Source organism: Phragmites australis, chromosome 7 (genome assembly GCF_958298935.1).
Source record: "Phragmites australis chromosome 7, lpPhrAust1.1, whole genome shotgun sequence".
Classification (NCBI taxonomy): domain Eukaryota; kingdom Viridiplantae; phylum Streptophyta; class Magnoliopsida; order Poales; family Poaceae; genus Phragmites; species Phragmites australis.
In genome coordinates this window covers 6,976,820-7,048,908 of record NC_084927.1, presented here as the reverse complement: position 1 = coordinate 7,048,908, position 72,089 = coordinate 6,976,820, and the positions used below count along the sequence as shown (strand labels likewise).

The 72,089-nt window shown below is 43.8% G+C and overlaps 3 protein-coding genes across 3 annotated transcripts; all 3 read right to left on the bottom strand.

Annotated features, from left to right (window-relative positions):
• Positions 1-13,524: 13,524 nt before the first annotated feature.
• LOC133923935 (uncharacterized) lies at positions 13,525-20,731 on the bottom strand. Its single transcript, XM_062369244.1, has 5 exons — positions 20,412-20,731; positions 19,721-19,863; positions 16,328-16,430; positions 13,875-14,039; positions 13,525-13,789 (listed from the first exon to the last, which is right to left on the bottom strand). Exons 1-5 carry the CDS (start codon positions 20,535-20,537, stop codon positions 13,661-13,663), a joined length of 666 nt encoding a protein of 221 aa, XP_062225228.1. The 5' UTR covers positions 20,538-20,731; the 3' UTR covers positions 13,525-13,660.
• A 14,067-nt stretch (positions 20,732-34,798) lies between these two features.
• Positions 34,799-37,587, bottom strand: LOC133923934 (G-type lectin S-receptor-like serine/threonine-protein kinase LECRK4). The gene has a single exon (XM_062369243.1). It carries the CDS (start codon positions 37,495-37,497, stop codon positions 35,080-35,082), a length of 2,418 nt encoding a protein of 805 aa, XP_062225227.1. The 5' UTR covers positions 37,498-37,587; the 3' UTR covers positions 34,799-35,079.
• Positions 37,588-57,374: 19,787 nt separating this feature from the next.
• Positions 57,375-60,343, bottom strand: LOC133923933 (G-type lectin S-receptor-like serine/threonine-protein kinase LECRK4). Its single transcript, XM_062369242.1, has one exon. It carries the CDS (start codon positions 60,292-60,294, stop codon positions 57,883-57,885), a length of 2,412 nt encoding a protein of 803 aa, XP_062225226.1. The 5' UTR covers positions 60,295-60,343; the 3' UTR covers positions 57,375-57,882.
• Between the last annotated feature and the right edge of the window lie 11,746 nt (positions 60,344-72,089).

Here is a 72,089-nt window from a genome sequence, read left to right as displayed (position 1 = left end):
GTGAATTTAAGAGAAACGAAAAATAAGATTGAACAAGATTAGGAGTAGATAAGGAATTTGAATTTGGATTTAGGTAGAATTTGAGAAAGAGGAGAGATTGACTTTAAACAAAGATTTGGATAAGATTTGAATTAAACTGGAGAAGAATCAGGTATGATCGAGGATTGAATATATGATGAATTCAAAGTTTTTTAATTCCAACCATTAAAATCCTTAACTTATTCACTACTGAGTTTTGTAAAAAAAAAACTTTCAAAATCTATTTCACTCAAAACAACAAAGAGAAAGAAAAAGAAAAAAGAACTCTAATGCATTTACCTGGCTCCTAGCAAAACTCAGCATGCAATGCACATAAAATAATAACCTATATTGATTGATTGATTAAGAAAATAGGATTTAAACCTATACTACAGTTGAAGTTATTCAATAATCTTGAAAAAATTTAAAAAGTTGTAAATTCTGAAAATCTGGGTGTTACAAATCTACCCCCCCCCCCTTAATGGAATCTCGCCCTCGAGATTCGGGCAGATCGAAAACGAGATAAGGGATCTTGATCTTCAAGTTTTCTTCTCGCTTTCCAAATTACTTTTTCTTCTCAGTGTTAACCTCATTGCCCTGACATACTCTACTCACTTTGCTTTTGACGGCTTTCGCAACTGTCTTGACAAATCTTGATTGATTACCCTGAGTATGTTGTACTTTCTCGAATATTTTATTCTTGGTATCTTCAATGGTTGTAGTTGTCTCTGATATACTGTTCTAGCTTTTTTGACATGTGTCACATAGGACCATATACATTGCTACACCACTCTTGTTTCCATACTACCGATAACAATCCTTGAGATCATGATACATCTTAGTGCTTTCTGATTCCTGAGAATTCTGTAGCTTCAGCACTCCTAATAAGTTTCCTTTATTTTTTTAATGATCTTCTCATCTATTGATTGACCTTGGCAGACCTTTTTATCCTTGAAGGTTTAGTAAGCCATATCCTAATTCCGAGGAAAGAGTACTTGTTCTTAGCAATCACTTCTGTGGTCAGAGTGCAGCTTCTGGGTACTGTCCTTCCTTTAGCACACTTTATTACCTTATTACCTTTACTGACTAGCCGTTTCCAATATCCGTCTTTAGGTTCCAAAACCAAGAGATTAGCTAGAAAGACTACCCCCTTGAAAAGGAGCAGACTTTTCTGACTTACGTTTCCAGTTCTTGAGAAGTAGATAGACTTATAGCCTTTGACATGGAATATATCACTCTTTTTTTTGTTGCCTACTGAGCTTCTGTGAGCTTGATAGGATCTCGTCGATCTTGACTATCTTGAGTTACAACTTGAAAGTCGTGACAATCTGAATGTTGAACTGATATCTTCATATGGGATTTGGGGTTGATCCAGTTCTATGCAGGGTGCTTCGTGGGACATCTTTTGACCCAACACGTAGGTTCTCCATAGTGGACACACACCTTCTTATCATTAGGTACAAGGATCCTTAGGGGACATCCATTGGTATAGCATCTTTCTTTTTCACAGCAAAAACACACCTTCCTTGTAGGGGTACTCTGCAAATTTTCTCTCGACCTGTGAAACTTCCTGGTTGGCAAAACAAAGTGCTTGTTCAGGAGTGGAACGTAACCAAGAACTGTTGTTTTCTCGATGGTCTTCAAAGACTTTCTTCCTCTTCTTGATGTTGCCTTGCTTTCCACGCTCGTCTTCTGCACCCAGAGCTTCGATGATTTGTAGTAGACTTTCTATATTAAGAGTCATGCCTTGAAGGATCTGAGTCTGCGTCTCCAAAAATTATTCCTTGTGGCATCTACTGGATGTTGTTGTTATTGTTGTTGGTACCTTTACCAAGCTTATCTTTCTTTGTGTTCACCATCTGGTCGGGATTGAGGTAGGAAGTTGGGGCAAGAAAATAAGGGACTAGAAGGAGAAAACTCAGCATGCAATGTACATAAAATAATAACCTATATTGATTGATTGATTAAGAAAATAGGTTTTAAACCTATACTACTGTTGAAGCTATTCAATAATCTTGAATTTTTTTAAAAAGTTATAAATTCTGAAAATCAGGATGTTACAATGATCACCTAACAATAGATTTATTTAATATTGTTCCTAAGCAAACTAACCAAATTAAACTAACTAACCATCCATCCATTTAATAAAGTTTCTAATTAGATATAATTATTACTTACATCATTATTCTGTAAAATCTAGATATTCGAAACTACCGTATTATGCATCTAATGGCTATCCTACCATATCGAAATTGATCTTTACAATATACTACAAAATACAGCATATCCTATATTTCTAAATGCTATGTCGCATATAATATAACTATTGTTATGCCGCTAAACTCTAAATCTAGTGATACTTTAATTACTAATGAAAACATAAGTCTAAAAATTTACCGAAAAGCGAGATCCAAAACCCGCAGATCAAAAATAGTACGGCTTCATCGCGCCACCTCACTCTTCTCTTCTCTCCTCTCCTCTCCTCTTCCCTCCCTCCTCTCCGCTTCCTTTCTTTTTTTTCAAATTATAATGGGTATTTTAGCTAATTTTTGGCCATTATATGGTGGTGGAGGAGGGCAGGGGCGGCCCCTAATCGCTCCCCTGAGAGGGCGGTAAGGATGGCGGGCGCAGGGAGGTCCCTACCCACCCTCTGAGAGGGCGGTAAGGGTGGTAGGCTCGGGGGTGGATCCTATCTGCCCTCTGAGAAGGCTGTAAGGGATGACGGTGTCACCGTGGCATTCTTACCACATTCTAAAAGGGTAGGACGGTAGACAACTATTTCTACACATCTTACCATCATGAGTTTATTTATTTAAATATTAAAAAAAAACTCTTCGATTCCACCTCCGGCCACCTCCCACGGGCGGCCTCCCGATGGCCGCGCGCAGCTGCAGGTGGCGTCGTCGCCGGTTTGCTCTCTCCGGATGCTCCATCCGTTTGTGAGCTTCCTATCATCTCGACTCCAAGTATATATCTTGTTTGCCTTGCCGTTAGGATTCTTGGTGCGTTACAATTTCATTTGTTTTTCGCCCTAGCACCCAGATGTGTGGATGTATACCAGCCTGCATTTCGTAGAATGAGCAGTGAAACACACTGCTTGTTTTACTCGGTTGAATCTGCCTAGTGATTGTTTGTTACTGATTTTAATCCTGGTTGTGAAATTTCGCGTTTACCCTAATCTGTGATTTCACCCCGTTCCGGCATTTTCTTTTGCAAATAGGCTTGGTTCATTCGTTCGGATTGTGTAATGAATCCCTCAAAGTACAATTTTGTTGATTCGAATCCCTTTATTATTCACTTTTGTGCAGCCAAGCTCTTGAAATCTGATTTTTTTTTCAATTAATCTATTCACTACTAGTTGTCGATATAGGCTCTTACAACTAATATATCTATGACATGGATGTTAATTGGAACAAATAGGATTGTTTGCTGAAATTTAATAGATCATGTAGCCGGAATTATTAATATTCACTGGAGAAATATTTTGTTCAAAACGAGTAATTTTGCAACCAAAAAATTGCATACACGATTGTAATATCCCGTGGCCGCCGACAATTGTCGGGACGTGAGATGATAGCCGAAAGGGATTTACCGTGGCTGTCGGCGAGATCACCTGTGACTGAGAAGAAATCGCCAAGGAGACCCTTGGGGAAGAATAGCAAAGGGGAAATCCATTTCTATTTTATTTTCTGGATAGCTTGTTCAGTACAGGGACTTGGCTTATAAGCCACTTGCTTACGGACACTTACAGCAGGGCCACCGGCTACCCCACATGGCAGCTGGATACAGGTGTTACAACGGATGACATCCTATGTATAATTTTTGTAGAAACTTATTTCTAAAACATGTTAATTTCAACAATAGTTTGTCATTGTCTTAAACAGCCTGCATTGACAATTATTGTGTCACTAATGCATTAATCTTGTAAGAAAATTAACCTAATTGAGTAGAGGGGCTTGAATTATCAAAACTTTACTTGAGGGCTTGATCATGCAAAATCATATAGTTTCAGGGCTTATAGTACTATTTTGCCAGTGTTCTTATGAGCTTCCCAACATGGATTATCCTCTGCCAGATTGATTGTTCCACATCAGTAGTTCGCATTTCCTTAGCGGACATGTATATCTCCAATGCTTTACAGCATCTCAGTAAAGGACAAGCTTTGAATACATCTCAGTATTGGCATCCGTGAATGTCTTTTCCTGCTCAGCAGTAAGGGTTCCTTCCAGCTTGTCATTAGCCATTCAGTAGACTTTCATAGCCGTCAGCCACAGAGTGACCTTGACTTGCCATCTTTTAAAGTGCACACCAGAAAACTTGTCTGGCCTTAGTGCATCGACAAAACCAGCCATTGAAAAACCTAAGTGTCTACAATAAGATTGATGGAATATAAGGCACTTTTAGGTTTAATTTAATCCATAAATAATTCATAAGCAGAAACTGATAAACTGATATGATCATATCATCAGAGCATAATCTAGACATGTGTACAAAATCACTACATATGGCTAGATCTACTATACTCAAAATTAGGAACTGCAGGAAATAAGGTACGAGAAACATGATTTTTACGTACTGGCCCTACGTGGTGAAGGTTGTTGAAAATACTGGTTGCACCGTGTTGATGGCATGATCGATCCTGTTGACAACGCACCGAAATTGTTGATGATGACAGCGGGCAGCGCCCAAGCGACCAGGATGATGAACTTGAGCAGTCGTGTGGAGCCCTTCCCAAAAACCTTATTCGCCCTCTCCCGGTGCAAGATCTCAAGAGCAAGAGTTTCGGAGACCTGCTCTCCTGGTTGCTGGTGCACGCCGATGTTGGGACGGAGTAGACTACAGTGGCAACACAATAGAAAGAGAAATAGGCAAAACCCTAACTCTTATATAGACTCACTAAATGAGAGCATTCCCAATTTTAAAGCTACTCTCAATTAGCAGTCTATGTTGTACGTGTTGCCAAAGAGGTGGGGGTCCTTGCATATATATAGGGGAAAAACCCCTCACCTCCACCTCCATTAGCAATATGGTACTAATAAAGGGTGGGCCTCAACATGCGTCACCTCTCCACAATATGGGCCTTTGAAATTTATTAGGAATTATTACATGGGCCGGCCCCAATAATTCTAACAAACCCTTCACCACGAGTTCGATGCTCTGTCGTTCCGCGACGGGGAGACTATGGATGACTTCATGATAAGGATCACGGGCCTCACGAGCCAACTCACAACCCTCAGTGATACCCATGACCAGGAAAAGGTTGTGTGTAGGTTTTTGTAGGCCATGCCCCCAAGTACTCTAAGATCACACTTTCTATCGAAACATTGCTTGATTTTGAGACGTTGTCCATGGAGGAGCTGGTGGGCCAGCTCAAGACAGTGGAGGAACGGCTTGGCCTCAACGGTGTGACAGGATCCAACTCAGGCGGCAAACTGTTACTCACCAAAGAGGAGTGGCTGGCACACCAGAAACAACGCCAAGCTAGCGAGGAGACCTCTGGCGGCTCTAGATCGAGCAGTGGATAGTGCCGTGGTGGCAAGACGTCGGCACGTAGAAACTATGGGTGGTGCACGTGATGCCTCGCGTGATAAGTGCCGCAACTATGGCAAGATTGGTCATTGGGCCTATGATTGTCGCAGCAAGCATTGGCATGAGCGAAGGGAGGAGGAGAATCTGATGGAGATTCAAGATGAACAGCCGGCTCTGCTTATGTCCAAGGATGAGAGTACTGTCACGGCACTAGAGCATGGCTTCCTCAATGAAGAGAAGATGATCCCACTGGATGACAGCCCTGACTGTGGTACCTGGACACTGGCGCTAATAACCACATGATGGGCAATCATGCCATGCTCACCATCCTTGGACATAAGGCATGATTGCCGGTGAAGGGCACAATAAAGTTTGATGATAGATCACTGGTGGAGATCAAAGGGCGATGTACCATCATGTTCAACTGTAAGAATGTTGAACACCGTGTGCTTACAGATGTGTGCTTCATCCTTTGTCCACGCAGCAACATCATGAGCTTGGGTCAGCTCGATGAGAACGACTGCATGGTGGTCATCGAGGACAGCGTGCTCACCATCTTCGACACAGTGCGTCTACCACTGGCACAGGTAAGATGATCAAGCAACCGCCTGTACATCCTTAAGCTAAACATCACCGAACCCATGTGCTTGCTCGTGAAAGCTGATGATGTCACGTGACGATGGCATGCGCGTTCCGGCCACATCCATTTTTGGGCATTTCATGATCTCACCACAAAGAAGATGGTCAATGGCGTGCCTTTGATCAACCGGCTAGAGAAGATTTGTGATAGCTGCAGGCTCGCAAAACAACACAGAAGTTCTTTCCCACAAGCATCAGCCTACTGCGGAGAACATCCACTGGAGCTCGTGCATGGCGACCGGTGCGGGCCGATTACACCAGTGACCACACTCGGCATTAAATACTTCATGCTGATCATCGATGATTGCTATAGGTACATGTGGGCCGAAACACTGCAGACCAAGGATGAAGCCTTCAAGCATTTCCGCAAGATCAGAGCACTTGATGAAACTGATCAGGAGGTTAAGCTGAGGGCGTTTAGATCCGATCGAGGCAGAGAATTCAACTCACTGGAGTCAGTATGTGGTGTGACGAACAAGGTATCCGGAGGTACATGATGGCACCGGACTCACCGCAGCAAAACAGAGTTGTCGAGCTTTGGAATCAGACTGTTGAAGCTGCTCAAATGCCTGATGGTACTGGACATGTTCTAGGCGGAGGCTATCAAGACTGCAGTGCAAAACCGCTCACCAACGAGAAGTCTGCAGGGGAAGACACCGTATGAAGTCTGGCACGAGCAGCGGCCGAAGGTGTCCTATTTTAGGATGTTTGGCAGTGTCACCCATGTGAAGAAGATCAGCCCCGTCATCTCCAAGCTCTAGGATCGATCGGCGTTGATGGTGTTTGTTGGTTATGAGGACAGGAGCAAGGCATACATAGTTTATGATCCAAAGGAGAAGAAACTTCACATCACATGAGATGTGATCTTCGAGGAGGATAGGCTGTGGGACTAGGCTGCAAGCTAGGTGGCGAGATCCATCGAACACTACCCGACACCTTCATCATTGGGCACTCCACTGTGTATGACGTAGGCTCTGCTTCGTTGAGAGGAGGTGCTGGCTCGAAGGGATCGTGGGGCACAGAGGAATCAGAGCTGCGCACACCGGAAGCTCCGTTTGGAGGCTCCAGTCGTGCATCGGAAGTTCCGGTGGGAGGCTCTGATCACTGCCGGAAGTTCCGATCACTACGCCGATTGGAATTGAATGGACGACACTGCGAACCGGGCAGACACTTGACTCCAAAGGTGTGCCACTCCATTTTTGCACCATACCAAACATCGACGACTCCCTGGAGGCTCATGAGCTCGACTTCATTGGCCTCTGCATGCTTGTGGCCGAAGAGCCAACGACTGTGGATCAAGCCCTCAAGCAATGCTGTTGGTGTCAAGCTATGGAGGATGAATTGTGCTCCATTGAAGACAACAAAATGTGGAAGCTTGTCTATCTTCCGACTGGACATCGGACAATCGGGCTCAAGTGGTTTTCAAGCTTAAGAAGGATCCCAAAGGCCACGTCGTGAAGCACAAGGCTCGTTTGTCATGAAACGCTACACCCAACAGCAGGGAGTTGATTTCGATGAGGTCTTCGCGCTAGTGGCTCGCATGGAGACTGGTCGGGTGCTAATCGCGCAGGCAGCATACTCCGGCTAGCAAGTCCATCATATGGATGTGAAGCTAGTGTTCGTCAACGGGGATTTGATGGAGGAGGTCTACGTTCGGCAACCTCCCGGCTTCATCGACCCTGAGTGTGAGCACATGGTGTACCGGCTGCACAAAGCTCTGCATGGGCTGAGGCAGGCACCGTGGACGTGGAACACAAAGCTAGACGACGCGCTGCTCCAGCTTGGCTTCAAGCGCAGCCCCTTGGAGCATGCAGTATATCGAAGATCAGATGGTGGCACCCTCCTGCTCGTAGGAGTGTATGTCGACAACCTCATCATCATCGGGTCCTCTGTCGGCGCCATAGACTATTTCAAGAGGCAGATGAAAAGAGTCTTCAACATGTGTGATCTTTGTTTGCTGGCATACTTCCTCGAGATGGAGGTGAAACAAGAAGCCAGAGGAATTTGTCTTTGTCAGAGCAGCTATGCGCACAAACATTTTGAATTGGCCGGCCTGGCTAATTGCAATTCATGCATGACACTGATGGAGAGCAAGGTGACGCTGACAAAGAAGGAGGACGCTACTGCAGTGGATGCCACCGAGTACTGGAGTATTGTTGGGGGCTTGCGCTACCTGGTGAATACCAGGGCTGCCATAGCCTTTGCAGTAGGCTTGGTCAGTCGGTTCATGGAGCTTCCAACAGTACTTCACATGGCAGCTGTGAAACATCTGCTCAGGTGTGTGAGCGGGACATTGGGTTTTGTCTGTTGTTATAGGCATCTTGAGGAAACAGAGGTGAAATTAGTAGGATACTCTGACAATGATTTTGCCAGTGATGCTGATGACCGAAGAAGCACTTCAGGAGAAGTGTTTTTCCTTGGAAGAAGTTTGATTACTTGGGCTTCACAAAAACAGAAGATTACTGCTCTCTCCTTTTGTGAAGCTGAATACATCTCGGTAGCCATAGCAGTGTGTCAAGGGATTTGGTTCAGCAGACTGATCAGTGACCTAACTGGAGCTGAACCAATGAAGTTTTGATTGCTTGTTGACAACAAATCAGCAATTGAGCTCTGCAGGAACCCAGTACATCATGACTGGAGCAAGCATATTGACACTCGTTTTTATGTTATTCGAGAATGTGCCAATGAAGACAAGGTGGACATCGAGCATGTTCGCATTGAAGATCAAGTTGCAGACATCCTGACAAAATCACTCAGATGTGTGAAGTTTGCTGAACTATGACAGAAGATGGGCGTGGTTTGTAAGGATGGTTAATCATGCCAATAGCGTATCAAAATAAACTTAGTACGGCTCAGTCTGGACTTGTGCGTCGTAGTCTGTTAGTAGGTCTGTTAGGAAGCGGAGTCTACTACCCGGTCAGTTAGGAGCTAGTTGTTCATGGCCATGAAACTCGGATGTGGGATGGAACGTTCAAAGATCATGGCTGAAGAGTCGGGCAAAGTGGCCCATGTAATCACGTTCTCATTTTGCTTCTTAAATAGATCAGAAAAGCCCATTGCAAGGGGTGAGGCAGCACCAAAAAGAAAACTAGGCTGAGTTCAGTGCGCTCTGAGCTTCTTGATTGATCCAACACGTGTGTTGGTGTGAGTCCAAACGAGAGGTGTGTGTGTGCGTTTGAAGCTCAAGGAAAGTGGTCTGCATGCGTTTAGTGTGTGCGTTTTTTGATGGAATTTGATGGGTTGTGGGATGGCACAACCCTTGAGTTTCTATGTGTTCTATAAATAGCTCAAGCTAGAACATGTAAACATGAGTCAGTTAGTTGATTCCACAAAAGAAGCCCAGAAAATTGCCCCATCTAATTCTTCTATTCCTCTGTTCTTCCTCTGCTCTGTTATTGCCGAATCAGCTATAGTGTGTGCCCAAGGCATTCGACCGTGGTTCTTCCCAACAATTGGTACCAGAGCTACTCAGGTTGCATGCCAAAAATCCTTCAACTGAACCCAATGTCGATTATCATGGGTGAGATGTCACAGGCGCAGCAGAACAGTGGTACGTTTCAGTACCCACAGCTGACGATCACGAACTACACCAGTTGGGTGATTCGTGTTCAAGCCATGATGGAGGATCAAGGCGTGTGGGAGGCCGTCGAGCCAGCGGACGGTGTTGACATCGACGCTCGGCTAGACAAGAAAGCGAGATCACACCTCCTCCAAGCACTTCCAGAAGATCTCCTCATGTCAGTGGTGAATAAGACGACGACTAAGCAAGTGTGGGACTGCCTCAAGATGAGGTTCATCGACGCGGATCAAGTGAAGAACACGCTGCTGCAGAAATTGAAAAGTGAGTGTGACGTCATGAACATGAATGAAGGTGAGTCCCGCGACCAGTATGCCGGTCGGCTCACTACCATGTCTGTCAAGTACTATAGCCTTGGTGGGACGTTGAACGACGCCACACTTGTGAAGAAGCTGTTCGACACAGTGCCAGAACGGTTTTTTAGTGTGATAGCTGGCATCAAGCAGTTCTACAACCTCGACACCTTATCATTCGAGGAGGCCGTTGGACGGCTCAAGACGTACGAGGAGTGGATGTGGAAAAAGGGCACTGGTGGCAGTGGGCACGCCGAAGGCCAGGTGCTTCTCACTTAGTCAGAGTGGGAAGCGCGTTCCAAGAAGGACGGCGGGGACTCGTCGTCATGCCAAAATAACAAGTTTTCCGTATACGGTGGAAATCGCAGTTGGGGCGGCTGTGGACGCGGTAGTCGTCGTGGCCAAGGTGGACACGACAACTCGCCGCGAAAGGATGGCACTGGTGGCTCAGGCGGCAGCGGCTGTTCCAAGAGCCACATCAAGTGCTACAATTGGGAGGAGTATGGCCACTATTCAAACTAGTGCCATGCACCAAAGAAGAAGGAGGAGGCGCGTCTCACACATGCTGAGGATGTCGAGCCGGCGCTGCTTCTTGTAGTGATGGAGGAGCCTCCAGCGCGGCAAGATGCTGTGTTACTCAATGAAGAGAAAGTAATGTCGGAACTGCGCTTGGCTGAAAATGGTGCTGGTACCGGGGATGTCTAGTATTTAGACAATGGTGCAAGTAACCATATGACAGGGGGCAAGGAGAAGTTCTAGGAATTGGACCGGGCAGTGACTGGGAAGGTAAAGTTCGGCGATGGCCGGATGTTGGATCGAGGGGAAGGGTTCCATTCTGTTCAGTTTCAAGAATGGAGAACAGTGGCTCCTCAACGACGTGTACTACATTCCAAAACTATGTAGCAACATGGTGAGTCTAGGTCAGCTCATTGAGACTGGCCATTGTCTGACCATGGACGAAGATGAACTGGAAGTATTTGTCAAAATGCCATGGTGGTTGATCGTGAAGGTAAGGCGGATGATGAACCACTTGTATCGCATCCAGCTGTAGTTGGCACGTCCTGTATGTTTGCTAACCAGATTGGATGCGGCAGCATGATTGTGGCATGCCCGGCTTGGGCATGTTAACTTTCAAGCATTGAAGTTCCTCGTCGATAAGCAAATGGCAACAGGAGTACCGCATATCCTCCCCATCAGTTATACCACATGTGCCACGTGGCGAAGCAAACACAGCTGCCATTCTCGACAGTGACGAGATATTGAGCAGAGAAGCTACTCGAACTGCTTCACGTTGACCTGTGTGGGCCGATCACACCATCCACACTCGTGGGTAATTGTTACTTCATGTTGATTGTTGATGATTTCTCACATTGGATGTGGATGCAAGTACTCAAAACCAAGGATCAGGCGTGTTCGGCATTTGTGAAGATCAAAGCATTGGCCGAGAACTCAAGTGGACATCGAGTCAAGGTGTTTAGGTTTGACTGCGGTGGAGAATTTCTTTCTGCTCAGCTCGCGAAGCTGTGCGAGGAGGCGGGGATCTAGCGACATTTCACTGCACCATGATGGTTGCACAACCCTAGTTCAATCTCCTCATATCCCCCTATATATATATATATATATATATATATATATATATATATATATATATATATACTTTATTGGTAATCAACAATATTCAGATTGCATCTACCTATTCTTACTTGTGTTCTCAATTCACTTGCAGAAAAAACCTTCTTTGTGAGGTTGACCGTGTCTTGGCACGGTTGATAACTACGGAATAATGGTGTAGTGGTTGCGAGGGTTCTCGATTTGTTCTGGTCAGAGCCTTTGGATCATCAATATCGAAGCTTTACCAAATCGACTTATCATATTACCTTTTAGAAGATCGAGCATGCCCCATCACTAAGCAACAAAACATCACAAGAAATTAGTAGCAACCTATTCTTTACCAAGAAAGCATAAATTGCAAGCAACAAGTTTATCTTGTATGTATTCGAAAAAGTGATGTGCTCATCAGATATGGTTAAGACTTTTAGGATGGAGAGAGGCTGGAGTCAGCCGTCCAGTAGGAAATTGAAAGGAACTAGTGCAGGAGACGATGCTGATGGTTGGGACGTGGAGCCATGAGAGGAAAGCTTCACTCCTTGTATCCCTCGCTTTCAGAGTATTTTGTACTCTCTCTGGTTGCAAATGTATGTCGTTTTAGCCTCCTCAACTATTCTCTAAATATAAGTTATTCTCGAACTTCTATGTATTTTTTTCTCTTTTGTTCCTATCTTGTTCTTGTTTAATAAATACTACCACTCTCACAAATAAATGAGTTATCCTTTCCAATACAGAATAAATAAAGGGCAACAAGATTATTTGATCTACTTTCTTAATTCTTATACACAAATCTAAAATAATCTACATTTGCAATCAGAGAAAGTATTATTCAAGTATGGATCGTTTAGCTCCAGCCGTATATTTGTCCGAGACATAGCTCATGATACAAGCCGTCTAAGATAATTTATCTCATACGGTTTCCAAGAAACCATCATAAACAACACGTCTGATATGACAGTGTTGGTTGTAGTGCTCTGTCTTTTATTTTCTCTTTCTCTCTCTGCCTTTGAGTGGATGCCTTCCGCTGAAGTTACCTGTAGAATCATTGTGCATTGTGAAATTTTGTAACAAATCATAATGAGCTAGGTTCACAGCAAGGGGTGTGCGACCTTAACGTATACTCCCAGGAGTTCCTGCTTTTGTTATCCTTATGTATAGTTTAGCTACCTTTAATTTGACAGCTATGCATAACTTGTTCTTGACAAGTTACTTATGACTCATCCATGATCTATGCACAACCACAAAAAAAGTCAGTGAAGAAATTGTTTACCTATTCACTGCACAAATAGCTTCGATATTCATTTGGAGCACTAATGTGCTACTATGTTTAAGGTAAACTTGACAATTATCATGGCTTCTTAATTAACAGCTGTAATATGGCTTCTTGATATGATTTATTTAATTAACTTTTTGTTAGTTTGTACAGCTTGTTTCACATGTGTACGTTAAGATAGTTTAATTTATTCCATCATCAAACAAAGTGTAAATAGTATATATGGTGGATTTTTTTATTTACATGCCTCGGGACTTTTCTTTGACGCTACTGTATTCAGGGACAAGCTAGCAAATACGAGCTGTGGATGCCATTATTAATTAATTTTATGTTTATAGGGTTCAAAATCAAAAGTTTGCAAATACATAGTTTTAAGAAAAAAAATACGTAGTTTTAAAGAAAAAATTCCAAATCCATAGTATGTGGGGCACCTTATGTAAATAACAAAAGAAATGCAAACTGCGAGGTAGCCAGACCATGGTGTCGAAGTTGTAGTGTAGGCTAAGCGGTGGCGGACAGGCACTGTCTATCAGGACTAGCTTAGGGTGCCCTAACAGAATTAACAGTGTGGTGTGATGTGGTGAATATAAGTACAAGCATTCAGCTAATTACATATAAAACATCATTGTACTTTCCATCAACATCTTACTGAAAGTCAAGCTATCATATGCCCAGCACTTATTTAGCGCAGCTGGGACTTTATTGCAACAATAATATAACTCTTTACATCTTGCCAACCAATGGATCAAGAATATATATCCACTTGTAGTCAAGAGGAGAACCAGATTCGCTGAGCGGTATACCATTCACAAAGAAGTAGGGTGTCCCGGTCACACCTCGTGCACAACCGTTCTATGAAACAACAGGAAAAAAACAAGGTGATTAATTAATATATGTAAATAAGAGTGTAATATCACAGGGAGGAAAATGTTGTCACCTTGAATGATATCCTGGTGGCTTGATCTGATTGTGAATCATTGAAACCTGCTTTGTATGCCGTCAAATTGTCTTGACCGATGACAGGGACAACAAGGTTGCTGGTTACTTCATCAACCACTGTAGCTCTTGATTTTGTGTAAGTTGGCTGGTTGAAATAACCTTCCTGACAATTGATTTTGTTGTGTTATTTTTTGGAAACTTAGAGATTATCAATACTATGTCAAAAACAAAAAAAAAGACACACAATTAGTGACAAGTCATAATATGACTCGCCACTGATGATAATAGTGACATGTCGTCACTAATAATGACTCATTAGTGATGTGTCATCCTAGGTCAGTTATTAATAGCGGGTCAAGTTGTGACTCGTCACTAATGATGACTTATCAGTGATAGATTATCCTAAGCCAGTCATTAGTGACGGATCAAGTTGTGACCCGTGGACCAACTCATCAGTGACAGGCCATCCTAGTGATGGGTCAAGTTGTGACCCGTTACTAATGACAGTAATAATAAATTACATGGTAGTATTTTGTTTATGGGTTCTATTTTTGATGTTACATGGTGTTTAATTTAAGTTAGAGAAAATTGTTTACTTCTTACTGCAAAGCAAAATGCATACAAGTAGCAATTGTGCGTAGAATGTCTATATAGTGATTGTGTGCATATTTTTTTATTTTTCTCACCTCAACAGCACTAAAATAGGAACCATTATATATTTCTACTCAAATTTTATGTAAGCGGTGGCGGCTATGGACACAAACACGCGTTCTGTAAATGGTATAGAAACTTCAGGGGTCGAGAACTTAATCTTCCAGACTGAAATTGGCATAGAAAAAATTGCCAAACCCAACAAAGTGGGGGAGAAATAGATGCCTTTTTCTTTAGATGTCTGTAGAGTTAAAAATTGTCAAAATCAGAGTCTGTATGAAAAAATATACCTGTTTTACCGAGCACTCTAGGTAACCTATCAAATTGCGATGGTTTGAATGAGATATTAAGAAATTCATAAAATATATATACAAATTTGGACGAAGAAAAAAAAATTATATAAAAATTATAACGCTCGACAAAATTTGGCAAAATCAGTCATTAGGGACAGGTTAAGATTACAACATGTCACTAATATTCAGTCATCAGTAACCTGTCATTAGTGACGGGTGATGGTTATGACCTGTCACCTATAATCTTTGGCAAAGAAGGTTAAAAGTTTAAAATATCTAGTTTCTATCATAACTATGTGATAGATGAGGTGATAAGGTCGCTACACGTGCGAGATGAGACCTTGGTTTCAAGGCCCACAAAATGCAGACTGAAAAACCATATGAAAAATGGCGTGACTTGTGGGGCATATGTGATGGGCTCCTGCGTTAAGATGGCAAAAAAATATATTTTTTGACTTTTTAAATCCAAAAATACGAAAAACGTTCATCAATCTTGAGTGACGGGTCATTGTTACGACCCGTCACTAATTACCTTTATTAGGGACGACCCGTCAATAATGACTTATCAGTGACGTGTTCAGAGTGATAGATATGAAACCCATTGTTAATAATGGTTATCATCTATCACTACAAATCTTTTTTCATATAGTGCAAGAAACGAGAATAATGTGAAATCAGGTATATATTTTTAATACTAAATTCACTACTACGGAATGAATGATCACAAACGGCTCTAAACCATCGCCCAACACGGTCCGGTGCGCAGATGGCTGAGTCGGCCTCAGCTTTGTTGGGGCAAATCTCACCGGCGCAGGAGGCGAGGTAAATGAGAGGATGACAAGGGAAGGGAGGGAAAATGCTGCTCGCATGGATGGACAAGAACAGGGAACAGATAAGATCCTTTCATTTCAATTATTGCACCTTTTTTGTCCTGCCATGCCGTTCAAAAGATCATCCCAGATCCCAGACGGTTCTAGATTAAAAGTCATCTTTGATGTCTCCGAGTATCACCGACGACTTTTAGTTTAGACCGTATGTGATGCTTTTAATTTAGACCTGTCTACCATATATCACATATGGTTTAAAAAAACTGTATTGGATGTCCTAGTATATCACATATGGTTCTTAATTTAGAACTATTTATGAAACATTACAAATTGTTCTTAAAAAATAGTTTATGGCGTCTCTATATCATAGATGACTCTTAATGTAGAACTATCTATTATATATCACACGTGGTTTTTCCTCATCTAATATGATTTAGATGGTCACTCCTAAGAACCGACTATGATACTCTGTGACTCATAACTGGTTTTGTATTAATGATTCAAATTTGCTATATATATTTTAGAAATATTATGTGTCGTATTATTTTGATGTGACTACAATAATTAATAAAGATTCTTTTTTAATAAAATGTTTTAGAAGTATTTGAAGTACCACCGTTTTTAGTAATTAACTTTTGATTTCGATATGTAAAATGTATCAATGATTAGAGAGAGAAAACCTGGTACTTGAAGAATCTCTCGAGCAGGGGATATGTGAACGACGGATTCATCTTGTTCACCGTATGAATTGACCGGCAAGCAATGAAGGCATTGCTGTGGTAACTGCACATTTCAGACAGTAAGTTGTATCAGAAAGGAAGTCATTTTGTTTATGAGGCTATCTAATTACTGCTGTTAAGGAGAATACTAAATTTTCGATCAAAACATCAAGTACGCTTTCTGATCCTTGCCCTATTTATGCCCCTTGCAAGGAAGTTTGACGTCTACATACGTCAAAGCTGGAATCCAATACGTCCAAATGAGGGCAAGATTACTAGCTACAGGGCTTAATAGGATCCTACCGTCACTACAATGCATTTCTACATTATTTGTTTTCAGTAAATTTCGCAAACCACACCACCACCAGCAAAACACAATCATAGAACCACAATTGGAATTGCAGTTCTCTGAAACTTCTGCGTAAAATTGTGATTGTATTGCAGTTTTGACAAACATGTTGTTTTCGTGAAATTCACTCTTCTTTTAGCAATTATCGACTCGACAATGTTACAGTAGCATCGATATTGTTTATTAGATGAGTAGGCCCGAAAAGATCCCTTGTCACGGCTTGCTTTCCTTACCGTGTGTCTTGGCCTCTTGGGACAGATACAACACAGTTATGCCAAGGATTTACCAGTCTAGTACTTCTATGTCTGCTGTATAATGTGGACTTCCCTCAAATGGAAAAGTGGAGAAAGAGCTACCAAAATTAAGATAATAATATTTTTAAGTGGTCTGGTAATGCTACTGAGATAAATAAAACTAAGGCCTCCTTTATTAGGTGAAAGGCAAGGTCTCTCTATTTTAGATAAAGTATGATGTCTCAGGAAAGGAAGATCACTTGTTTTTCTCGCTTTTTTCTTATGCCTAAAGACTGGGCCATGCGTTCCATTAATAATGGCTGGGTGAATTGACACGCACCAATGCTATTACTTTTTTATGTTTTCTCGTGACGATGGTCCACTTTCTAATCGGCAAGCCCGTAAATCTGATTTGTTGGGACCATACGTGTCAATTTCACTGTGGTTGCCATTCCGTTTTGCTTATTGGAATGTAATGTTTTTGAACTGGGTATTTCCTTATTATTATAAAAGAATATATAAATCCATAATCTATTGTAAAATCCAAATGAAATTGAATAACGGGCACTCCATTTTCATTGAACATATATAGAATACAATATTTTTATTGAATACAATTACATTGACATTTATATTCACCTAAACGTTTTTTCATGCTACAACTTTGTCCTTCTTAATAATATTTTGTGGACTGGAATAGGGCATACCGGCTATTTCGGTGGAATAGGTCATTCCAGATCGTTTCTAGTCGGAATGAGCAATGAAGCGGAATGACAAGTAGAATGGAGCACAAAACTTTGCATTCCGGTTTACCCGACAGAATGAACATTCTGATTCGGATCATACCAAAGTGGAATTGATAACTATGGTTGGGCATGTACATAGTTTGTACTGGGCTGGGCATGCAATCTAAGTGTCCGCCAGCCACTTGAGGGCAAATATTTGCTAATTCGCTAGAGGAAAATCTAGCTGACATGCATATCCTCATGACTTGGGATGTGTATGGATCGATCCATGGGCATTCGTTTATTCGCTTTAATTTAATCTAATTAATTAATTAGATAATAAAAAATAAAAATTAATTAATTAAACTAGAGTGGATCAATAAATATCTAGAAAAAAGTTCCTTGGATGCTTTTAATTCCGTAGAAAAAAGTTTTTAATCTCCAATAAAATGTTCTCTAGGTGAATGTTGTATATTTATAATAAAACTATCTTGATATCCTGTAATAAGTTATCTAGTTGAATGTCATTTGTCTCTAGTAAAATGTTTTCAATATTAGTGACTAGTCAGTGAGTATCAGTGCCGGATCTGGAACCGGCACTGAAAACTATATCAGTGCCAGTTAGTGGTTCTGGACTAGTATCAGTGCCGGTTGGAACCGCACTGATATAGTTTTTTCCGATTCAAACTTTTGGGGCTGAAAAAAGCAAGGATTTTGTTTTTCTTTTTTTGCAACCAGAGCCATTGTAAAGATTCAACTAGAAAACTTTTGCTTACATGCAGCAACCAGGACTCGAACTCATGACCTCATAGCAGACCCTAACGTATGACCGCTCTAACCATCTGAGCTATCGTTGGTTCTCGATTATAATAGCAAAATCAATCCTTTTGACATCTTCTGACCCAACGTTTGAATGGCTAAATGGATATCTAAATGATCTCAAATAAAAAACTGATCAACTACGAAATTGTAGATCTCATCGAGAGCTATAATATTCATATAAAGTTTGTCTCCATCCGACTTCGTATGAAAACGTTATGAATTTTTTAAGATGTGTTGTCATTGAACAGAGTTGAAACTTTGTTAACATCATTTGGGTATTTAAATGATCTCAAATTAAAAAGTTATCAACTAAAAAGTTGTAGAACTCGTCGAAATCTACAATTTTCATATAAAGTTTTTTCCCATCCAACTTTGTGTGAAAAAGTAATAATTTTTTAAAATAAGCTATGACAATAGCAATCATAAGTGTTATGGCTAGAACCGACACAGATACTTACTATCAGGGTTGGTCCGTAGCTAGAACCAACACTGATACTGATTATCAGTGCCAGTTTATGAATAAAACTGGCACTGATGTATATTGATATATCAGTGTCGGTTCTTAACAGCTCACTCATTGTTCGCATGTGAAATCTTAAGAATCCACATTGATACCCCTGAATTCTAGTTCCAATACAATCGATATTGATGTACCGTTATTTTTGACTCTATAGCAGTGACCGTTGATCAGATGGAAGCAGATATGAGCGTGAAACAAGACTCTCTAAAGAACTTATCCAAAGGACAAGTGGTTAAAAAAATTAGTAGCAAAGTTGATTCGAAAATATATTGCGATCATATTAACGTTCACTATCATGGTGCTAAAGTACATCCGTAGAAAAACTTTCTGCAGGTGTCTGGTCTACTTGTCGCGTAGAAGATGAGCAATGTCTGTAATGAACATAGTTGACCATTAGTATTTCTTGTTTTTTGCGAATGGACCATTATTGTTTCTAAGTATGCATAAACAAAACTTACAAGAATTAGAATGATATAGAAATATATATTTTTTTGGATGAATATATTTGGTATCATCCCCATGCGATAAATCAGAAAATTTTAGTGGTGAATAATGTTTTGAAACTGTGACTAGAAATTGTTTTTAAAAAGTTGTATTTAAAGTATAAAAATAATAAAGAATATCAATACAGAGGTGATATAAGTAAAATAAGGCAAGAATGGATTTTCGCGAAAAATGGCAAGGAGTGGATTCGGTTGCACTCACGGCAGGGGGAAGAGGTGCACGACGACGGACACGCGCGAGCCGTAGTGCTCGACGGCCTTCTTCAGTGGCGGCCACGCGTCGCGGCTGTCAGGGCAGACCGGGTCGACGAACGCTTCGACCACCACCGTCTGGCCCCACGCCGGCTGTTGGGAATCGACCAAGGATCAAACTCGCGCAGCAGCGAGCTCACGCGATCACCTTGGAAGAAACTCACGCGAACACAAGCTCTGTTGTAGACACACTCACACGAGAGCGCAGATATGCGGCGACTCACGCCCCTTTTCTGTATTCACTCTTTTAATTAAACAAACGAGTACATGGCTTATATAGCCTTGATCACAGGCACGTACAGGAATGGTCTCATGCGCACGCACGCACAAACTCCACTTGCATGAGCCACTAACTCATGCATGAAGCGGCCACTAACCTGACCACCAGCCACGCCTCAGAGACGTGCCTAACTAACATGCATGCATGCAGCAAACTAAGCTAACTCCTACATGCAACACACACATGCATAGATGCACTTCTCCTCGTGCATGACATATACGCACTACTTCCCGGCCTCAACGTGAACTCATCACGTTTCCAGACACATGCTCATGCAAAACGTCCAACAACTAATGCACTAACACATCTAACATATATACAAGACTTTAAAATATATGTAAGTCAAGATTAGTGCTAACACCGGCGGCTTCCCGGCATACACGAACCCGTCCGTTCTCGCCGGGATCGGGATCTGCGCGCGGCAGCCGCAGCACCCGATGATCACCAGCAGCAGGAGAGAGACACGGTGTCTGCTGCTAGACTCCATCTCACTCTCTCTCTAGCTTCTCTGATCTCTAGCTACTTTTGGCCTCTTTGTGTCAGGTTGTTCAACTAACACTCGTACACACATACTAAACATGAACGCGAATGAGCTGGTGAGGAGAATACATTCTGCTAACGAATCTCTTAAGGATCAGATAGACAATGAGTGCAGTCCAGGTGAGCTGCGCAGACACTTCGCCGAAAGTGAAGTGGGTGGTGACGTCTACCTCCCAACGACTTCATGGGCGACTTGAACATTCCGGTAAAGTGCTGGAAATGGTGCCCACATCGGGCCCAGCTGATGACATCATAAGGACGTTAAGATGATGATGGAGTCGGCATTCGTCACGCTGAAATACAGTAGGCAGGAATTTAATTTCGCTTGAAAATTAATGGTATAATTTCCGTGAGATTCCTTTGAAATTCCTCGTTACAAACGTGTCCTAATGTAATGCATTGGCAGAAAAAGTTCGTGAAAATTGTTACGCAGCTCTCAGTTTGGTATGTTTGGATATCACTATATCAGTGACCTATTACTATGATACTATCTAGTTGGATTGGTCCATCGCGTATATGTGCAACATAACTAGGTACCCTTGTTCTAGCTCTTCGAGATGCAGTCCTTGAGAACTTCCACTAAGTTGCCACAATCTTTGTTTAGTGTCAGTTGTGGAAATTCACATCTCATTATATCGTGTCCTTCTAGGATTAAATTAAATATATCTAGTATTATAGATTAAATCCACACAAAAATGAAATTACCTGTGACCAAACAAATTCATACAGGAGCTACAGCTTTGACGACCAAGTGATTCGATAACGATACATAAGCTAGGTAGAAACCATATTGGCATCTTATCCCATCATCATAGTCTTGAACTCATCGAAGCTGAGAACCCCGTCCCCATGCAGATCGAACTTGCAGATTATGGCCTGGCACTCTGCAATGTCCTGGTGCGAGTCCTGCTTGCTTAGCATCAGTTTCAGGCTCAGCGGCGTGATGCACCCTCTCTCCCCTGCATCTCATACACTCTAAACGCTTCTCCTCCTTCTGATCCGCTTCCATTTCTTGTGCCAGCCTCACAAATTCTTCTTCGTCCAGCAGCCCATTTCCATCCGTGTCTGTTCAACGCCTGCAAGATCTCCGACTTTTACTGAGGGTTATCTACGGGTAGCTGACGGCTTAGTGTATTCCTTTTTTTTTTTTTCAAATGGTCGAGAGTATTTCTAATGTAAATTGGACATTTCCCAAATGTGAAAACCAATCAATGATAAAAATTTACCGACCAAGATTTCCCTACATTGGGATACAAACAAATGTATACCAAATGAACTAAACCGTCAGCCATGGAAAAAGTTAGAGATCTTGTAGCAATGCCTTGATGTCCTCGGCTGACATGTCATCGCCGACCGCTACCTTCAAGCCAAGCTGCAGCTCGGTGGCAGAGATCTTGCGGTCGCTGTCCCGGGTGGCTAAGATCATTCACTTCTACTGCTATTTATAGTTTCGCATCTTTGTAACGAGCCAATTTAGACTGGTATTAGATTCAGTTCAGCAAATAATTGGTAAAATACAAATAATCATATTGATTCAAATATCCATGTGTATGCTTAATTACTATAAATAACATAACAAGATAAATGATTTTTCACAACTCTGGTTGCTTTAGCCTTGAACGAGCATCGTGTCATTGACAACTAATTTTACAAGAGTAATGGTACTCCAAGAAAATGCAAAAAAAACTGTCTAATTATAAACTGCCGGAGTGGATCTCATCAACCCTCTCAATTGGAAAAAAATATAAGTCCATAACAAAAAAGATTAAAATTTATTGAAATGCTTGCATTGTAACACCACTTTGATGTCGATTTCATTACTTTAGATCAGGTCGAAACTTATAGCAAGCTCACAAAGTAATTCCAACCTTACTGCTCGAAAAAAAAGTAATTCCAACTTCCTATAGTAAGTTAACATTACCACGAGTTGCAAGTTGAGGAAAAACGTACCAAAAATCATCGAGTACCAATACTACACCTTGGAAGTTACACTGCCGATCCACTAACCATTTTCTTCATTGGACAAAGAAAAGAAGCAAAATCAAAAAGAGATTATTGTTGTAACAACTATAGCTTATTGGTTAAGTACCAATTCCCTTAACAATACAGGTCCCACGATCTCAATAAAACAATTTGATCTGAACTCACTGTTGACCTGTAAATGCTCCAGTGCTACAGCAAATGCTCTCCAGGTGCTACAGCTCTTTTACAGACGACATGTGGCCAATGCTCTCCAGCAGCCGCATGTGTGCTACAGTGATAGAGGACGGAGGAGGTTTACCTCATATATGCCGATTCTTCACTCATCTCTATCACTATTCACAGATGATGCATATAGACCCGTAAAGAGAGAAAGAGTAATAGAAGTTAGAAAATATAATAGCTATTGGAGATAAAAAAAAATATTGGTTACTGTAATAGTATTAGGGAATACTGTAATAGTATTATAGGGGATGAATTTATAAAGTATCTGTTGAAGATAGTCTTACAGAGGATAACAACTCAGTATACAACCTAGGTTCCTGGATGAACAGACGATTCCTTCCCATTTAAATGTCAATCATGATAGACCACATATGTCATGAATCACTACCACACATAGGCATCTCACGTGGCTTGAAAATTCCTATCTCACACAATTTTTCATCCATCATAGTTATTGTATCGCCCCAAGTATCCACATACCTAGAGTGCCACTAAATCACACCTAAATGTCAATATGTCTGTAATTTATGGAAAATTTTGGTAGAGTTTCCCTTGTAACTACTTATATCCTAGACAATCAAATCACATAGTAATTGCATGAATATCATAATTTCCATAGATAAATATCACATCACAACCCAAACACCCAATGTAGGTGACCACCCTAACCACAATACCTTCTCAACCTAACAAGAGTTTAATTGAATGAAACAAACAATAAAGTTCCACTTATGTAATATGAATAACTGATTATGGTCATGGGTGTGTGTGCACGCTCAAGTCGAAGGTGCTACTGCCACCCCATGCATGTCGCGATCGCTTGGTAACTAAAAACCAAATAAAACACAAGTGTGAGTAAAAATACTTAGCAAACCCAATTTTGAGTAGGAAAAACAATTACATCATAAAACTAGTGAAGAACGAGAATAAATGGATTTTTTCTTTTTCTTTGAAAACATCAAGAAAATAGTATTTTCTGTCAGAAATGGACAACACCTGAATACATCCTTAGAATTTGCTAGTAAAGTCGAGCAAAAGTGACAAGCACTTACTCACACGAACATGAATATTGTCACAATCCAAAATTGCATTTCGTGTCATTGAGCACTCATAAGCATCATTGGCACAATTTTTTGAATTTTTTGAGCATTTATTAAATGCTTTTGAATTTAAACAAAAATCATCAAATTTAATAATAAATGATGCATTGTGACGGAACCCAAAAAATCCCTATGCAATTTAGTGTTGGAAGTAATTTTAGATTAGTCAATGATTTATGATGAATATTACTAAATTTTCCCAGAATTTTTAGGGAATTAAATGTAAGCCTAAAAAAATTTGCACAAGTTCTAAAAGTTCACAACTCAATATTTATGATGAATATTACTGAATTTAGTTTCCTAGATTTTAGTAATTAACTTGACACCCTTTAAAATTCATGCAAGTTCTAAAACTAACCAATTTGATGAATTTTAGTTTAAAATTGGCTCGGGCTTTTTCGGTCCAAGTTAAAATTAACCGCATATGAATTATGGAACATCGTCAAAAATTTCTAGAATTTTTGAACAATAGGAATGTCTCAGTTTGAACTGAGAAAGAGGGATAGAAAGAGATCAATGTTTGTGGAGTCTTGTTCACATGTTGTTGAGACCAATCCAAGAAAAATGACAAATCTCATCTATGTGTTGAACCAAAAAATAAATTTAAACATATAGTGACTTTATATATGAATATCATTATAATATTTTAATTAATCATAATTAATCGTCTTACAAAAGTAACCTTCAAAACTCAAGATCATTACGTAGACTCTGTCCGTTACAATGACTCCACAGGCAAACCGATGTAGAAAACAGCTTAGAACGATCTATCTTCAGAAAACTCTCCAATGTCTTCTCTAATTGAGTGTTTGGTGATAGCAAGGGTGAGCACATATCGTACTCAGCATGTTGTGAGGAAATAATATGCTTATGAAGTCTTGAACAGTAATACGACATTTATGGCTCTTTTGCATAAAATAATATTTACATTAAAATAGCTTAAAAACAAGTAATGACTAAGTGAATAACAATAAATTAACAATCATCTAAAGATTCCAACCATCTTGACTTAGCCAACCTTTCAACACCTCAACCATTGTTCTTACCATCATTGTTGAACAACACCTCAATTATAGTTTCCACCACTATAATTGACCAAACCATCCAAACTATCAAGTTCTAATCATGTGAGGTTTTCTTGCCACTCATCGTGAGTACGACTGATTAACCAATTTTACACTATAGAGAGGTTGTACACTTTACCCAAGTCATGATCAACTCTTTCGTCAACACCCATCAGTACCTTACACACTTATGAGATGTGCATCGAGAGACCACTACAAATCCTCTACAAAACCCCTCTCACCCGCTAAGGTTTCACCGCTACGTGAATACACCTTAACAACGAAAGCTCTATCTTGCGCCAATGGAAACCCTGGAAGTTCCCTTTTGTTCCATACAACCAAATTGTGTACACAATAGGGAGAGTAAAGCAAATTAATTGGCTAGACCTATCTCATACAAGTCTTGTGGTTGTACTATTAACTTAGAAAGATCACTCTATGAACTGATCCTTAGATTTGAACATGACTACCACAAATCTAACCATACATCATGTATCAGTCTCATCAAAACCAATTGCTCAAACTCTAATTCCATGTTGCTACCAAAATTAGATCATCATCTTTTTATTATAGTTGCTTAGGACCATTATCTTATTCAGTTTAGCCATTATCATGATCACCATCTTTCCAAAGCAAGACTAAGCATCATCTACCCTTCCATAACCAAAACCATGGTGACAAGAATGATAAGGAAAAACTAGGTTAAAGCCAAACTCTTGGTATTCTTGGCAATATTATTAGCATGCGTATTTATAAAATAAAAACATTTTAAAAACTGAGATAAATATGGTCAATACCACATCTTGCCTTCACAAAACTAAGTTGGTTCTTTGAAGTCTTGGTCCTGAAGTCCTTATAGCTCCTTGGAACATTAGTGTCTACTCGCGAACATAAGTAAAAAGGCAACACATAAACACCAAAATACAAAATGATCCAAACAACATAAAACAATCATCATCACACATAATATCACATTTTTTGGCAATTTCAGCGGAAGAATGGGTCAAAACCAGAGCTATGGTTGACATGTTATGGCTTTTGAAAGATTAAAATAGGACAAAAAGATTAACTACATATGAAATTAGGATTTTTTTTTCAAGAATTTTCCAGAACAATCTATGATTTTCTAGGGTCTTCTAGGATTTTTCTAGAATTTATTAGCATCTATTTGAATTATAAATTATATAAAAAAATAAATAGGATTAAATAACATTGTCAAAACTCTTATCCAAATTATTCCTATTTTTAAGATTTATTTTTGCACCAAAAACATATTTTTTGCGTAATATATAGGATATATGATGTTATTTTCCTCTGGTCGTTTTGGGGTTCAAATTCGCGACTCTCCAAAGCGTCAATTTCTTAATAAAAGAACTATACATAACAAATGAGTATGGATGTCATATGATGAAAGATGCTCTACAATGCATGACACTAGTGGAGATGCAACGCATCTTGTCATGAGTTTATAGCATCAATGATTCCTTAGTTTAGGTTATTGTTAATTGTTTAACATTTTCAAGGATAAATTGAGCTTAAACCAAAGCTTAATCCTAAATATAAAGTTAATTATGTATAACTTGAGGGTGAGTATTCTTAATAAACAGTGTAGAACATAAAAAGATTAACAAAATAAGGTTCACCAATTTTGGACTTACCAATAATTAATTGTGAATTCATGAAGCTGAAACATATTTCATTAATTATATGAATTACATTACACATATCATGGTTGCTAATATTTTTAACCTGTAGAGAATGATAATACAAAGCTAATAGAACTAGTTTCATGATTTTTGGATCTATACCCATTTTTGTCGTCTAGAGGGGGTGAATAGGCGTTTTTACAAAAATTCAACCCTTTCTACCGTTGGCCTAAACTTGCAGCGGAATATAAACTGACGAGTTTTTCACAAGAGAAAAACCTAAATATGCTAGGCTCAACTAGTGCACAATCACCCTAAATAAGTGTGGAAATTACAATCCTAAGGTGACAAAAATTACTCAATTCTAGCAAGAGATATGCAATAAAACTTAAATTAAAAAAGGCTGAAAATACTGTTCATATGCCTGGAGTTACTGTTCATCCGGAGTATCCGGTGTAGTCCGGATACTCTGGTGTATACAGGTTCGGAAACTCCGGTAAAGGTCGGATTCTTCGGGTTCTGTACAGAACTGAGCCCGAAACTGAATATAAATGATGAGTAGAGAGTTCTAGCTCAAACCAGGTGATGTCGTGTGTTCCCGGAGATGATTCCAAGTAGATTCACGAAGAACCTACACTCAAATACACACAAACAAGTATATCGAGCAATATGCACAAAGATTTGAGCAAGAACTTAAAAGTAAGGAAACAAGAGAGGAGACGCAAAAATTTGTTTCCCGAAGTTCGGATTCACCACCGTGAATCCTACGTCTCCGTTGAGGAAGCTCTAACGAGCCGGGTCTCTTTCAACCGCTTTCCTCTCCAAGCTCAGTCACACTTGAGCTCGGTTTTCACTAACTTGATCTCTTTCCTTCCGGAGGCGAGATCGACCTTCACAAACTTTCCGCGGCTCACCACAAGCACGGGAGCTCACCGGCGACACCTAGCCGGCTAGGAGGCTTCACCTCCAAGAGTAACAAACGCTTCGAGAACTTCTTGTCAAGAACTCAAGTGCTCAAGATTGGATTTTAGCTCACTTGCACTCAATCTTCCAATCTCTCAACCTAACTCACTTTTCTTCTCAAATCACACACTAGAATGGAGTGGGAGAGGTTCTTTTGGCTCTAAAAATGTGTTCTTTCGTGCCCCTTCCAGCAGCCCCAAAGGATGGGGTGAGTGGGGTATAAATAGCCCACTTCAAACAACTAGCCGTTACTGTTTTTGACAGAACTGACTGGAGTATCCGGTGAACACCGGAGTATCCGGCCCTAAATCCAAATACGGCGTCAGAACGGTCACAGAATGTGTCAGAACTAGCCGTTACGCTCTTTTCTGGACTTTTACAAGAGTATCCGGCCTACACCGGAGTCTCCGGTCGGCACTTAACCCAGAAAACAGCCCCGGAGACTTCCCAGAGTCTCCGGCCACTCCAGGTACCGGAGTATCCGGACTTCACCGGAGTCTCTGGCCTTTCCAGGTACCGGAGTATCCGACCTACACCGGAGTCTCCGGCCACAACACAGCTGACCTCCGAAAAACGGCGATAACTTTTGATCCCGGAGTCCGATTTCGACGATTTTGGACTATATGGAAAGCTTATTCAGAGGGCTACACATCCCAACTGAATTCATGACCTAAAACACATAGGATCAAATTAGTAACACTCCAAAACCCATTTTGGACACTTCCGCACTTTCCGCTCCGGACTCTTAACAACAAACTCTCACTTTGGGTTTGGTTGGGAACTCTTGAGCACTGAGACATGACAATTAGCTCACGTTGCATCCCTCTTAATAGTGCGGCATACCTATACTCAAATTCAAAGATAAAACTCGTTTGAACCACTTTGAGCATTTGAAAACTTTCAAGTACCGCTTCTTTTCTTTCAAACCTTGAGGGTTGCTAACTTCCATAAAATCTTCACTCCATCTCTTCTTGATTCTTCATATGATTTATGTGAATCATCCATAGCTTCCCATAGCCTCGCACGGTCCATCGGCGCAAAGCCTTCACTCGCTCTTCACCACCACCTTGGTCCTTCGGCGCCAAGCCATTTGCTTGCCCTTCACCACGGATGGTCCATCGCAGCCGAGTCTTGCTTGCCCTTCACCGTTTTGCCATAGAAAACCACTTTGTATTCAACATCTTCAAGGAATTCACTTTTTCATATATGGAGTCCACTTTTGTTCTTCACTCTTGGCATATGTGATTTCAATTCAACTTATGCCTTCTTATAGATCCTAACCCCAACTCACTCTCAAGCACAAAGCACATGGGTTAGTCCATAAAACCTAAATGACAACATTTATACCTTAAGTTACTTGATCTCCACAAGTAACTTATTAGCCTTCATGCATATTGTCAATCTTCATATAGAACCTAACCCCATTCATTCTTAAACACATAGCACACGGGTTAGTCCATAAAACTCTATTGACAAGTCATACATTTAGTTACTTGATCTCCACAAGTAACTTAGCCTTCAAGCTTATTGCTAATCTCATTGAGCTTCTTCTTCTTATGAGCATCACCAAGAGCTCCTTTATTTAGATGCATATTTCTCCTCCATGCATCACATCCGAGCATCACCTAGAGCTCGTTCATCTCGATGTACTTTCAATCTTCCCATTCACCTAGAGTTATGCATGTCTCTTCACCTAGGCTTCACCTATTGAACAACCTACTAACAATCTCAACAACATTGTTAGTCCATATGTATTGTCATTAATTACCAAAACCACACATAGGGGCTAGATGCACTTTCACCTTGCTGGGCTGCTAAATCATGGTTCAGCCAAATAATTTTGGCCGGCTATGGTCCAACCCCAAATGATCTGTACATAATAATCCCAGTTATGTAGAATTAATGAGGTATGACCTTACTAGAAGCCCAATTTACTAATCCTTGTCCAGTGAGTGAAAACACGCAGTTGAATATAACTTCAATTGTGGGCTGCTCAAAACAGAACTAAACTATTGCTTCATTTTGCCAAACTTAAAGGGCTATTCTTTGGTTAGGTTATTTGCTCAATCTTCTGTGCAATGCATTATCAATTTTGCCACAGATAAATATGAGTCATTGCTTAAGTTTGTATAACCATGAAGGAGACATTGTTGAACAGAACAGTTTCATGCATGTGAAAAGGACCATATAGGAAACCTAAAGAAACCATCATTATTCTTGACATTGGCATTTTTGTTTGAATTACATTTCTTAACGATTACACATTTTCTTGTGGCCTCTCTTGACTTTTGACATGACTTTGTGTGATTCATTGCAGAATTGGCCTGTCAGTTACGTCTCTGCCTGCATTGAGTGGGAACTTATATGACCAGGCCTGCATTTGAAAGAAACTTCCACTAGCATAAGGTGTTTGATACTTCTGGCACCATACAAAACTTGGTATATAACAAAGTTATTATTGGTCAGAGATCTTGCTGCAGATAGTTTTAATATGCAGCTGGTGTTTTATGGTGTCGTTGGGGGCCTTCCTACATGATTAAGAGTGCTTGTAGAACTGATAAAGAGTTTATTGTGCATGGAAGAAAATTTTCTGTAAATGAGACTTCAGAATGAAATGTGGTTGAATGGAGTTGCTTCAGCATCTCCTTTTTATTTCTTCAATGTTACACTAGTGCGGCCAAAGAGTATATTCTCAATTAGAACTTCTGGCAGAAGCAATGAGAGTTTATGCTGTGGAAGCACCATTTGAGAGGAGCCATGATTGTTCAGCTGACTAGCATGCTTTATGTACCACTTGAGCAACCAGCTGGGTTTGAAGAGGTTTCCGTCATGTTGTAAGATGAATTCTCCAATCTTTGCTTGATTGTATTGAACAATTATACTACCAAGTAAACTTCTTATAAACTTAGGACACTAATCTCAGCTAGTGTTCTAACTTCTAACATCTAAGCTTGCTAGAACGATTCTTTTGTCTTTAATGTACACATATCCTTGAAAGGTGGAAAGGTATCATTCTGGTTCCTAATTTGTTCTTTCGGTTTGTGGGAAATATTTGACTTTGCCCTTTTGATTTTACTAGATTAAAGCAATATGCTGCAAGCTTACTTCATGAAAATTGAGGATGTAGACTTAAAGATAACAACCAGCACTATAAAAAACTTGAAATTATAATGTGTAAAGCAAATATGAAAAAAGTACATTCACAAACTAACTTTTGTTTTTTAACCGAACATAGACCCTATTCTAACTTATGCTTAAATTCTGTTAGTATTTTGTTTTGCTTGAGAAGTTCAAGGCTAAATATGCACTTGAGCTCAAGATTCATTTTTTTTACATGTTAAGTTAAAAATTCAGTGTATGTGCATGGTTGGCACGTATCCGATGATTTAGGATAAGGTGCTCACCCTCATCTTAGAGCATCTCCAACGACTTTTCTATATGGCTCCCTATAGCCAAAAAATAGCAAAACTGAGAAAAAACGGCCTCCAGCAGCTTCCCTATTGGCCTCGCTTTCCTGGCTCGCTCTCTATCTGCTCCTCCTCCCTCGCCACATCTGGGAAAGCATTGCCGCTTGCTAGCTTGCAACAACCTTGCCGCTCGGACGTCTCCTTGGCGCCACGGCCACCAGGTATTCTCTTCTCTGGTGCCCCTTTTGCTTTTGTTGCTGGATCCGTCGATCCAAAACAGGGAGGGGACAGATGGAGCATGGGCGAGGGAGGGATGGAGCATGGGCGAGGGAGGGATGGAGCATGGGGCCACCGACCACCCACACCACCATGCATATCACCGCCCTCCTCTGCCCTATAGTCACCTCTAGCCTGTACGTGGCCCACCGCGTTGCCGCTCCCCATGGTTGCCTCTAGCCTAGATGTGGCCCACCGCACCGCCACCGCGTCGTCGCTCCCCATGGTCGCCTCTAGCCTAGATGTGACCCACTCGTGCCGCCAAGCATCTCGCCGCCCTCCTTTGCCCCATGGTTTCTGCCGGTCATGAGGGTGGGGAGCTGGCATGGAGGTGGATCAGGGAGGGCGAACAAGAGGAGGGTGGTGGGTAGGATGACGACTCAGGAGAGCATGAGGAGAGTAGGAGGAGGGTGGCTCATACGAGCAAGAGGGGAGGCATGTGAGCAGAAGAATTGATTCAATCTAGTATGAATTTAGGCAAATAAATTAACCTACGGAATTGATGCTATGATATAATTGACTCAAGGAATTGATTCAAATTTGTTTGGTTAAGCTAGGAATTGATGCAATGATACAATTTTGTTTGGTTAAGCTACGAATTGATGCTATGATATAATTTTGCAATGTAGAGAATAGTCAATTTGTTTGGTCATAATACTTGTTCTTTTTTGCAATGTAGGTTGTTCCAATGGGTAGTTTTCTAGACTTGATTGGTGAGCACGACCTAGGAAGCATTCAAAGATATTGGGAGGAAAGTCAATTTGAAAGACCACCTGATGAGCAAAAACCTCCACTTGTAGAAGTTACTCCCTCCATGACAGTAAACAAGAAGAGTAGAACCACAAATTTTAGTCAAAACGGAGACAATTTGTTGGTGTCGGCATGGCTACAAATTAGTATGAAACTAGTACAAGGGGATGAACAATCTTGTGCTACTTATTGGTAGAGAATTCATAATTACTACTATGAGCATAAGGACTTTGAATTTGACTGTAGTTCAAATTCCCTCATGCATCTTTGGTCTACCATACTGGAGAGCGTTAACAGGTTTTGTGGATGTTATATTCAAATTCAAAATAGGAGGCAAAGCGGGCTGACAGAGCAGGATAAGGTATACATCTTCCTTTTTTAATTTGGTTGTGGCTCCATATATTGTATGCATGTTTAATAAGTAATATTTACTTGTCTAGATAATTCAATCATGTGAACTGTACGAGTCAAAAGACAAGAACAAGAAATCTTTCAGTTTATTGCATTGTTGGAATGTGTTACAACATGAGCAAAATTGGATGGATAGGTGCTCTCAAAAAAGACAGAAGACATTGCTATGAGTGTGTGACAAATAACAACAATATTATTTGAGCGTGCAGGATGAGATTATCGCCCGACGATTTGGCACAGGCTCCGGTTGAGTTGCTTCATGTGTGTGCATTATGTTGTTGTATGAACTATGTTATCGTATGAACTATGATGTCGTATGAACTAAGTTGTAATTATAGGTGCCCAACTATGTTACAACTGCATATATAATTATGGTTACTCGAGTACATTACAACCACATACATAATTATAGGTGTTTGACTACATTACAACTGCATACATAATTTTGAGTACATTAGTAAAACAATATCGACTACAAATCTAAGATAATACTGACTACATTATTAATACTACTCCCCATGACATTGCTAGAGGTGCTCCACTAGATCATTTTGAAGCTGAGAGTGAGTTTCCTGGTTTGTGATATTACTGTGAGTTTGAATAAGCTCATAAAGTTCGCGCATAGAAACATGGGAAACTCTCACAGTTTGTCCCACCCCATCAAAATTTAAGTCAAGTTCTTCGTCTCGCTCATCGTCAAGATCATGTTATGCATTATAACACAAGCTATCATGATTTGTCTGAGTGTTCCTTGATCCTAAAATCGAGCAGGCCTACAAACAATGGCCGAACGAGATTGTAGAACTCCAAATTCTCGTTCCACATCCTTCCTAGTTGCTTCTTGTGCTTTGGCAAAATATTTTCTCTTATTTCCCTGTGGAGATGATATGGACTTCACCAATATGGCCCATTGAGGATTTATGTCATCTGCAAGGTAATACCCCATTGTATAATTATGACCATTGATGCTATAATTCACTTCTGAAGATTGTCCTTCGGCTAGCTTTGCAAATAGATGAGAACGGTGAAGGACATTAATATCATTGGGAGACCTTGGTAAACCAAAGAAGGCATGTCAAATTCAAAGATCTTATGAAGCAACGACTTCTAGAGTGATTGTGTGCTCATGCACATGGCTAGTATAAATACCTTGCCATGGTGAAGGGAAATTTTTTCACTTCTAATACATACAATCTACTCTCCCAAGCATTCCAGGAAAACCTCTTTGCTCTCCAATTGCAAGTAATCTAGTTGTGTCATTCTCATTTGGAGATCTCAGGTACTCATCTTTGAAAACTTTAATAATAGCTTTGACAAACCTTTTAAGTCTCTCTATAACAGTACTTTCACCAATACAAACATATTGATCTTTAGCATCCGCTGGTACTCCATAAGTTAGCATCATAAACGTTTTCATAATCTTCTACAACGGAGATAACCCAAGACGTCCAAATCTATCTTTTTTCTATACAAAATAGTCATCATGGTCTACTACAGATTGCACTATGCGAAGAAATAGAGGACGATCCATTCTAAACCTGCGAAAAACAAAAACAATGAGAAATACACAAGAGGATCAACAAACAAAATGAACAACCACAAAGGACTAATTACAAGCTTGCGCCAAAAGAAAGTTGCCCCCTAGGTAGGAGTATTTGAAAAGTAGTTTTGGTATAGCCTCAAATGCCCGACTTCTCTATTACGATTAATATATTGACGTACAGGCACAAAATTGTCATGTCATGGAGCATTCATACGCTCATATTAAATGTGGCAAAGGTGTAAAGTAGAAAGAATGAGTTCATTGTCACATCGTCCGACGACGACGATAAATCTAAGAAAGATGGACGACTCATTTCAGGTAGAGGTGAAACTATAAGGCAAATGACTTGGTTCAATAACCAGGGGAATGGCATTCCATATATAGATCCGAAAAATGTAGCCGTTGAAAAATATAGTCGTTGGAAATATAGCCGTTAGAAATATAGACGTTGAAAAATATAGCTGTTGGAAATATAGCTGTTCAAAAAGACATGCAAATGACACTATTAAAAATATAATGGTTCAATTTGCTAGTTACATAGTAGTAGTAAAATATAGACGAATTGAATATAGGGAGGTACAAATAGAGAAGTCACTAGAGCGCGCAGAGAAATAGGGTGCAGATCTGTATAGGGAGGCTCCCTATTTATGGATATAGAGTGCCAAAAATAGAGAAGTCACTGGAGATACTCTTAATGCTGGCAGGGAAATTCCCGACCATGGTAGAGAAGTTATGAGGCTAGTGGATAATGATTGCAATAGGTCTCAAGAGGATTCTAACAGTTACGAATGGAATAAGTAATAACCTAAGTAACCAATAGATGAGATACCACATACAAGTAACTACTTCTTAACCTAGGAAAACAATTTATTTTAGGAAATAGATATTCTTCTTGGGAAGAGCAAGCCTTCATAATATTTGCTCCATCCAATTGTTACAGAATAGAGACTACAGCATTGCAGGTGCCGTTCACACTACATCAAGGAACACGGACGGTATCGCTGCAGTATCAGCGACCATAACATGTAGTATGTAGCGTTTGCCTTCAGTGGATAGCTATATCTAACTTACACGCCATGACGTTGCTCATACTTATACTAATCATACAGTAAGCAGGAGTGATACTATTGGAGTGAACTGACAACGGAAGAAGGATCAGGAGGTGTGGGAATTGCAGCTGCTCCATCAAGCATTTGTGTCACCTTTAGCATTGTAGGTCTCATGGTTGGGTCCTCCTGGAGACACCACAATGCCACTGCCACAAACCTTTCCACCTTCTTCAGATTCAAAATTGCTTCGTCATCACCCTCCACCAGAAAATCAACCCTGCCACACCTGTAACAGTCATTTGCCCAGTAAGTCAGTATTTGTTTTTCCTCTTCTGCAGCCTCGAATTCAACATTCCGCCGACAGCAGATGAGCTCCAACAGGATGACCCCAAAGCTGTAAACATCCACCTTGGCGGTGATACCGATGTTCTTGAACCACTCAGGGGCAACGTATCCTCGGGTGCCCCGGATACCTGTATTTGTTTGTGTCTGGTTGGTTCGGAGCAGTTTGGCTAAGCCGAAGTCTGAGATCTTTGCTGTAAAGCTGTCATCGAGAAGGATATTCTGGGGCTTTATGTCACAGTGGATGATCTGCGAGCTGCATTCCTCATGTAAGTATAGCAGCCCCGTTGCCACCCCTAGAGCAAGTTGAACTCGAATGTTCCACTGAAGCCTGACATCACTAAATAGGAGTCTGTTGAGTGATCCATTGGTCATGAATTCGTAGACCAATAGTCTTTCTTTTCCTTCGTTGCAGAATCCTAGCAACCTAACCAAGTTCTTGTGGTATGTCCGCCCAATAGTTTGGACTTCCACGGTGAACTCCTTTTCTGTCTCATGCTGGAGCTTGTCAATTTTCTTGACAGCAATGCAGGTCCCGAGCTCATCTTTTAGGTTGCCCTTGTACACAATACCAGATGCACCAGTACCAAGCACCTCCTGGAATCCGCTGGTTGCATTCTCGAGCTCAGCGTAAGTGAAGGCTTTCAGGGGCAATCCTAGGTTGCTTGATGACTGCAAAGATGGGACTTTCTTTCTGGTGATAGTACAGTAAGTACCGAAAAGGAGAACAGAGATCAGGAGAAGGTTCACCAAGACAGAGCTTCCCAGAAACAATGAACTTCCAAGGATCCAGTACTTCTTATCTTTTTTCCATTTGCTGGAACCTACAAGCTCAGACTGTGCACTATTGTTCTTTGCTACCTTGATGAAAACTGTCCTCTGCACACTGGCCCCCATTTTGCCGTTCGATAAAGGCATCTTCTTCTTCCAACATGTACTATCACTGTCTCTGAACACAGCGACGGCACAGAAACAATCGCCCAGGCAGAGCTGCTGGCACTGGTTCTGAGTTATGGGGCTGTATTGCTCATAGTCAGAGAAGGGCCAATCCACATGGGTCATCGGTGTCAACTGAAACTGCATCATGGCAGCTGCTTCATCCAAGTCACAACTTTGTGGCTGGAAGTCCGGTTTGCAGCCTTTATACTTCCTCTCCTCATCAATAAATGAGTAGTGCTCGGGGCACACGCAGGTAGCCTGGTTGTTTGTGCCATCCAACGTGCAGTAACTGTTGAACCCACATGCGCCGCTGCCGACCTGTGTCGGTAATTCGCAGATATTTGGGGGCTCCATGCTCACTACTGACCATGCCTGACTCTTATTCAGGTTGCCGGCCTTCTTTGGGTACACATATTGCCGGAACACACCATCTGGGTCAAGTGTGGCGCGATGGTAGTAGTCAGCCATGGAGCTGATACCCCCTGATGTCATATTGACTTGTGTGCCGTTATCAAAGGAGATGTATATCCTGCCAGTGGCATCGAACACCAGCTTTGTGGTGTTCCCATCCATGGACAAATAAGGGTCATATTGGTAACCAGACGGCACAGCAATGGGATAAGGAAAAACACCATTAGCTTTCAGGTTAAGGAGGAACCGACCACTGGAGTAGTCTGTGGCGATGATCCGACTGCGGAGCGTCTTTGGGGTGGTGAGCACCTGAGTGAGCAGGATGGTATCTGCTGGGTTGTTGAAAGTCTCCCACTTGGTAGAGCCATCTGCAGCAGCTAGTACAAAGTTTCCAGTGTCGAGCATACTGGCGTAGGCACCAACAACTTGGGGATTCCATACCTCTGTACCGGTAGTGTCGGAGAGAGAAAGCATCCCACCCGAGGTAAGCTGGAGGCTTGAACCGGATGAAACTAGTATGGGCGCTGGATCTGGATCTGTACTCTTGGCATACCAAGCCACCGTCTGGTCGCTGGTCTTGTTGAACCATACGGCGAGGAGGTAGGAGGAGGAGTTGCCTTCAATTGGCCGGAAGCCGAACGCGAAGTCGCCGGATGGTGAGAGCCAAAAGCTGTTAGGCCCTTGGGGTGTTAAGGAGGAGCTCTTGGTGATGTTTTGTTGAGCTTGAACAGATGCTGAGGACAGCAGCAGGAGGAAGGGTAAGAGGAGAGGTGCCATTGATTCTTTTGGTTTGGCTCTCATTTCCTACTTCTGATGGCAAACTTATGCATCTCCTTGCATTTAAGAGTCTTCATTGACTCGAGATTACAGTTGGGACCATTTGGGTCAACCTCTATGAGGAACTGGAACAGTTAGCCTCATTGAACTGGTCCATTGTGACCATTTGGTGCACAACTGGCATGGGTCCTTGTCGGTGTCTCTATTCCAAGATTGTACTGAAGGTCGGGCCGGATTTTTCGCATGCTTACAAGTTCTACAGAAGAGGACACAGGTTATATTGACGTTTGCGTGAGGGCAAGTGCACAACGACTATCATAATTGGATGGTTCCAATAATGCTTCAGTTTTTCAGAAGAGTCGTTACGGTTACTACTTACTACTACGGTACTACCAGTCAAGCCAGCCGGAATCAGTGTTTTACTTCTACTAGCGGTCAGATTTGAGCAAGGATTTGAAATTATATGCCAAAAAGTTTGGTCGCTAGATTTGTTTGCAAGAAAAAAATGACTGAAATTTCTCTGGAACAAATCTTCTACTACTAACCCTTGTTCCTTGAGCATTTTTCTGTTTCCTTTCAGTGTTATGCATGGGGAGAAGACTTTCCTGAAAACTGAGGATTTGTCGTTGCTATAAATTGATCTTGTTATCAGGGATGCATTCGGTCTATGATTATTTGTTTTGTACATTAACGAGTACGTTTGCTTTTGATGGTTCCGTGTGATCAGCAGGGTACCACGCCGGCAGCTGAAAGGAACTTGTGCCAGCATCCCGTGTTACGGGGTTAACACGTTGTACCATCGGACCTGTGGTGAGTGGTGGTTGGATCTTCACTGGTTCTGGTTCTGGTTCTGCCACCAGTGACTGAATGAAGCTTGTCCTGACCTCGGGGTGATAGCGGCCCAGATACAATTGCTTTCTGAACCTATAGTATACTCCAATGTGTGGTACAGTTACTTCTGTCGTGGTATTTGTTTATAAATTAGTCTTTTTCGAAACGACTAAGACCTAAGGTGAAACATTTTACAGAAATGGACCCTTGACGATTGGAGCTGTGGTTGCATCATTTGGAAACAGCACAAATTGAGTGGTATTATTTTTTCAGGCAAAAACTTGCCGGCATTTCTTATTTATTACGTTTGTTCGTTGAACGGCATGGCTCCTTTGATCTGTGATGTTGATTACGGGTTCTGAATTGAATGATTCTAGTATCGATTTAGTGCATCTAAGATCGCAATTATCTAGCATATGCCTTGCCTTCAGTTCATTTCATCTTTTTCTTCGGCTGTGTTGGCCTTCGGGCCGGGCCTTGGTCCTCGTTTTCTCCCATGGTGCTAGCAAGAGAGTGGTTTGAGTATGACTGCACAATGGACTGACGAGCCTAAGTTGTGAAATGAAGACTCGAGATGCTGTAGCGTCATCGATCGATGCTGGTGATTTCTTGTTCATGAGTGGTGTTCTCTCTGAATCAGTATTGCTCTGCTGGCAGCTAAATGTGAAATCATACTAGTATCTTGCTTTACCGAATGATTCCTCTATGCGATACTCTCTCCGGTCAAAACTACCTGACATTTTGAACATGACACGGTTCCCAATGTTTATCTTTGTCCATTATTTTTCATTAGATTATATTTATAATATCCAATAAATTTATAAGTTATTATAGTATATTTTACGATAAATCTACACATATGATTTTTATGTTTTTAAACTAAATAATTTTGAAGTTATTAATAGTTAAAGTTTTAAAAAATTAACCAGACTTCATCCAAAACGTCCAAGTAATTGTGACTGGAGTGATATGATTCTTATTGTCCATGTTCTAATGTTCTAGGTCGCGCCGCGAGTGTGCAGACTGGGGCAGGGATACGCAAAGAACACTGATATTCCCATCCGTTTTAATAAAGAAGGGAAGATTAGATCAGGAGGCACTATCCAGCGAGCGGCTAACAATCCAACAAGCATTCTTAACCACCATCCATTCCTATGTGTTCCGGACAGCTTCCAAATCAAATTTAAGGACTCTAAAAATAGGGTTTAATCTTTCAAAAACAAATTTGAAAGGTTTAATATCAATGGAAGAATTTTCAAATTATGTGTAAGCTTTGGAAATAGCATCCGAGAATTAGCAGTCTTGTTAAATTATTCATAGCATCATCACCTCATTTAAATTTTAAATAGCATGTATATGTGATAATTCCTTTTATAGCTTTACAGTCTATAATTTCAAAGGGTCCTTTGGAGGCCTCAGTGATGTTGTTAGGCCTTCGGCGAAGTCTCTTCCCATCTTCTTCGATTTCAGACCGCATGAGTGGACGAAGTACCGTTCCCCCAACAGTAGCCTCTCGCGGGTGAGATCTGACTTTGGAGGGCGGGGGGGGGGGGGGGGGGGGGAGGGGTTCAAACCCATGATCTTTAGATGTGCGTATCGATATGTCATCCCCCTTCGGTCGGTTGAAGTCGCGTCTTAAATGCTAGACCCATTAAATGTGTTGAGTTAGCAATCATCCTTTTGGGGCTATGTGACCATCGATTATGATCATTTCTTCACCGCCTTCGAGGCATTGACACGGGGAAACATATTATTAAATGCCGGCGTTTGAGTGACGTGGGATACACATCCAGACACGAACACCCCCCCTCTTGGATCTGTATAAAAAAGATTCCAGGGGAATATCCCGGCACATAACACTGGGTCCTTTGCCTTCAACACACTTTACTGCCTCATGTGTTATCTCTGTCGCCATCTTTGGGTCATTCTTCGCTTTCATCCTCTTTCTCTTCATTTTCGACCTTCCCTCAGAGATGGGTTACCCCGGCAAAGCTGTCACCATGGAGGCAGAGGACAAGCAATAGACGCTGAAGCTGAAGCTCACTAGCCACCAACAGTCCATGGTGCTGCTCTTACAGAAAGTGGATGTGAAGCTGAGCATGCAGGACTTGTCTGAAGTGTTCTGCACCGCAGGCATATGGCCTCTTTGGATAGGATGGACCTTGCCTTTGGCCACCTATTTCCTACAGCGAGTGTTCAATAACAAGTGACACCTATTTCCACGTGTATCACATCTGGGCATGGAGTGCCAATTTGGGTGTGGAGCACCAACTTGGCAAAGAGATCAAGTGGTTTAGCAAGGTGATTAATTAGGCAATATTTTCATTGTTTAGTTAGCTCTTTATTTGGCATGAATTCCAACCAATTTGGTTGCCCTCCGTACTATATAAACCCATTCCAATAAATGTTAACAGCTATGCGCGATCAATTTGCCTTCATGTATGAAATTTCTTCCATTCCTGAGTCCATCTCTTGACCTCCTACTTCCTCCGTCTTCTGCCCATGGCGCCAATCGAAACAAACACCAAGCATGTCGCCGAGGAGGCTGACACCAAGCGTGCCACCAAGGAGGCCCTTTGGGTGCATGTCATCATCGTCCCAAGCGTCAAGGCGGTCGTTCCCCTACCCTCGATCTTCAAGCCAGCAACTACTCGCAGTGGCGCGGCCTGTTTGGGGTTGATCTCTGCAAATACACCCTCGAGAACCACATCATCGCAACTCCACCTGAGGCACCGACTACACCATGGCTGCGTCTTGACACCCATGTGTGCCAATGGTTGTATGGTGCAATCTCCCTTGAGTTATTGGCGATGGTGATGGGTAGCTCCTCCATGTGCTCCTACATTGTACGAAACGCCCTCGCTGGTGTCTACCGTGACAACACTGACACACGTGCCATCTACCTCGAGTAGGAGTTCTACGGTCTTCACCAAGGCAGCATGTCCATCGGTGATTACTTCCATTGGCAAAAGGCTCTCACCAACGAACTCACCGTCGTTGGCACCCGCATCACCGACAAGAGCCTCACCCACAACACCCTTCGTGGACTCGGTCATCGCTACGCCCACATGCGCATGCTCCTGTCCATGCAACACCCACTTTCCTCATTCACCGAGGTTTGCTCTACCCTCATGCTTGAGGAGCTCATGGCCACATCCTCAGACTATGCCGCCCTCTGCTCTCTACTCCAACGCGAGCAAGGGCACCTCCCACAGTGGCTTCTCCATCGTTCACAGTGGTGCTACCCCAACCCCTTTTGGCCGCAGGTTCTCGCACGCTGCCCAAGGTTCCGATGGTAAGCAAGGTGGTAGCAACAACTGCAACACTTCCACAGGTAACTCTAACAACCATCGATGATGTCGAGGCAGCAATGATAGCAGTAGTTCCAACGGTGGTGGTAGCAGCAGCAGTGGTGCCAAGAATGTCATGCCGTGGCCCTTCATGTAGAATCCCTGCGCTGACTCAGTCCACATGTAGCCTAGCCAGGGCCCATGGTCCACTGGATATGGTGATCTTTGTCCCAGCCCACTTGGTGCATTTGCCACTGCCTTTCTCCCACTGACGCCCTCACCATGGTAGGGAACCCTTGGTCTACACCGCCCCCACATTGGCACTATCGTGGGATTAGCAACAACTCATGCAACCTTTCAACACCATGTCTCTCACTCCACCATCATCCTCCAAATGGTACATGAACTCTGGCGCCTCGACACACATGACCTCAGAGCATGGTAACTTGGCATCCTTCTACCCTTTCTCTTCTGCTACACCTCCATATTCCATTGTCGGTAATGAATCCCACCTTCCCATCACCCGCACCACACCATGTTCCTTCGACATCCTAATTCTTGTTACTCCCAACCTTATCAAGAACCTTATTTTCATTCATCAATATACTATCGATAATCATTATTTTGTTGAGTTTGACCGCTATGGCCTTTCTATCAAGGACCTTTGAACCTGGAACATGATCGTCAGATGCAATATCAGTGGTGACCTCTACCCCCCTCTAGTTGTCACCCCTCACAAATTGTGCCCTCTCCACCACCACCCCCCATATGCTTACCTTGTGGCATCGTCCTTTTGGACACCTTGGTTATCGATCTTTAGGGCATCTAGCGAGTAGTAAACTTATTTCATGTAATAAAATTTCGGCAAACTCCTTGTGCCATGCATGCCAACTTAGCCAGCATGGGCATTTACCTTTTACATCTTCTACTACTCACACGAATAAAGCTTTTGATTTATTTCATTGTGATATGTGGACATCTCCCATCTCCAGTGTCTTCGGTTACAAATACTACCTTATTTGTGATGAATTTACTCACTATCTTTGAACCTTTCCTCTTCTGTTCAAATCTGATTTTTTTTCTTACTCTCACTAACTTTTGTGCCTACATGAAGAATAAATTCAACTCTCTTATTCGTGACATTCAGTGTGATAATGGTGGTGAGTTCGATAATAATTCCGCGCGGATACTCTTCCTCTCTTATCGCAATGAACTCCGCATGTCATGCCCACACACTTCACAGCAAAACAGTGTAGGCATCGGTGACCTCCTAAGAGGGGGGTGAATTAGGACACCTAAATCTAATCGGCTCCAAAAACTTCACAGGATAAACCTATATCAATTTCTATCTAAATATGTTCCAGGTTCATCTATGTAGTGTGTCTACTCTACCATTTAAAAATATTTGCAACATATAGCCAATCCTAGCAAATTACTGTTGAAAACTATCGTAACAGAACAAGGTGGGGGGCCTTCGGAACCTTGAGGTGATCCAAAGGCTAAGAGGATGAAGAGACAAAGTGGGGAACTGTGCAATACTATTAATGTCTCTCTCTTTTTTGGTTACAGTGTAAGTCTATTTATAGGTTGTACCTAACCACTCCCGCTACAGTTTACAATATTACCCCTCTAACTGCCACATTCTCGGAATATTTTTGGGTAGTTTAGTACTTTCCTAAGCCCGACCGGCCTATTTACAACTCTATCATTTGTTGTCTTCGATTAGTAATGGTCACCCTTTGCTCTGTTCTCCGAAGGCCCACGTTTGATGACGCCTTTGGCCTCTCTTCGGTCATCCTTCTGGTAGCACCAAGCGAAGATCTTCGACTGGCCTTCGAAGGCCTAACGATGGCTTCGCCTGCCTCGAACCTCTAGCGTGCCTTTAGTCCTCCACAACACTGAGCGAAGGCCTTTGGTCTACCTCTGAAGGCCCAGTGTAGGCTTCGCTGATTCAATCCATTGGAGATGTTCCTGCCGTTTTGCTCCAAAGAGTGCCTTCGAGATGTCATACGATTCCTGCACATGACAGACCCATGACAACTGTAAGCTGTCAGTAACCAATGGCCGCAGAGGTCTTCGACTCAGCTTCCGAATGGGGCATGTGAAACCATTCCCCAACAACTACTCTAGGAAGGTAAACAAGCAAAAGTATCTTGCAAGTATGTAAATGCGGTATAAGCAAAGGTAGATTGCAAGTATGTAAATGCAGTACAAGCAAAGTTAGATTGCAAGTGTGTAAATGCAGAAACATAAAGACGGTAGAAAGAGCAAACTCAGCACAAGGGATTTTTATCACATGATCGATGGCATAAACGCCACTCCTAATCCACATTGGAGTAGTCACTTAGGCTATAGCTCTCGAACGGCACCCGGTCACGATTCTTGAGCCACCTAGGCCTCAAGTAGGTTGAGCCACCAAGGCAAGGGCTCACCACAAGCCTCTCTTCCGATCACTTCCCGCCATCTTCACTTTGGAGCTTAAGCCACCAAGGTAAAGGTCTCCGTATCCTCTTACAAGTGTCTTGCCATCGCTCCACACCAAGTCAGAGGGTCAACAAGTATGAGCCACCAAGGCTCACGGTGCCGGCGAGTTACCAAGACTCCAAGATGCCAACATACCACTTAGTACCATATAGGATCACTTCTTGATCCCTTCTCTAGGCAGCAACACCTAGCAATAATTCTCTCTAGGCCTAATAGCAGTAATTAGTCCCTTAATCTTATGCTTAATTTCCTTGGATGATCACTTTTAGCACGTTGGTAGCTTGGATGTCTTCTCAAGTGTCTATGAGCTTCCCTGGACTCCAGCCCACTCAAATGGCCATGTGTGTGGGGGGGGGGGTATTTATAGTCTCAAACCCGTGAACTAGCCATTGCTTCAACGGTTAAAAAAGATTGTGAACACCGGATGATCCAGCATCAACAGCAGTATAAAAACCCGACCATCCGGCATGTACAACAACAAAAACTAGCGTTAACTAGCCGTTCGAACCACACTCAAACTCATTGTGAACATCGGATGTTCCAGCATTATCTTAAACTCCATCATCAAACTATCCGGCATGTAGACTTGAGCCAACTGAGCCACTTCTCACTGAGCATTGTCCGGTGTGTAGATCTTGTGATCACCGGACCATCCAGCGTGTACAACCACACCAAAACTTCCTATTGCAACATCTTCTGGAAAAGGCTCTAGCATAGACAACTCTTCATTCGTCGGACCATCCGGAGTGTACAACCTTTGAACCATCTTCTGAGAATGCTCCGACGTGTACAAGCCTCTAAACATCAGACTATCTAGCGTGTACAATACTACCAGAGAAAATGCTTCGGCTTGTACAAACGCCTGATCGCTGGACCATCCGGCGTGTATAATTTTCTTGGGACTTGTCCAATTCAATCAAATCTTTGTCTTGCTTCGGTGGCTTCTTCATGTATTGCATCCATGAGACCTACCAAAGCATATACTAGACAAACATGTTAGTCCCACTGACTATATTGTCATTAATCACTCAAATCACATACATGCCCTAAAAGGGCTATGTTCGCTACAAACGTCAAGGCTGAGCACGTGATCTGCTCAACCAATAACATCCTTTGTTGGAGACAATCATAGAGATAATTGTATCACATCTATATTTATGTAGTTTTCAATAATATGATATTCGGTTCCTTGGATAACTATCATTTATATTGATTAGCAAGTATGTGACTTATTTGTGAAGTTCTTTGTTTTATTGTGACGTTATTCTAAAAATGATCCCTGGTCTTATATCATTATGTGGGACAATAATGATTCATGGACTAGCATATGTATTAATTGATGATCGTGTTTCACAGATCATATATATGGAAATGTCATAGTCGAAAGGAGAAGAAGGATTGGGTGTTTTGGCAAAGGGAAAAGAGTTCTTGCCCCCATAGTATGCCCCGCACCACCTTCCCCTACTACAACCGTGTCACTATCACCTGCGTCGCCTCCCCCAGTCGCACCCATGCCACACCTCACTACCACACTGTAGCATCTTGCTACACTAGTGTCACCTTCCCCTACTGCACCCGCATTACCACCACCTGCGTCGCTCCCACCAGCACTCACGTCAAAGGTTGTTCTGCCCACTCCAGCCCTATTGTCGAGCACGTCACACCAATCATCAATGACCACACCATAACAACACGTGGACAATAAGGTTTTCACCAACCAGTTCATCATATTAACCTGCATGTCGCCGCTACCTACTACATAACGCGCCACCCTCTCGGACGACAATTGGCATGCCACCTTGTTGAGTGAGTTCGATGCTCTTTGCATGAACGACACTTGGGAATTAGTTCCTCAACCTCCAAGTGCTAATATTGTGATAGGTAAATGGATTTCTCAACAAAAGTTCAAGCCTGATGGCTCCTTTGACTGATACAAGGCGTGTTGGGTCCTCCACAGCTTCTCCCAACGGCCCGATGTCAACTTCGATGAGACGTTAAGCTCGATTGTCAAGCTGGCCACTATCCGCATCGTCCTCACCATTGCTCTTTCCAATGACTAGCCGGTTTATCAGCTCAACGTCAACAATGCTTCCCTTAATGGCACCCTTTCTGAAGCCGTCTACTACCAGCAACTCTTCGGCTTCATTGACAAGACACATTGGTCTCATGTGTGCCACCTAAACCGGTCCTTGTATGACCTAAGCAGAACCCTCGTGCTTGGTTTTGTCATTTTAAGACTTACCTCGCCTCCTTGGGGTTCGCGGTATCGAAGGCCGATCCATCACTCTTCATCTATGGCTGAGGTTCTAACACGATGTACCTCCTCATGTACATCAGTTACTTCATCCACACTGCTAATTCATCGGCATTGCTTCGCTGAGTAATCTCCTCCATGCACCACAAGATTTCCCTCAAAGACCTCAGCGATCTCAGCCGCGCGCCTTGTGCCGCTAGCCACTCGGTCGTGCGCCATGTCGCGTCTTGCCGTCTCGAGCGCATCAACGTGCCATGCCCTTTGCCACCCGCACTGCTGCGCACACCGTCACTCACCCACGCTTGCGCCACACCCTTGCGCTGCCTGCATGCACTGCCGTCTCTCCGCTCCATTCCATTCGCCGCCCGGCAGCCCAAGTCCGAGCTCCACCACCGAGCTCGCTCTCCCAGTGTACCTCCAACCTTCACCGGCCCCCTTCTTCTCCAGCCGCATCTCATCCCCAACAGCCATCTCCCTCCTCCAGTTGCCACGTCGGCTCATCTCTCCCCTGGTGCGCTCCTATCCGACCATCTCTTGTCGCCGGCGACCTTCCTCTCTCTCCCGGTGCGCCTCCCTCTCTGGCTCCCTCCTCTCTCCCAATTGCCTCTCCCTCTCTCCCTTCGTGAGCCAACGGTGAAAATATCACCTGGCCTCCTTCCCTTATCCATCCGCCCCCCTCACAGCCAGGTGGGCCCCGGGCCGGTCCGGCGGTCCACAAACCTAGGTCCATGATGGACCACACACCCGAGTCCCCCCCCCCCGGTCAACAAGTCCACTGAGTCGTGGACCATGTCCACAAAATCCAGTCCACAGTGCACCCTCCTCACAAATCCCCTCTGGTTCACAAGTCTCGTGCATCGAATCTGCAGCACAATGCTCCTTTTCTATTTTCAGGATTTCATTTCTAACTCATCCGTTTCAACTCCGATTTCGGCGATTCTTTCGCTGATATTCCTCTAAAATCCTAATATATCTCCATGCCAAATCTTTTAATTTTTGGAGTTCGTTTATTTTCTCGCTCGGTATTTAATTCGTGTCGTAGTGCTTTAACCTAAATTTAGATTTTGTCTTTTAATAAATAAAGTTGAGTTAGATAATTGATAACCATGTTTAGATTATAATCATAGATTAGTCACTTGTATTAATCTAGTTTAAGTGTAGGTTTAATTATCATGTTAATTAAAGAATGGTTTTTAGAATAAACTAAAAGATTGCTTTTATTTTAGTTGGAGTAGATTGTTATTTCATGCTTAGGCTATTGTTTAATCTTGGTTTAATTAAGGTAATAAGATTAACTAGTATAGCGGTTAAATAAATAAATACATGTCATTCGAGTATGATAGAATAATTAAATGTTAATAATTAATTAATTAATTAACCTTTTATAATTAATTAATTAGATTCAAAGAATAGATTAACCTAATTAATTAATTACATGCATGCTTATAACATAGCTATAGTATATAGCTAAATTAGTATGGAAATTAAACAACACTAGGTAATTTAGATTAATTACTAGATAAACTTAGTTTAGTGCTATAGATTAGAATGTTTAATCCAACACTTAAGCACATATAATCGCCTAGAGTTATACTTACGTATATATATACATGCTCACATACATACAAACGTAAGTATCGCACATACGTTTCTGTCAGTACGTGTGCACTCACTTACATGTAGAAACCCTAACTGTCGTGTTTCGGCAGTTAAACTAATAAACGCTCACCCAGTTGATCATGCTTGTTTAGGATTTCTCTTAGGTTAATAAAATAACTAGGTTAATATCTTAACCTAGCTTCGCTAGATGATCCTGTTATTCTCTGTGTATTAGCTTTGTATTTCTTAGAGTCGCCAATCGTCTTCTGCTAGGTTTAGCTTTCATCGTTTTCACTCAGTCGTTCTTCTTCCGCTTTGGTATTTCATTTGGTTTTGTTCTGGTGTTCATCTCCTTAGTCGCTATGCACTTTTTGTCGTTAATCTGCGTAGGCTTGAAGTCAAGGTTCTAAGCAAGAACGCGAGGAAGAGCTGAAGGCGTGGTCCACTGAAGAAGAACCCGAGAGATTTGAACGACATGACCAATCGTGAATTGACCCTTCAGGAAGGCAAGTCCTATTTCCTTGATCATACTGAACCTATGGTTATCAAATAATATACATGATCAACTAAAACCGGACTTATTATCCCATGTGCTATGTATTACGCTTTTACAAACTACTTGTAATAGTTAATCCTATCAAACGCATGCCATGTCTGGAATATTATCATCCAGAATACATATCACCCTAGGACCTGTCGTTATCTATATTAACGTCGGACGACGCCTTGATATCTAGCATGCTTAGGATTGAATACGTCTCCTTGGGGACGTCGCTTTTAAAAACACCTCTCCTCGGAGACAAGATTTACTGTTATCAATGACAACTCATATACCATGAATCTTTGATGGTTGTGAATTCCATGATGGTTTTTAAATCCTTGATATCGTGTGGGATATGGAGGGTGATGTGTAAAAATGGGTGAAAACTATTTTGCGCGGGGGTAAAGTGGTCCTCTGGAGAGGATGCTCTTGGGGGCTTGGGTTACCTAATGGTATTCATTGCCAATGAATATGCCTAGCCCAACCGCTTAAGGACCGAGTCTTGCGCCGTTATGCTTAGCCACCCCCGTGCAACCATACGTCCTGTATGGGCAGGACTTGACTTTCCTTCACTGGACTGAGTTGAGCATCATACTAGGAGGCTGGGGAGTAGCGAGAAGCCAAGTGTCCATCTAGCCCTCTGTTGAATATTTTGAGAGACGGCATAGCCAATCTGATATTCTGAATATGGTCTCTAGTACTCGGGGTGTCTCGTAGAAAAGCCCGGCAGGAAAGGTGTTTGGAGGGTCTCGGTATGATTCGCTCCTCCGCCTGCAACAAATGGAGGCTGAGCATATCGCATGGGTAAAGTTATACAACCTCTGTAGAGTGTCAATCTATTCAAATAGCCGTGTCTACGGTCATGGACGTGCGAAGGCATGGTCACGCTTGAGTAGACTCCGGGTTTGTGCTTTCTTGATGAGTGAGTGTGTGGACTAGATGTCCATGTGATGAGATTCCTGGCTCACTCCGCCAGAAGCTGTGTGGTACTAGAGGTACACCAGATGTGATAAAAGGGACTGCGGAGTGACGTATATCCCCTCCTAGGACCGAAAACCCCTAGATGTAACTTGTTACCCTGATTCTGGTTTTAAAACCGTTTCGATAGCTTTGTTACCAGGTTACCTTCTAATATGTTGGGGACTTGAGGTGACACTCAGTACCAACAGAAGATGCTTGCATTTGTTACTTTTAAAACGATTTCCAAAAGCTTTGTTACATTTATTTCAAAAGGTTAACAGTGGAGAATATACCTGGATACTTGCATAAAACCTGCTTTATGCTCAAAACTATGCCGTAAAGTCTTATCCTTGAAATATCCATTATGCATCTATAAACCCCTTGAAGTAGTATAGGACTTGTTGAGTACCTTCCATACTCAGTCTTATTGCTTTCAAATTGTTGAGATGGAGATCACTCAACCTAGATGAAGTTAAAGAGAAGAAGTCTAAGGTCGCGTCCGCACCCGAGTTGCCTGTGGCATTGGGTTGCGCCGTCGTTTTGCTCCGCTCCGCTGTAGGCTCTTCTGCCTGGTTGGTCTGCTGTGGATCCTTGTCCACCAGGCCATGTTTTTGCTTTTCAGGTATTTATTTTACTTTGTTTTATTCGAAGTATGTATTTCATATCATTCTATTGAATTATGTGCGTATCAGCTACTTGATCCAAGGACTGATACAGGAGGCACAGGGGAACCCGGGTTCGGGGTCCTGACAGTATGAATTTAGGCAAATAAATTAACCTAAGGAATTGATGCTATGATATAATTGACTCGAGGAATTGATTCAAATTTGTTTGGTTAAGCTAGGAATTCATGCAATGATACAATTTTGTTTGGTTAAGCTAGGAATTGACGCTATGATATAATTTTGCAATGTAGAGAATTGTCAATTTGTTTGGTCATAATACTTGTTCTTTTTGGCAATGTAGGTTGTTCCAATTGGTAGTTTTCTAGACTTGATTGGTGAGCACGACCTAGGAAGCATTGAAAGATATTGGGAGGAAAGTAAATTTGAAAGCCCACCTGATGAGCAAAAACTGCCACTTGTAGAAGTTACTCCCTCCATGACAGTAAACAAGAAGAGTAGAGCCAAAAAATTTAGTCACAACGAAGACAATTTGTTGGTGTCGGCATGGCTACAAATTAGCATGGAACTAGTACAAGGGAATGAACAATCTTGTTCTACTTATTGGTAGAGAATTCATAATTACTACCATGAGCACAAGGACTTTGAATTTGACCGTAGTTCAAATTCCCTCATGCATCTTTCGTCTACCATACTGGAGAGCGTTAACAGGTTATGTGGATGTTATACTCAAATTCAAAATAGGAGGCAAAGCGGGGTGACAGAGCAGGATAAGGTATACATCTTCCTTTTTTAATTTGGTTGTGGCTCCATATATTGTATGCATGTTTAATAAGTAATATTTACTTGTCTAGATAATTCAAGCATGTGAACTATACGAGTCAAAAGACAAGAACAAGAAATATTTTAGTTTATTGCATTGCTGGAATGTGTTACAACATGAGCAAAATTGGATGGATAGGTGCGCTCAGAAAAAATAGAAGACATTGCTATGAGTGCGCGACAAATAACAACAATACTATTTTAGCTTGCAGGATGAGATTATCGCCCGATGATTTGGCACAGGCTCCGGTTGAGCTGCTTCATGTGTGTGGATTATGTTGTTGTATGAACTATATTATCATATGAACTATGATGTCGTATGAACTAAGTTGTAATTATAGGTGCCCAACTGCATAATTATGGGTACTCGAGTACATTACAACTGCATACATAATTATAGGTGTTCGACTACATTACAACTGCATACATAATTACGAGTACATTAGTAAAACAATACCGGCTACAAATCTAAGATAATACTTACTGCATTATTAATACTACTCCCCATGACATTGCCAGAGGTGCTCCACTAGATCATTTTGAAGCTGAGACTGAGTTTCCTGGTTTGTGATATTATGGTGAGTTTGAATAAACTCATAAAGCTCGCGCGTAGAAACATGGGAAACTCTCATAGTTTCTCCCACCCCATCAAGATTTAAGTCAAGTTCTTCATCTCGCTAATCTTCAAGATCATGTTATGCATTATGACACAAGCTATCATGATTTGTCTGAGTGTTCCTTGATCCTAAAATCGAGCAGGTCCACGAACAATGGCAAAACGAGATTGTATAACTCCAAATTCTTGTTGCACATCCTTCCTAGTTGCTTTTTGTGCTTTGGCAAAATATTTTCTCTTATTTCCCTATGAAATGATATGGACTTCACCAATGTGGCCCATTGAGGATTTATGTCATCTACAAGGTAATACCCCATTGTGTAATTATGACCATTGATGGTATAATTCACTTCTGGAGCTTGTCCTTTAGCTAGCTTTGCAAATAGATAAGAACGGTGAAGAACATTAATATCATTCTGATACCTTGGTAAACCAAAGAAGGCATACCAAATTCAAAGATCTTGTAATGCAACGACTTCTAGAGTGATTGTGGGCTCATGCACATGGCCGGTATACATACCTTGCCATGCTAAAGGGCAATTTTTCCACTAATACATACAATCTACGCTCCCAAGTTGTCACACCCGATTTTAACGGCCAAAACCTGATGCGGCTTATGTGTGCCCAGAATGTTCAACACACATAAGGATGTCACAGGTGAAGTAACAAAAGCAATACTTTTATTAAATAAATGTTAAACTCTTACAACAATTGACATATATTGTCTTCTATGAAGATATCTACAACAGAACAGAAGTACTAGTACCCAACAACACCGCAGGTAACCTACCGGGAGACACGCGCCTAGAACGTCACAACCTCGTCTTGATAGTCTTCAACATCTTCACTCACTGAGCAGCAGCACACATGTCGTATGGTATAGGAAAAATAGCAAGTGTGAGCACATGACATGCTCAGCAAGTGTGGAAAAAGTAACGATATGCAGGCTTATATCAAGAATAGGCTAACACATGGTATATTTGCGTAAATGCGAATAATGAAAACATATTTGGAGTCAAAAAGCATTAAACAATTATTAAGTGAATGTAATCCATACAATCCAACATCCAGCATACAAGGCTCCCCACCTTGCATACCATAACCGTCTAGTACTCCCTGTACTATAACCAAAACCACAACTAAATCCATAACCATAACCTATAATCACAACCCATAACCAAAACCCATTAATCATGTGAGGATCCAAATCTCTCATAACCGTGAGCATGGCTGATATATTATATTTTACACTCTGCGGAGGTTGTCCAGTTTTCCCCATGAGTCATGATTTCCATGTTGCCGTGTTTGCAAGACACTTATCACACGCCAGTGGTGTGTCGCCAGGAGATCACTACGAAGCATTATCCATTAATTAGGTCCTGGTACTCCAACGAATACCAGCCATGTGTCTAATCAATATGCTAAGCCTTACCCATATCGGTCTCGTGGTTGGTACAGTAATTCTTGGGTTGTCGCTCCACGAACCGGTCCTTATATGTGATACTTGGGCAAGGACTTTCCAATTATCCAACATCCAACTGGGAAAATAACCAACCAAACCTAACATCTGTTACATAGGTGACTACCCATCATATTGACAGACACTGCATGCAATTTGTAAAACAAAATAGTTTAAATCATAGGTTCAAGATGATCAAGGAGTACACTTGCCATATTCCCAATGCTGCTCAGTGTTGTTGAATCCTTGGTCTTGAAGTCCCTCGAACTGATCCGAAGCGTTGTCGACTAATCGCGAATTCTATCGACAAACAAAAGCAACATTGAATAAACACCAAATAAACTCAAAATTGCAAATAAAAGAAATAGAACGAGGATTGGGACTTGATTGGGCTGGACAAGAAGAACAAAATTGACTGGATTTCTTTCAAAGAAAGATGAAGAGTTAGGAACTAGGGCTTCACATGAAATGATAGAAAATATTGACTGATTCATTAACATGTGTGACCTACAAATTAATATATTATTTTAATATCATAAACTTATATTTGTGATACAATGACATGTAGATTTGATCAGGACCTATATGTCATTGTGACAACCATGAATTTACAAATCAAAATAATATCTTCATGTTGCAGAGACTTAAATGTTAATGAGGGAAAACCACTATAAAGATATTAGAATTTCTATTTGAAATTGGCATGGTTGGATAGATCATGATTTTAGAAAAATTTGAGCACAAGAATCACTCAAATCAGAGTAAAAACGGAGAAGTTACGAGACTTTGAAGATCTAGGGGCTTTTCTGCAAAAGTGCTATTTTCTGGAAATTCAGAATTATTTTTGTACTAGAAAAGCTTGAATTGTTGACTGGGCTGACATGGCTGATGTGGCACGGTGACAGGGATGACACATTAGCAATTTTGTTGATGTGGAAGGTGATGTGGCATGTGAGGTGGCTGAGATGCTTACTGGATCAAGTGAGACATGTGGCAAAAGATGATTGGTTTGCGAAGGGGTAGGTTAGATCTAATTAGAGCCCTTGGAATCGGATTGGACGGCTGAGGAGATTGAGGAGGAAATCAGCAGTGACAGTAAATGAAGGACGGCGGCGACTGAGCTCGGGCATGGCAAAGGTTCGCCGGAGTTAGCCGGAACGGCGGTCTGGTATTCGGATTGCGACGGCGAGCGGGGGAGCAGAAATTGGAGAACACGGGGATCCCGTTTGAGGCCTTACTAAGGTGGCGCGGCACCGGAAGGAGGTTGACGATGGCGGAGGTGGCGAAGGGGCTCGAGACTTCATCGAGACTGTGACTCTGGCGGTCAATGCGACGGTGACGGTGGCACAAGCTTCGGTGGGTGGCTGCGAGTCCACTGGTCGGCTCGGTCGGCACAACGCAGCACTGGAACGGCGTGGCGGTGAGATTTACCGAGCAGCAACAATGGTGGCGGCGGCTGTGGGTGAAATGGAATCGGGGGGTCCCCGAGTCCAGAGGCCAGGACAGCACAGTGCCACGTGGCGCCATGCCTCGGGGATCGCCTCCCCGGGAGGTCCCCGAGGGCCCAAGGAAGACAAGTTCTGGGAGAGGTGTGCTCAGGGCCACGGACAGGTGACCCCCGAGTACCCGAGTTCCCCGAGGACCCGAGAACCAGTTCCGGGAGAGGTGTGCTCGGGGCCACGGACAGGTGGCCCCCGAGTACCCGAGTTCCCCGAGGACCCGAGAACCAGTTCCGGGAAGGGGTGCTCGGGGCCAGGAACAGTGGCCCCCGAGTATCCGAGTTCCCCGAGGACACAAAGAAGACAGTTCTGGGAGGTGGCATGCTCGGGGCCACGAACAGTGGTCCCCGGGTACCCGAGTTCCCCGAGGACGCGAAGTGAACAGTACCGGGAGAGGGTGCTTGGGGCCAGGAACGGTGGCCCCCGAGTACCCGAGTTCCCCGAGGATCTGAGGAAGACAGTTCCAGGAGAGGTGTGCTCGGGGCCATGAACAGTAGCCCCCCGGGTACCCGAGTTCCCCGAGGATACGAAGCGAACAGTACCAGGAGAGGGTGCTCGGGCGTGGCCCCCAGGTACCCGCAGTTTCCCGACGACGTTAGAAGCCCCTTGCCACTGGACCCCACAAGAGCTCAGCGGTGAGGTGTCAATCAGTGGGAGGCCCGATGCTGCATTCAAGAGGGGCATGGCCTATCACTTCCAACCACTCCCCCCACGCCTGTCGTACTGAGTACGTCAGTCCCTGCCACCGCCTGGCAGGAAGGCATGGGGACATTTAATGCGACGAGGCTTATCGCCTGCCCCCCTGCTGTGTCAGACCCACTCTGACCGAGCGGGCGCGCGAGGCTGCTCGGTGGCTGCCCGGCGGGCCCCCTCCCCTGCGCCTGCTAAAGCTGGGACGTGAAGGCCAACAGGACAGCCCAGGGGGTGTGTTTTCAACCCCTGTAACATCAAATTGTAGACCCATGATGGTTGTTCTCCATTTATGGTTTACGGGAACTTGTGCCCCAGTGTTGGGCACGCCAAGCCTCCCCCGGTTGTATAAGAGGGGGAGCACTTCATCAAGAAGAAGAGGTCGGATTCAATAGAGGAACAGGTGAGACGGCTTGGTAGGAGCCGAAGGTCTAGAAAGGCTGAGCTCATGATAGAAGCTCAGAAGGAAGTTCATCAAGCTCAGAGAATCCGGCACTTGAAGACCCGGGCTCAAGATAGATAGACAGAAACACCTTTGTAACATAAACCAGCTCTAGAGAGTTGGAGATCCAGAGAAGGGCATTCCAAGAGCCTTGATAATACAATGCACCACACAGGAGTAGGGTATTATGCCTCCGCACGGCCCGAACCTGTCTAAATTCCCTTTGTCCACCGGCCCGACCAGATCTCGTACAAACGCGCGTCCACTCCGCGCCGCGAGGCGGATTCAGAATCATCCCCCGGCCGAATCTCAAAGGGGGTACCCCAGGATCCGAGGGGGACGGCTTGGGATATATAGGCGGCAAGAGGAGGTCGGGACGGGCCAGGACACTCAAGGGCGGCGACAGATTCCAAAACGGGCATAGTAGCAGGAGAGTCCTGGAAGAAGATGACGTGTATGCAGGGCCCACATGGCGGTGGTACGCGGCGAAGGTGGCAAGGGCAGGGGCGCGTTCAACAGTGGGCGGTAGGCAGACAAGGCGCGACACTGGGCCGGACTGAGGCCCAAGCGGGGAGGAGGAGGGAGAGTGCAACAGGCCGGCTCGGCTGGCAGGCCGGACCGAGAGAGAGAGCTGGAACGGGCTGGAAGAAAGTGAGAGAGGGAAAACTGGGCCGGGGGAAGCGGGCCAGCGACTGGGTTAGATTGAGATTAAGATTTTTCTTTTTCTTTTGTTTTCTAATTCTTTTGAAATTCAAATGAGAGCAAACCAAATTCAAATAAAACACCAAATGAAGCTTAGAACTTCAAGAAAATTCCAGCAAGCTTATAAAATCATTTTTGAAGCCAAATAAAAATATTTTGAGTTTATGAAAACATTTTGATATTTTGGAAATCATTTCTAACTCAAATAAATTCTAATAAACTCCAAAAGAGCTCAAATAAAATCCAATAAAAACCAAACAAAACCTATATGCCTATTTTCAGCATGAATGCATACAAACAAAACAATAAACCTTAATTCAAAGTTGAATTTGAATTTAAAAATAGGCTTTTTCCTATTCTAATTATTCAACATACAATCTAATCTTGGAATATTTTAGAAATTTGAGAAATCTGAAAATCAGGGTGTGACACAAGCATTCCAAGAAAACCTCTTTGCTCTCTAATTGCATGTAATCTAGTTGTGTCATTCTCATTTGGAGATCTCAGGTACTCATCTCTGAAAACTTTAATAATAGCTTTGACAAACCTTTTAAGTCTCTCTATAACAATACTTTCATCATTACAAATATATTGATCTGTAGCATCCGCTGGTACTCCATAAGTTAGCATTATAAATGTTGTCATAATCTTCTGCAACAGAGATAACCCAAGACGTCCAAATCTATCTCTTTTATGTACAAAATAGTCATCATGGTCTACTACAGATTGCACTATGCAAAAAAAATAGATGACCACCCATTCTAAACCTGTGAAAAACAAAAACAATGAGAAATACACAAGAGGATCAACAAAAAAAATGAACAAACACAAAGGACTAATTACAAGCCTGCGCCGAAAGAAAGTTGCCCCGTAGGTAGGAGTATTTGAAAAGTAGTTCTGGAATAGCCTCAAATGCCCGACTTCTCTGTTGCGATTAATATAGGGGCATTTGCAAATACCTCCCTAGTTTTTTTATTTTTTGCAAGAATGCCACTCGAATGACAGTTTTAATGGCATTTTTGCAATTTTCTAGTGACAAGCTTGCAATAACACCAGGAGTAGTGGTTTCTTTGCAATTGTCCCATTAATATATTGACGTCCAAGTATAGAACTGTCATGTCATGGAGCATTCATACACTCATATTGAATGTGGCATAGGTGTAAAATAGAAAGAATGAGTTCATTGTCATCATCATCTGACGACGATGATGAATCTAAGAAAGATGGACGACTCATTTCGAGTAGAGGAGAAACTATAAGGCCAATGACTTGGTTCAACAACTAGGCGAATGACATTCCATATATAGACCCGAAAAATATAGCCATTAGAGATATAGTCGTTGGAAAATATAGCTTTTGGAAATATAGCTGTTCAAAAAGACGTCGTTAAAAACAATAGCCGTTGCAAATTACACCATTAAAAATATAACGGTTCAATTTGCTAGTTACATGATAGTAGTAAAATATAGGTGATTTGAATATAGGGAGCCAAAAATAAAGAGGTCACTAGAGCACGCAGAGAAATAGCTATATCTAACTTACTACGCCCTTATGTTGCTTCATACTTATACTAATCATACAGTAAGCAGGAGTGATACTATTGGAGTGAACTGACAACGGAAGAAGGATCAGGAGGTGTGGGAATTGCAGCTGCTCCATCAAGCATTTGTGTCACCTTTAGCATTGTAGGTCTCATGGTTGGGTCCTCCTGGAGACACCACAAGGCCACTGCCACAAACCTTTCCACCTTCTTCAGATTCAAAATTGCTTCGTCATCACCCTCCACCAGAAAATCAACCCTGCCACACCTGTAACAGTCATTTGCCCAGTAAGTAAGTATTTTTTTATCCTCTTCTGCAGCCTCCAACTCAACATTCCTCCGACAACAGATGAGCTCCAACAGGATGACTCCAAAGCTGTAAACATCCACCTTGGCAGTGATACCGATGCTCTTGAACCACTCGGGGGCAACGTATCCTCGGGTACCCCGGATACCTGTGTTTGTTTGTGTCTGTTTGGTTCGGAGTAGTTTAGCTAAGCCGAAGTCTGAGATCTTTGCTGTGAAGTTGTCATCGGCAAGTATGTTCTGGGGCTTTATATCACAGTGGATGATCTGTGTGCTGCATTCCTCATGTAAGTATAACAGCCCCCTTGCCACCCCTAGGGCAATCTGAACTCGAAGGTTCCACTGAAGCCTGACATCACCAAAAAGGATTCTGTTCAGTGATCCATTTGTCATGAATTCATAGACCAATAGTCTTTCTTTTCCTTCATTGCAGAATCCTAGCAATCTAACCAAGTTCTTGTGGTGTGTCCGTCCAATAGTTTGGACTTCCATGGTGAACTCCTTTTCTGTCTCGTGCTGGAGCTTGTCAATTTTCTTGACAGCGATGCAGGTCCCGAGCTCATCTTGTAGGTTGCCCTTGTACACAATACCAGACGCACCAGTACCAAGCACCTCCTGGAATCCGCTGGTTGCATTCTCGAGCTCAGCGTAAGTGAAGGCTTTCAGGGGCAATCCTAGGTTGCTTGATGACTGCAAAGACGGGGCTTCCTTTCTGATGATAGTACAGTAAGTACCGAAAAGGAGAACAGAGATCAGGAGAAGGTTCACCAGGACAGAGCTTCCCAGAAACAATGAACTTCCAAGGATCCAGTACTTCTTATCTTTTTTCCATTTGCTGGAACCAACAAGCTCAGACTGTGAATTGTTCTTCTTTGGTAAATTGTTGTTCTTTGGTACTTTGAGAAGAACTTTCCTCTGCACATCACCCATCAATTTGCCATTTGATAAAGGCATCTTCTTCTTCCAACATGTATTATCAGTGTCATGGAACACAGTGACGGCGCAGAAACAATCTCTCAGGCAGAGCCGCCGACAGTCATTCTCAGTTATGGGGGAGTACTGCTCATAGTCAGCTAGAGGCCAATCCACATGGTTTGCCCATATCAACTCAAACTGCATCATGGCAGATGCTTCATCCAAGTCACAACTTTGTGGTTGGAAGTCTGGTTTGCAGCCTTTATACTTCCTCTCCTCATCTAAAAATGAGTAGTTCGGTGGGCACAAGCAGGATGTCTGGTTGTTCGTGCCATCGAATTTGCAGTAACTGTTAAACCCGCATGTGCCGCTGCCAACATTTGGCAGTAGTGCTTCACAGATATTTGATGGCTCGAAATCAACAACTGTCCATGCCGAAGACCACTGGTCGCCGATCTTTAGGTACACATATTGCCGGAACACACCATCTGGGTCAAGTGTGGCGCGATGGTAGTAGTCAGCCATGGAGCTGATAACCCCTGATGTCATATTGATTTGTGTGCCGTCATCAAAGGAGATGTATATCCTGCCAGTGGCATCGAACACCAGCATTGTGGTGTTCCCATCCACGGACCAATAGGGGTCATAATGGTAACCAGACGGCATAGCAACGGGACAAAGGGAAACACCATTATTTTGCAGGTCAAGAAGGAACCGGCCACTGGAGTAGTCAGTAGCGATGATCCGGCTGCGAAGGGTCTTTGGGGTGGTGAGCACCTGAGTGAGCAGGATGGTATCTGCTGGGCTGTTGAAAGTCTCCCACTTGGGTGAGCCATCTGCAGCGGCTAGTACAAAGTTTCCTACATCTAGCATGGTAGCGTAGGCTGCACCCACAACTTGGGGATTCCATACCTCTGTGCCGGTGGGGTCCTGGAGCGAGAGCACCCCACCAGAGGTGAGCTGGAGGCGTGAACTGGATGAAACTTGTACGGGCGCTGGATCTGGATCTGTGCTCCTGGCATACCAAGCCACCGTCTGGTCGCTGATCTTGTTGAACCAGACGGCGAGGAGGTAGGAGGAGGAGTTGCCTTCAATTGGCCGGAAGCCGAACGCGAAGTCGCCGGATGGTGAGAGCCAAAAGCTGCTAGGCCCTTGGGGTGTTAAGGACGAGCCCAAGGCTATGTTTTGTTGAGCTTGAACAGATGCTGAGGACAGAAGCAGGAGGAAGGGTAAGAGGAGATGCGCCATTGGTTATTTTGGTTTGGTTATCATTTCCTACTTCTGATGGTAAACTTATGCATCTCCTTGCATTTAATAGTCTTCATTACCTCGAGATTACAGTTGATGGGTCAACGGACAGTTCGTCGCATTGAACTGGCCCATTGTGACCATTTGGTGCGCAGCTGGCATGGGTCCTTGTCTTGTGCCACTATTCCATGACGAACGGTGGAGAATGGGCTGCTGTGATTTGGTTTTGAAAGTTTGCAAGTCTTGATGACTCGAGCTTACGGTTGTCCGGTCATCGGATAGTCCTGCGAGGAACAGTACCAGTGAGCTCATGATGAGACGTTGGCCGTGACTTGTGGTTATGGATGAGAAACATGAGATTTGTTACTTGTTAGGAAAAAGGAAAGTTATTTCAAAAGTATTTTTTAAACTCCTCAAATGCTTCTTCTTCCAAAACACGTAAATTAATGCTGAATAAGTAAACTACGGTAAGAACAGCTCCAATTCAAATTAATTCAAAATTAATTTTTAAATGAGTTTAAAAATTATGAAATTAGTGTGGTTGGATAGATCTTGAATTTAGATAAATTTGGCAAAAGAATCATCAAAATTGGAGTTGAAATGGAGGAGAAAAGACTTCAGGTTATAAAGTCGACAAAGATGGATAAATCTTCAATTTAGATGCATTTTGTTGGAAGAATGATTGAAATCGAAGTTGGAACGGAGGAGAGATGACTCTCGAAATATTGTCCAAAAGAACAATTCCAGAAAAAGAAAAAAATATTCCTTATAATATTCTCTAGAGAAGGATTTTTTACTTTAATAAATATTTTTGAAATCTTGAAAAAGTCTAAGAGAGTGATAGGTGGGACCAAAGTCAACTATTAGTGTTGACTTGGTCAATAGTCAAATAGGGTGGTACTGTTTTGTGGATGCAATTAATGGACTATGGACCGGAAGCGGCATAGAGAAGCGTTCGCTGTGGACCAGCTCTCGTGGACTTGCGCTAATGTGGTAGGTAGGGCTAGGAAAAATGGCTGATGTCCCAGTGCTGAATTAGTTCTGGTGGGGCCCATGTGTCACATGGCACTGATGTGGCGGTGGCTCTAGCTGACTTAGCACGGCAAGGACCACATGTCAGCCAAAAAGAGAGTGGAAGAAGGAGAGAACATAGAGGGCAGGGGGATGTCGGAATAGAGTGAGGACGGCAGTGCTTTGCCAGATTCCTTATAGGCGATAGTTAAACAGTGGACTTTGTTAAGGAGTATGTGCCAGTACCTACGTACGATGGTGAATTTAGTGGTGGGGTCCACTTGACTGAAAGCTTGCCACATCGGCGCTGACAGCTCACCGAAGTTGACAACAATGGCTGTGGAGATTGAAACACACGACTATACATTTTGGGGACAATCTGACACACTACGAGGCACCCATGGAGTGCATTGAGCGTTGCAATGTGGTCGCTTGGGCTGGAGCGGCTTCACTGGCAGCCGGCGACGCGGAAGAAAGAGGGCAACTATGGATGTGCTACGATGCGGGTGAGGAAGAGAGAGGGGGGAGAGAAGGCAGAGATGCTCGGGGAGGTCAAGATGGCACTCACTGAGGCGAGAGGGCAGAAGTCCATGGACGGAACACTGAGAGAGAGAGAGAGAGAGAGAGAGAGAGAGAGAGAGAGAGAGAGAGAGAGAGAGAGAGAGAGAGAGAGATGAGGTGGAAGGAGAGCTTGGCTCGGTTTAAATAGGTAGCGTAAGGCGGTTGGGGTAAAAATAATCTGATTGTGGCCGACACGATGGTATGGGCGGCAGGGGAGCTTGTCCTGGATTTGCAAGTTGCCAATCAAAAGGTAGCATGGTGGACGAGATGCGATGACGGGCTTCCGGGCGTGCTAACGCGAGCTGGGTGTGGCTACAAAGGCTTTGCGTGGTGAAGCGATGGGGCGAAGGGACAGTGTGGCAGGAGATCGAGAGGACAGGATAGAAGGAGCAGAGAGTGGTGGAGGAGAGCAGAAGGCTAGAGTAAGGGAATAAGGTGGCGGACCCCACGTGTCAGCGATGTTGGGCTGGCAGCATGGTGGTTTGGGCCAAGGGCATGGTGACGGATGAGGTGGGCAAGCAGAAAGGAATGGAAGGAGGGAAAAGGGAGTTGGGCTGTTGGCAGGCTGGAAGAGAGAGTGAGAGAGGTGTTTTGGCTGGTTGGGCTAAGGAAAAAAATATTTGACCCGGATGGAGTTTTGAATTTAGATTTGATTTAGGAATTTCGTATATTTGAAAGGGCACAAATTTGAATAAAATTTGAACAATCAGAAAAAATCCAAGAAAAACCAAAAGACTCCAAAATGTAACATGAATCATTTTGAGCATGTTTTTCAAAATTTGGAAATTTTAATTTGATGTATATTTTGGATACTTTACTCGTAGTTACATACTTAAGTTTGAATTTGTTGTAAATTTGAAAAATTCTAAATTTTTAATGCTGTTTAGGATTGAGCCAAAACACAAGGTGTTACAAAAAGCAAACACTCGAGGGTGTTTGGTTGGAGAACTGAGCAATATGCCTGAAAATATAGATCACCGAAGAAGTGACTCTGCATATTAAGAAGAAATAGACACTCAAATTTGAGCCAAAGAAAACATAAACTCACTGAGCTTGAGCAATATGCGTGAGAAAAAGCTCCCCGAAGATCTGTCTTAAATCAAGAAGCCATATCTCCTGTTCGTGCATTTATCCTGAGCCAAAAGAACAAAACGAGTAAGCAGAGAAATTCTTAATGGCGAAACTGGAAAACTAATTTGTCGGGTACATGCTTTTCTACATTTATGTGTGTCTGTGACTATATGTTCAGCGGTAGCTTACAGTGGCCAGATTGGGCAGTTGTCATGTGAAGTTGAGCTGTATGGGCATATGGCAGCTCACCTATGCATACCATGCTTTTGATCTACTTCACCTTCAAGGAGAAATGCATGATAAACGAGGGAACTCTGTACTGTGGCTTGCAGCTCTGTATATATGTAGATTTGTCTTTCCTCAAAGATATGTTCATCAAAATTCCTCTATGATATCCTTTACCTTCAATTTGATCTATCTGTTGTGAGATTTTTGGAGAAAACAAACGCAAGCTCCTTTGGCATTAGGCCCAATTAGCACTAAATAATTCATTCTTCTTTAAATTTTCATTATAATATTATTGTTTCTGATACTCCAACGAGAGAGCACCAGTAGTTCACTAAATTTTCATTGAAATATTAATGATTCATTAAAATACATATTTCGAGAGAAGAGATCTCCTTTTTTTTCCTTACCTTAGGCACACTAATGTGTATTTAGGTTCTTTGCATTTATTTGAAAAATGCATTGCCAATACCAATATTTTGGGCATCAAATCCAAAAAAATAAAGCAGCCAGTACCAAGAAAAGAAAAGATAGGAAATCGAAGTAGCCACCTTATTTCGTGCTTTTGTTTCCTCTTTAGAAAAGTTCGATATACTAGGTACAATAGGGCTAAGAGCTAAAAATATCTCAAATAGGAATCTAGGATTTGATATATTTTTTTGGGTATTGGGATATTATGAATTCTTTAGTAAACCAATTCGAGAACAGTTGGATGCCGGCTAAATCATCAATGATAGATATTATTTATTTCGATTCAACAAGGTGCCAATAGCTTCTCCATGTTGGCTAAGTGATTGTATCTCCACCTTGGAATAAAATGAATTGGTATTATTGCAATATAACCCATTATTCGGAATCGGTCATGCAGTTATCCTATTATTATTTACGAGTTGGTTTCAGAGTGAAAATAATGCTATGCTGTCATAGTATGACATCTCAATATATTTGGACGAGCTACTTGTTTCCTCACATGAAACTGGGAGCGTGTTGGTCGAGACATAAGCTAGCAAACCCGTTAGTTTTTGTACATCTCCTAGATCTGTTAATTGGCTGTAGTAGCCACACTTGTTTTCTTGAGATGTTTGTTGCTCTAAAATTTTAAGATATGGTTCTGGGGAGATGCATGGTAATAACGCCATACGCTGCAATGGTGATGTGAAGACTCTGTTCTTATGTTCCTCATAAAGATTGAAAACTGGTGGACCGAACCCTGGTTTTCGAATTTGAAAAGGGGGAAATCTGGATCTCACATACATGAGGCCCGCTAGTTCTGTAACAATACCTGTATTCAAACCTACAGGTTTTATTCCCTCTTTTTTCTTACCTGCTAGGCATCATGAACACCAAGGGAAGCTCTTGACTTACAAGGGCCAAGCTAATGCAGTTCTACAGCCTGAGGTTTCGGGCAATTAGTTGGGAAACACAATTTCAAGCTCATAACAATACTTTTGGCGTGCAGTCAGAAAATTGAAGGAGCCAGCTTGGTCCATACCCTTTGTGCCACTTTCGAAGCATGTCTGTTTACAAAGGACACCTAATTACGGTGTAGTGGTAGGAAAGCAGCATAGTGAAAACAGAGATATCAAAAGCATGAATATGGTCTCCAAAAGAAAAGGCATGAATGTGGATTCTAGTGTGCATGCCTTCATGTGTGTGTGCGTGTGCGTGTGCATGTCCGTGCGTGCGTGTGTCTCTGTAAAAGTGAGGCTATTAGTGACCATGTTCAGCAGAAGCTTACAATGGCGAGGTTGGGCACTTGTTATGTGAAATTGAATTGTATGGTAGCTCATTCATGTATGCTGTTGGAATATCTCTACCGAAGCTCATCGCCAACCGACTCCGGATCCCACGCCTGCCGGATCCAGCACACTGTAGCACATCCGGCATGATACTGTAGCGCACCGGCTGCTGGGCTGTTTGGAGTTGTTGGACTCCGGATTATCTCCAACAAACTGATCTTTTGTTTGTAGAGATAAACTCAGTTCAACCTCGTGTATATCTTAAAGATAAACTATTGTACTGTTGTACTATATAAGCCTATGTGCTAAACATGAACAATCAAGCCAAGATTATTCCAAATATTCCACTCTACCACGACCTCAAGCACGACACCTCAAGGCACCTAGCACGCGCTCGCCGCCCTGGGTGCGTACAACGCCCCATCCGTGTCCACGCCATCATGGCACCAGGCTTCTCTCATCCAGGCCATGAACAACATGTCCCTGCAGCAGCATGGACCATAGTACATGGACTTGGGTGCTTCTTCACATCTATCTGCCAACCCCAGTAATCTTTCCTACACCACACACCCCCCCCCTCGACCAGAACACAAGTGATCATTGGTGATGGTTATGTCCTAGAGATGTTAATGGGGAAGTCCCCGTCGGGGAATGGCTCCCCATCCCCGTCCCTGAACAAAGGAAAAATCCCCGTCCCCGTCCCCGTCCCCGTCCCCGCTCGTGGGGACTATTTTTGGCCATCCCCATCCCCGCACGGGGAATGGGGACCCGACAGAGAACCCGTCCCTGCTAAAAATTGAGCAGACAGAGAGTTACGCTGGTTGAGTACGGTGTGGGCTGGTTGGGAACACGCTGAGTTAGTGAGTGGCGGGCCAATGGGCTCAAATATTTAGATCACGAACAGATGGACTTGTAGGTTGTTTAACTTGGGGTAGATCTATGGGCTAGGCTTTAAGTTGAGGGTGGATGACTATACATGTAAAGCGTATATATTCGGGGCCCCGTGGGGAAACGGGGACGGGGGATGGGGAACCGTCCCCATTCCCGCCCCCGCCATACCTGACGAGGGGGGGGCTTTTCTCCCATTAAACTCCCCGTGGTGGAAAAATTAGCCCCATCCCCCTCCCCTAACAGGGGAATTCCCCATCGGGGAACAGGGATCGGGGCCCTGTTGACATCCCTATTCCGTCCTTCCCATCATAGCCTCCGGTCACACCACTTTCCCTTCCACCACTCACCCCCTCACAATTTCTAATGTTCTGGTTTCTCCAAAACTCATAACCAATCTTATTTTTGTTCGTAAATTCACCACTGATAATCATTGCTCAGTCGAATTTGACCTATTTGGTCTTTGTGTGAAGGATCTCCACACCAGGACCGTGATTCTCAAGTGCAATAGCTTCGGCGATCTATACTCTTCCCACCACCTTCATCAGCTCATCTTGCCCTCGCCATGTCATCCGCCACCGTTTGGCACAAACACTTGGTCACCTTGGTAGTCGATCCCTCTCGTGCTTACGCACTAGCAATGCTTTTTCTTTAGCTTCCAAAAATTCGGTACCATCCTTATGTCATGCGTGCCAGCTCGGATGACATGTTCAGCTTCCGTTTTCAAAGTCTATTTCCTACAATAATAAACCTTTTGAATTACTTAATTGTGATCTATGGACATCACCTGTCACCAGTATATCTAGTTACAAATATTATTTAGTGCTACTTGATAACTTTACTCAATATTCTTGGACTTTTCCACTCAAATTTAAATCCGATACTCTTCCTACTTTAAAACATTTTCATGCTTATGCCACTAATCAGTTCCATAACACAATTCATAACATTCAGTGTGACAACAGATGTGAGTTCGACAACCATGCTTTTTCCTTCCTTCTTGCCTACGACATCCACCTTCAACTCTCGTACCCCCACACTTCTCAACAAAATAGAAAAGCTAAGCGCAACATCCTCACTACAAATGACATCCTACGCTCCCTCCTTTTCCAAGTGTCTCTCCCACCCACCTACTAGGCTGAGGCTCTCCACACCGCTACCTACCTTCTTAACCATCATCCCACAAAAGCTCTCCACACCTTCACATCATATCAGGCTTTGTTTGGTTATCCCCCAAATATGACCACCTCAGAGTTTTTGGCTGTTGTTGCTACCCCAACCTCTCCGCCATCATGACACACAAACTCGCACCCTGCTTTGCTAAATGTGTCTTTCTTAGCTACCCAAAAAAAACACAAGGGCTACCTCTGTTTAAACCTTGCAACTCCTCATGGTTTTTTATGAAGTGACTTTTCCTTTCACTTCACGAACACCGACTCTGGCCAGCATATATTCAGTTTTTTATGCAGATCACTTGATGGCACCCCTCATCATAACGCCACCCTCCTCAGGCTCAGCTGGCGTGGTGGCCAACGCAAATGATGGCATGTTGTCCAGCAACGCACTTGGTGTGCCCACCCCAGTGGCACATGACGCGGTGCCCTTGGCACCTGGCGAGGCACCCTCGGCTAACCATGGCACATCATTCAACCTCCCTACAATGGTCCCTCCTAGTACATACGGCGCGCTGCCACCCCACCCTAGCGTGGCTCCTCCAGGCATGCACGACACGCTGCCCCTCCGCGTATACAGGAGGCATGACTCCTCATGGTGGCATGGTGTCTGGCATGCCAGCCTCGATTGAACGCGCGGCACCCACGCCTGGCACACCTGTGGCTGGCGTACCACCCTATCCCAGCTCATTTGGTTTTGTCTTGCAGGTGCCCCCTCCCACCATCAATGACCGCCCGATGCTCATGCGCGGAAAAGACAGTATTCACCTTCCTAAACCATTCTTTGACCTCAACACTGCTACTATTGTTGTGTCAACCCTACTGAAGACATACCACAGCACCCTTAATGACCCTCATTGGCGTGCTATGATGATCGATGAGTTCTCTACCTCTCTACCAACATGGGACCTTGTGCCTCCTCCCCATGTGGCAACATCGTCTCTGACAAGTGGATCTTCCACCACAAGTACATCTCTGAAGGCACGCTCGGCCATTACAAGGCATGTTAAGTTCTTCGAGGCTTCTCTCAACAATCTGCATCAACTATGATGAAAACTTTAGCCTCGTTGATGATGACTAGTAGGGAACTACCATATCATCGATAGCTAGCGCCGTCTGTGGAGATCATGATAATAGGTGTTGAAGATTTTACAAAACCTATAACCAACTCCGGGGCTCGCCAGGGACCGACGCCCCAAAAGGAGTCACGGGAACTCATGGCTCAGCTCGAGAGCAAAGTTTCGTGGATGGACCCAATCTGCAAGTACCTTCAAGATCGAGTTGTGCCTGAGGATGATGCACTAACCGAGCAAATTTCCCGTTGATCCAAGATGTATACCTTAGTGGACTGTGTTCTTTATCGAAGAGGCGCACACAGAGTACTTATGAAATGCATCTCCCAGAAGCAGGGTAGAGAACTACTCGAAGAAATCCATGGAGGGGTGTATGGAGCTCATGCTTCCTTCTGAACCCTAGTCGAAAAGACATTTAGATAAGGTTTCTATTGGACTACGGCTCTCCATGATATGAGCGAGTTAGTAAAAATGTATGAGTTATTAATTTCATAGCAGACGAGTACATCGACCCACTCAGGCCTTACAGACGATCCCCTTGTCGTGGCCATTCGCGACTTAGGGGCCGGATATTTTGGGGACCTTCCCAATAGCGCTCGGGGGCTTCAAGTCCCTATTTGTTGCAATTGATACCTTCACCAAGTAGATTGAAGCTGAACTAGTTAGAAAAGTCACTTTGGCGGCCTTCAAGAAATTCATCATGAAAAGTGTCATGACAAGATTCAGTGTCCTGAGTAGGATCATCACTTACAACAACACTCAGTTCTCCAGCACAGAGTTCATTGATTACTGAGTTCAACGTCAGCCCCCATGATCGTCAGCCGCTGCCGGAGATGGCGACGGAGCCCCACAGGCTAACCTGGGAGGTGGCCCCCGTGGAGGATGAGCGCATGCGCCCGGTGTTGAACCGCATCGATGATCTGCGCTGGGCGGGGCTGACCTCGGTGATGGTGGTGGCCGACTACCTGCGCCGCCATCTGGGGCCCCTGCGGAAGTGGGCCCGCTTCGCCTGGATGTACACGGGTCCGAACGACATCACGAGGACCCACATCATCACGGACGGGGACCTGGAGGAGGGAGCGCTGGCGACCTTGCTAAGGGTGGTGACTGGCGTCGAGGACCTCACCTGGGCAGTCCTGCCCGAGAGGAGCTGGAGCTCTGCGCGGACCCGGGCCGGGCAGCACTGCAAGCGACCCTGCCGGAGTTCGACGCCCAGGGCCTGGTGGAGCGCCAGGGGCGCTGGAACCCCAGGACTATACAAATCCCCGGGGTGGACGAAGAGGCAGGCAGCAGGCAGCAAACCGGCGGCCAGGACGCCGTGGGTGGTAGGCCGCAGACCGGCGACAGGGACGCCGCGGGCAGCAGGCCGCAGACCGGCGGCTGAGGAGCTGCTGGCGGTAGGCAACAGGCCAGCCGTAGGGACACCGCGGGTAGCAGCCAGCAGGCCGGGGCAAGGATGCCACGGGCAGTGGGGCAGAAGCCCCAAGGGACAAAGGGAAGCGTCCCTGGTCACACGTGCCCCAGCCATCTTCCTCGCCGTCGCTGTCACCTTTGCGACAAATGCCAGCGGCGGGCGGCACGACGGAGGGTGGCCGGAGTGGCCAATCTTCGGGAGCAGAGGCCGGGACGGAGGTCAGGTCGAGGGCGCGGGAGCCCGAGGGCTAGGGCCCGGCCGGCGGCGCAACAGCTGACGCCTGGACCGACCAGCCGCCGGAGGCAGGCTCCAAGGCGGCAGCTAGGGCCGGCCCACAACGGCCCGATGGCCAAAGCCCTCCACCGAAGAGGAGGAAGGCGGAGCCTGGACCGAAGCCGCAAGGCCCCGATTTCAAGATCCCCGAATCCCGGTGGCAGTACCGCGGGCCGAAGTCCACGTAACCTCCCTTTCTGTCTCGAGCATGTCTGCCCGGAGGTTGGTTTAGGCACTAACCTTTTTTATTCTCAGGCCACCCAAGGACCCCGTCGGAGGCCAGAGACAACCAGAGGAGCCGAGGCTAGCTCCTGCTCCTGGGCCGAGCACGCCGGCGGACCCGAAGCTGAGGGCACCGCCCTGCCCTGAGCCGAGGGCAGCGACCGCGCCCGAGCAGCCAGCGCTGTCAGAGCCCGCCCCGAGCGTTCTAAGGGCGGAGCAAGCGGCTGCGGTGGAGATGGTTACGGCAAGGGTGGCACCGGCGTGGCAGCTGTCGGGGACCCCGAACACCTCTACAGAGAGGGCTCGCAGGGGACCCAGGCCCCGGTCATCGTCAAGCCTGGCCCCGGAACCCCTCCCGGATGTGCTCGGAAGCGCCCGGGAGGTCATCAAGCGGCTTGAAGTGGCCGTGGCGGCGGAGCGAGTCGAGCTCAAGAAGGAGCGTGCCGCCCTCGTTGAAGAGAGGGGGCGGCTGGAAGAGGTCAGCAAGCTTCTGGAAGCCCGTATCGCCTCAGCCCGCGCAACCCACGAGAAGTCAATGCGCGTGGTGGCCAAAGAGCGAGAGACGTTGGAGGAGGTGCGCGGCGAGGCCGTCGCCGCATAGGAGGAGGCCAGGCGCATGGAGCGGTAGGCGACCGAGCATGACCAGGCCTCCCGGAGGTGGGCCGTCGAGCTGCTCCCTCGGAAGCGGCTGCTCCTGGCTCGGGAAGAGACGGTCGGCAAGCGCGAGAAGTCTGTGCAGTCTGCCTAGACGGACTTAGCCCGCCGGAGCGACGAGCTCGAGCATGGTCGTGCCGAAGTCCTTTGTCGGGAGGAGGAGGTCGTGATCCGCGAGACTGATGTCGAGATCACGGCGATGGCTCAGGATGCCCGGGAGGAGCAGATTGCGCTGCGCAAGGCGGAGGCTGCCCAGGCATCATCGGCCCTCACTGCCCGGGAGGAGCAGGCCGCCAAGTGGGAGGCCGAGCTGGCCGCCCGGGAGCAGGCCATCGCAGCCTTGGCCGATCAGGTGAAGCGGGCTCAAGCCGAGGCTCTGGCCACCAGTGGCGTCCCGACCAGCACAGCCGAGGGTATCAGCCTTGAGGAACGGCTGCAAATCGTGAGAAGCGAGCTCGAGACCGTCGTGGCCGAGCGGGCCAACGTGAAGCTGATGATGCCAGACATCCTTCGTCAGGCGCGGAGGTCTGTGAGGGTAGCCGGGCTCAGGCGCGTCAACGTGGGCGAGAAGGGGCTGGACCAAGAGACTATCGGCCACCTCGCCCTCGGCTTCGAAGAGATCGCCCGGCGCCTCAAGGCCCTCCTGAGGGCTGTGCAGGAGTTGGCATCCTGGGAAGGGCGTGCTCTGGCCCAGGCAGTGGCCGAGCATGTCCTCGCCTGCTACCGCAGCCGAGACCCTACCTTCTCGCTAGAACCGGTCCGGCAGGGAGTGGTCGAGGCCGAGGAAGCGGCCGCCCGGGAAGCTGTCCGGGACGTCACCGCCGAGGTGGCGGCGTGCTTCACGCGGGAGCCACCACCGGAACCGAGCAGCGACAGCAGCAGCGAAGCGTCCTCACCCTCTTCAGAGCCTACCGACTAGATTAGATTTTTTGAATGTTGTAAATATGGGAGTGATCCCCTCCAGAATGGTTCTTTTTTGAAATATAATAGAAGCCTTTCTTCGGGATCGAAACTCCACTGCTTGTCTTGATGTTGCTTGCTTTTTGCTTGATGTCCCAAGAGGTACTAGCCGGACCAAGACCGACCTTCTTCCCCCAAGAGTGAAGTCGCCCCGACCACTCATCATCCGAGTAGCGGGACCACCCGAGCGACCAGCCCCCGAGCCCTCGCGAGTCCGCAGCTGCTAAGTCAAGAGACAAAGACACGAACTTCCCTGCTTGGGAGGAGAGTCCATCCAGCATGGAGCACGCCACGACCAGTGAACACTTTCCACCTTGCGACCTCTCAAACAAGCAGACCGGAGACACGTGCAGGCAGAAATGCAACCAAGAGTCCCCACGGTTTGGTGGTGTCCGGGGTAGGACTGACCAGGCCGAGCACTGACAGCCCGCCCCCCGGGTCTAGGCGGTCCGGACCACTCTTTGCTCAAGCGGTAGGATTACCCGAGAACCCCAGAGGCTCGGTAGTGCCCGGGGTACTGCCAAACCGGCTG

Excerpts from the sequence above, each read along its gene's own strand:
- LOC133923934 (XM_062369243.1), bottom strand. The coding sequence starts at position 37,497 with ATGAGAGCCAAACCAAAAGAATCAATGGCACCTCTCCTCTTACCCTTC.
- LOC133923933 (XM_062369242.1), bottom strand. The coding sequence starts at position 60,294 with ATGGCGCATCTCCTCTTACCCTTCCTCCTGCTTCTGTCCTCAGCATCT.
- LOC133923935 (XM_062369244.1), bottom strand. The coding sequence starts at position 20,537 with ATGGAGTCTAGCAGCAGACACCGTGTCTCTCTCCTGCTGCTGGTGATC. Across the intron at positions 16,431-19,720 it reads GTGCACCTCTTCCCCCTGCC|TTACCACAGCAATGCCTTCA; the intron begins GTGAGTGCAACC and ends TGAAATGTGCAG. Across the intron at positions 13,790-13,874 it reads CCACCAGGATATCATTCAAG|AACGGTTGTGCACGAGGTGT; the intron begins GTGACAACATTT and ends GTTGTTTCATAG.